Genomic DNA, 58,352 nt, shown 5'->3' with positions numbered 1-58,352 from the left:
TGAACCTAATAATTAATGAGTATACAAGGACTACATTCACAACTCATATAAATAGTGTAAATATTATGTTAAATTTATCGGACTAAATGTAGATGTGTATTCTTTCTCAAGAACACTTCATGACTATCGATAGAAGATTTTTATCCAAATCAAACATTTGAATAGAGAGATACATAATAAACTTAAAGAATAAAAATCTATATCAAAGAATCTAACATAATCATCTTGACTATTATAAAAATAAAATAAAAAAATAGATGGATGAGTCAATTTAATTGAGGCAATTTTATTGATGAAACTGAGACATGTATATATATTATTTATTAATTGGGAATGCATTTACACTGTGGGATACTTCCAAGGCCTTCCACAATACAATATCCACCCTTTGTAAATCCCTTATTGAAACAAATGTTCAGACAGTCCGCATAATCAAGACATGAACCTACGTTTACCAATTTTTCTTGACCCTCTCCAATTCCTCCTGAAAAATTCAACATATAATATATATATATATATATGATTAATTAATTAAGAAAGAGAGAATTAATATTAAAAAAAATAAAATAAAATATTTTAATTACCTGCGCTGGAGACGAAAGTAACACATGATGATGATATGCACAAGAAACAAACTATGATGATGATGAAATCAGATGTATTGTTTCTTGATCCTGCCATTGCCAAATATTAATTTCTCTCTCTAGAGTTTTTTATTATTATATAAATTTTATGTCAAAGTTATCCATTAAGATATATATAAATTAAATATCAAAATCCCCAACCAATACTATTAATGTTTATAGGAAATTTATTAACTACAGATCTTTGTAATCAACCTTTTACAGATTTTCATAATAAAAATTAAATAAAATATACCTTTTAGAGATTAATTTGTTTAATTTTTAAAATATGTACAAATTTGTTAGTAAATTGAAAAAATATTCATGTTCACATTTAAATATATTTCTAAACAACACAATTAAGGATTTTTAGAAATTATTTCAAATTAAGAATTATATATATAGAGAGAGAGCATTCACTTGAATCATTTATAACAAAATATATATATAACTAATTTATTTTCATAGATATATTAAAAATAAATTAAATTTATTTTAGTTAATATTCTTTTATCAACTATCACATTTATATATATTAGTCATAATTTGTTAAAGAAAATAAAGTATGATTTTTAAAAGTAAATTGTATAAAAAAATATATTTTATTATAAGTATTATTGTATATATAGAATAATATATTTGTGAGATATTTTCTTTATAAACTTAAAATATAGTTAAAGTTTATTTATTAAATATAATTATATATATCTTTAAATACATTTATTATCCATTCTAACATGATTCGGAACAAAGTTTCTGAAGAAAAAGTAGATAATGATAATTTGAAGATTATGTTTCTAAAAAATGGTTAAATATATGAATTCAAGTAGTAGTATTGAAATAAATCTGGACTAATATCATAATTAATTTTAGCATAGAATGTTACTTGAGTTAAGGAATGGGTAACTCATTTACAAAATATAACCGTGAGGTACCATTGCCATTTTAAGGACATTTATTGTGACTATCATTTTGATTGAATTTGTGTGAACTATGAGGGACAGATTGTTAGGAATAACATAGTTTAACTTATATTTATTTATTTTTTAACTATTTTTTTTGCATCTAGCTTTATTTTAGGGTGTTTTTGTTTAATTTTGTGAAAATATCACTCATAATCCTTATTCACAAAATTGAGATCTTATTAGACATAATGTTTAATGAAATTTTTTTATTTTTATAAAAAGTGTTATAAACAGGGACGGAACCCATGATTTAGGATTTGGGTGAACTTAAAAAAATAATAAAAAAATTATAAATAAAACGAGTATATAAATATAAGTTTTATCATTTATTTTAATAATTATATAAATAAACAATGAATTATATTGAATATTTTGAACCATAATTTTTTTTTCGGGGTTGACCAAATCCCAACATTAATGATATTGTTTACCAGTAAAATAAATGCAAGTTGTATTAAAAATATAAGAGAAAATTATAAATGCATGTGAATAGCTTGCATAAAGAAATATGAATATCAGTAAAAAAAAATATATTTTATAATATTATTTTATATATTGGTTTAATGATAATTTATGTCAATGTACAGTACATTAAAACTAGTACACATGACTAGAAGCCTGATGGTTGGTTATTGACTTTATTGTGCTTATGTTTGTATGTCATGTCCTATTTATTACAATTCTATATTTTTCAAATTCACTTCCTAACCATTTAAATTGAATATTTATTGATGTGAATCATGAGTACTTTAGAAAAGTAGGACAATATGTTAGAAATCCGATTTATAGTTTAATTTCTTATTAAGCATAGTGTATGATATGTAATAATATAGGTTTGGCCAAATCAATATTGCGACACTCTTAATCAATATTCCGAAGTATGTAACCTTACACTGTTCATAAAATGTGTATAATATATATGATTGCAATTGTTTTTATGATGATTAGCTATTAAACAAGGATGAGAGAATATATATATATATATTAAGAAATCATCGTGTTAGAGTATACAAATATAAAACGTGTTAGAAAAAATCGAATAAAAACACATGTTTAGAAATTTAAATAGACAAGATACACCAAAGGCCTAAAACTTCTTTTCCCCCCATTGTATAATCAAATGGGCAGCCAATTTAATTGAGCAAAATAGTTTTTTAAACAATCAAAGAAACAAGACATCGAGATTTTACGTAGAAAACTCAATTTAGGTAAAACCAATGGACCTTAAGCCACTTAAATCATCCATTATATAAATTGCTATACAAGTATTGTCCAAAGCCTAAAGGTAATCTAATAAAAAAAATCAAATAACTTAATCATAACTTGTAATTACAACATATATCATCATCATTAAAGATGACTAGCCAAAAACAAAGACAAAAGAAAATTGTTATGACTTAAAGCCGCTGATCGGAGAAGAACAGAAGAAGGGCTGATGTTCTCGCTTACACGAACTCATAACTTGGTCGACTGGTCGGAGGCTGGTCGATATCCGTATATAGAGAGACCAGAGTGTAAAGGAAAGAGGGAGCAAAGATAAAAGATAAAAAAAATTCTTTTTATTATTTAATTAAATATGCTAATGGGCTTTATTTTTGGTCAAGCCCAAAACAATTTCAACCCTTTAGAGAAAAAGACAGGATTTCCAATAATAAATGAAGAAGAAACCCCAATAGCCTCAAAGAACAAAATGAAAGAAGATACTTATTTATAGAAAAAAAAACTATTATTAGTTTTAAAAAGTTGTAAAATTGTCATTTTTATTTTGTTAAAGTTATATGGATAATATCTTTTATCAATTTAAATTTATATATTGTGTGACATATAAAATATCTTAAGATTTAAATGTTAGTAAAAAATTAATAATATCTTTTTACAAACAAGAGAGAAATAAACGTGAGATATGAAGAAAACAAAAAAATTTAAAAACGTGTTACATACTCTTACAATAATTCATTTTAACACAAATGTAATTTTAAAAATATCATTTTTTAGGATTCTCTACATATATTTATACTTTTTTGAGAAAAATATTAATATACTTTATATTGTTTTGACTATTTTATAACTATTTATTTGACTATAATATCATTTTATTAATTAAAATACTATTACATTGTAAATGTTAAACTATAGTCATACAAATCAACTACACACAAATTATAAAATAACCTAACTAATTAAAATAGTACATTTGTGTTTCGAAATTAAAATACAACAAGCATATGACGCGTTTACAATCTCTTTAAAATACATATTATTTTTTCTCTTTGTTTTTTATAAGCCTACCCTGTTATAATTTCTATCCAGGCTGTTCATGGAGGTAACTATAAATATATTATATGTGTTTGCTCTTCTAATAATAATTATATAAAAAAAAGAATTTTAGCTTTAGTAAAACGATTCAACCGTTTAATCGAACCAAACCTATCTAAAATCAATTGAACCGATCAAACTTAAGTAACAATTTATCGTTTAATTGTCTAAACGAGTCTGATGGTTTCTTGAATGCCATCACAAATAGAATGGTTGGTTGAGAGTTAAAAAGGCAATGTGCCATTAAATATAGCATCACCATATTTAGCTTTCTTCTTAATTGATTATTAGCATAATTTGGATGGCTTTAAAATTAAATCCACAACAGTAGTCTTGCTAAAATTAATTTTTTCATTTGCAGAAAACTAGAAGGAGAAAAAATGAGAAATTATTTTCTTTGTTTTCTCCTCATTTCTTTACCCCTTCCTACAATATCTTACGTACCAACATATTTAAGAACTTACAATGTGATCATTCAGAATGGATTGAGCAATAACATGAATCTTAACACACATTGTAAATCTGGCGACACAGACTTTGGGCCACACGTTTTGGCACCCAATGGTGGCCGGTTCAGTTGGAAATTTCGCATAAACTTAACCGGCACTACTCTTTACTTTTGCGACTTGTCCTGGAATGGCCACCGTCGAACCTTTGACGCATTCAGAAACGATAGGTTTTTCATTGAAGAGGTTTGTGGAGGCGAAGAATGTGTGTGGAAAGCCCAAGATGATGGGGTTTATGTTCTATATGGTCATCAAAATTTTAAGTTGGCTTTCCGTTGGTAATTATGAATATGTAGATTTATAGAAAATTGTTTTTGATAGATGAATTTAAATGTTATCAGATTAATGGATGCTAAATAGTTAAGTAGGATTATCAACTTAATTGTAAGAGCATAGATCCTTGTAAGTTGTAAGAACAATTCCATAGTGAATTTTCTTAGAAAATTAAGATTGATGTTTTAGTTAATTACTTGTATTTTGATGCCTAAGGATAACATAGATAGACATGCATAATTCTTCTAATATAGTTCATAATGAAATGATATTTTCATTATGAATATAAAAAACAATACAAATCCAAAGAGCATATTTTTACATTTTTACATTTTTTTCTTATAATTTTTGGGTGACAGTGTACAATAACATGGCCCATTATCAATGCATTACTTCTTTCGATATATTGCGATACAATATTTTTGATATACCTTTAATATCGGTAATTTTTTCAATCCCTAATAATACGAAGGCTAAGAACTGATTTTGTTAAAATTTGAATATATTCATGGAAACTATTAATTTTATAAAAAAAAATATAATCAATTAAACTAAATCATTTTTATTCATTTTAACTTTAACATATCTTTACTTTTCTTTCAGGAATGTTATAAAAAAAAGTAAGAAAAAAAAGTGGCATGGATCATATATATAGAGATGGTAACAAGAGGAGTTGAGGAAGAGAATAGATTCACTATCCGCCATTTTACTACAGAAAATTTATTTTAAGATAATATATATTTTTAAAATAAATAGTGTCTCATTTTACTTTATTACTATTAAATAAGTATAAAATACATCTCTCATCAACATTAAAATTTAATATATTTATTTTATTATTTTATTTATCAATTTTTTAAAATTTAATAATTTTTATCACTAAAATAATATAAACATCTTTTATAAACAATAACATTAATTATTATTTTTATTTAATAATAATAACATAATATTTTATATAAAAAATATACAACTACATTAACATTATAAATAAAAATAAAAATTATTGCTCAATTCAATTAATTATTTTTATTAAATATTTGAATATATATAAAAAAAACTTGATCACCAATATAATAATCAGACATGGTGAGTTCAACCAAGAAAGTCAGAGTTGGAACTTTCTGATTCTCAAATAAACAGACACAAAAATATAATGTTAGTAATTTGTTATTAATGTTATATATATATTTAAATAACTAATAATTTAAAAATACAATATAAAAATATAATAATTAGTAATTTTCATTTTCATTTTATAAGGTTTAACTTATTATAATTAAACTCCTCTCATCATTTTATAATATACAAACATTTAAAATAAAAAATATATACATTAAATATATATTCGTTATATATATAACATTACACATTAAAATAATAAATAATATAAAATAAAAAACGTATGTCAAACCTGCATATTTATGTTACGGTCCACATTATTTTACGTGGACTATTGGTTTGAAAACAAATAGTCGAAGTTTCAATAATCGTTATCATTTAATTTGTATTATTCATAAACGTTTTATAAGATTTTTTTTAGAACATCAATAGAGTCGAGATTGTAATTATAGAGTTTTTACGAACTCAATAATTTAGGAGCATGTTTGTATTTGTATGTTTTGTGACTTTGTATTTTTTTAAATTAAAAAAAAATCACATTTGATGTTTTTGTTCTTAAAATTTTATTGTTATTTTTTAAATATATATGGACTATTTTCAAAATAAATATAGTTATTTTGATGTTTGAATATATATATATATATATATAATTATTATATTTTATTATAGAAATAATTAATAATTTTAAAATATGAATATAAAATACTTGATACATAATCTAACAGATTAAACGATAAAAATGGTTTCTAAGTCGATTACAAATGTTTATACATGATGCCTCTAGGTTGAAGTGGCGATGTAGTTCCTTCCGGAGCAATATATCGTATAGTACATAATATTTTCCGAAAGTACCCTTAACCTAAGTTTAAGCAAGGCTGTCCAAAGACTAGGACAACCCCTCTAAAAATAACCGCTCTTTGTTTTGTATGCAAACAGTATTTTTCTCTTACTAAGAAATTGAAACCCCTACCTAATTACCTTTGTCTAAAGATGTGCAATGGAAATGAGCCCATGCCTAAAACCAGTGTCCAAGTGGCGAAGTGCCAATTAAAATAGTGGCATATGCTTCTCTTACTAGCCCCGATTTTGCATTCCAATTGGTCAAGGCTAGATGGAAGACAACATGCTATAATCCCCCGAATCAATCACTAGCATAGTCAAACCCAACAAGAGAACTCATCGATATAGTTGGGCAACCAACGTTGTTAGGACTAATGTAGAGCTGGACATTGTGCATAAACGGTCGTATTTAACTCGGTCAAGTACTCTTGTTAGAATCTCAATTATATTATGTCGTGACATGTCTCAATCTTATACGTATCATATCGTGTTTTGATCCACTCAAAATATTATGATCCACAAATTCTTTCGTGTCGTGTTAACTCGTTTTTAAATTCGTGTTATTCCAACTATAGTTGGTCATCGTTTCGACCCAATTGTGTCGTGTCGATGCCCGTTTTCATACGTGTCATGTCGTATTTTGACACACTCATGTTAATTAATTAATTATATATATATATATATTAAATTATATTATTATTAAAACTTATAAAATATAATTATCAATTAATTAATTTAATTTTAGAGAATTTAAATTAGTTTAATAAGTTAAATGTGATATATATATATATATATATATATATATATTATTTAAAAAATTATTAATATGTTAAATATGTAGATATAAATTTTAACATATAATTTTATATAATAATTTGAATGTCATTTATTTAAAATGTGTTTTAAAACTTAAAAATAATTATTTAAATAAAATTAGGTAATAATTTATAAAATTAAATAATTTATTAATTGAATGAGAATATAAATAAATTTATAGACATGATAGTTTGAGAATGTTAACGTAAAAGTGGATAGTTCGGAAAAAATTTATTATTTGATATATCCTCATGACATTCATCAAAAATGTTTTTTTTATTATTTTTTTTTGTAACTAGACTTATGAAAAATAAATAAATATAAATAATCCATAATTTCTATACCAAAGCCCAAAACATACAACTCACTCTTCTTTTTGTATGAAAGTAAAAATAATAATTGATTGGATAAGCTCGTGGGCTAGGTACATTTTTCCTAAGTCATGGATTACATATTTTTATATGGTGATATAATGTTAATGATTATAATAAAATTAGACAAATTTACATTAAAATAGGATATATCAAACTATTAACATTTAAATATGAAAACCAACCGCTTCGAATAAAAAATACTGGATGAATATTATATTTATAAAAATTGTATATTTTGAGCTTCTAAAATAAATTTTGAATTATGACTCCACCAGTTCAGATTCATTTTATATTTATTGATTGAAGACCACGCCGACCAAATCACTCAATCACCGAATGAACTGATTAAAATAATATTTTTCTGGTTTATATATAAATATTTTTCTCTCTCAAATGCCCTAATAGGGTTTTCTGAATAATGTTATCGACTTCTCGTTCTCTCCGGCTCGGCGGCGGACTCCTCTTCTATTACTACTTGCCCGGAAAGGAAAAAAAAAGTAATCGAGGCTCGGAACTGGATGGACTTCCTGCCGCGCGATATTTCTTTGGCGATAATGAAAAAGGTTGGGATCATTGAAATACTGAACACTATCCCAATAGTATGTCACTCGTGGCATAAAATCAGTAAAGACCCTGAGCTATGGCGCTACATCGACATGGAAAACCTCGACATTAAAAACCTCGTGCGTCTCCGCCCCCACAGACTCTGATCTAGTTGAGATGACCAAGAATGCAATTGACCGGAGCTGTGGACAATTGATTGATCTCAAAATCGCAAGTTTTGGATGTGACAATCTCCTCATGCATCTTTCTAACAGGTATAAGAATCTTCTTCCCCCATATATATTATATTTCCATCTAATGGTTATAAAGAAAAAAATTCTAAAGTATGTTTATGAAAGGGCATATATTATTGTCTTGTGCTCATGCTGCATGAGTACCCTTAGAATGCAATGAAGAATATGATAACTTAACCTTTTTTTATTAAGGTTATTTCTGTTGGTTATTTCTAATTCTAAATTGCAAAGAAAAGAATCATAAATTATATGAATAGACATGAAAGGATATTGTGTTTTTCCCATCCATTCTAGTTTGATGCAGTGACCAGTGACCGATATAGACATTTTTTTTATTTAATTTAACAACACTTTTGATAAGTTGTTTTTACTTATTAGATATAAATTATTAACTTTTATTCCTAAATGATTGATTTTTTATATATAATAAATTAGAAAAATATTGTTTATGGCCTATTTGGTTAGCTTTAGCCTTTTAAGTTTACTAATTATTTTATTTTCTTAGATGGATTGCACTTAGAATTATCTTGGTCTGACTTAACCTATGGACTTGTCAAGTTTACCATAGACCAGCATTGCATTATGAATAATTTCTTTCGAATAACTTGGCTTTTCTCATGTTTATAGACATGTAAAAAGAAGTTCATTATATATGAGGCATGTTTAACTTTTATATTTAATAGAAATTAGCACTTATCACCTATCAAGGTAACCTAGTGATAAGAGTCGGTTTAAGAGACCAAAATATCATGGGTTCAATTTTATCTGAAAACGTTTTGAGTTTAAATGGAATCGTGTATTTGGAGTGTCAATCTCCTTTAATTTTAAAAATGAGCACTTATCAGAATTTTGTTGTTTATGATTTTCAATATTAACAGTTGGTTTGCCTAAATTGTATATTGTATCTTTTGTTTGGACAAAAGGACTTGAAAGCAGCAATTAGGTCTTAATCTTTTCCATATGAATTTCTTTATATTATTTATTGTTTTATTAATGGGTAATGTGTATTGTTATATTCATTATCCATATCAATGATAGGTAAAAAGTGATAATTATATGTCTCTCACCAAGTAACAAGAAAATAGTATCTTATATATTGTTAGGTTTTATAAACAACAAGTCTTTTTGAATATATATTTGTCTCTTACAATTTGTTTATGTTGGGTGAGTCTTACTTGTTGGTTGACTGGGGAACTAATACTAACCGGACTTGAGCTGGTATTTAGGAGAAATTCGTTGAGGAGTCTTCGACTTGTAGCGTGCTAGAACATTTCTGACGAGGGATTAAGTGAAGTTGTTAAAAACTTGTCATCCTTGGAAGAGCTTCAAATTTATTTTTGCAACATCACACATGTAGGTTTGGAACTTGTTGGTTGCCACTGTCTGGGATTGAAATCACTCACATTTAATCAAAACTGTATGTTTCATGAATATGAGTCTGAAAATGAGGAAGCATTTGCTATAACAAGAAGCATGCCTGAGCTGCATCACCTTAGCCTATTTGAGAATCCGATGTCGAACAATGGTCTTCAAGCTATCCTCGACTCTTGCCATCATCTTGAATCACTTGATATTAGGCAGTGCTTTAGCGTTAAACTTGTGGATTGTGAATTGAGTAAAAGATGTTCTTCCATAAAAAGATTATGCGGCCCTTATGACTGTACTGATGATTATGAATTCAAATTCGACTCATGCATTCTCAACACGGAACCTTATCATGATTTCGGCTCCTTTGAACATTCCTTCATGTAGCGGGGTAATGGAGGCTTGGAGTTTAGATTTATTCTAAATGTTTTGATTGTGTTTTTGTTGTAACTTTTTGCAAGGACTCAATCTTTGTTTTGTGTTGAAATTTGTTTGACTACCTAGAAAAACTTATAATATGCATGTTTGAAAATGTGAAACTGCTAAATAAATAATCAGAACAGTTAAAAATTAATATATTAAAAAAAATACTAGGTTGTAAACTTCAATCATGATTATAAACATTTAGAGCTTGATGTTGGTTTTGTTGAAATTTTTAAATAAAATCAAACCATCCAATCATATATATATATTATTATTAAATTATTTAATTTATTAATTAAAATATTATAACTATATAATTATAAAAATTTAAATATTGTTATTATTAAATAACTTATTTTAAAACTTAATTAGTTAATGAATAACTAAATCCAAAAAAAACATCTTTTATCTATCCCATCTTATTTATTGTATTTGATCAAAATATTAAAATATTATATATTTTAAATTATTATTTTTTATTTTATTATTATATATTAATATTTTTTAAGAATTTATATCTCTTCAAAATTATCATCTATTATTATTTTTTAAATAACAAGTTTTTTTCTAAAAACCCTTATCTAAACACGGCCTAGCTAAACCATTATTTATTGATAAACTTATTTGATATCACCGACCAAATCACCCAATCACCCAAATGAACTGATTAAAATAATATTTTTCTTGATTTATATATATATGTGCTTCTTTCTCTCAAAAGCCCTAGTTTTGGTGAATAATGTTATCAACTTCTCGTTCTCTCCGCTCGGCGGCGGAATCTTCTTCTTTGACTCTCCGACCGAGTAAAGAAGTAATGAAGGTTGGAAACTGGGTGGACTTCCTGCCGCGTGATATCTCTTTGGAGATTCTGCAAAAGGTTGGGACCATTGACAAGTTGATGAATATCCAGAAAGTAAGTATTTCCTGGTATAGAATCTGTCAATACCCTAAACTATGGCGCTCCATTCCATTGACATGCAAAACATCAATGATCTCCCCTACACAAGCAACAATATAGTTAAGATGGCCATGAATGCAATTGACCGGAGTCGTGGCCAATTAATTGATCTCAAAATTGAAGATTTTGGAAGTGAATATCTCTTTATGCATCTTATTTATTAACAGGTATTCATGATTAAATCATTATTGTTGGTTTTTTTCTAATTCTAGTGAAATATTATTATAAGAAAAAATCCTAAACTATCTCATAAATATTATAATCATTCTATTATTAAATCTTAGGAAGAACTTTTGAATGACCTTTAAATGTTTTGTCTTTCATTTTTTACCTTAGAATGCTTGTACCCTAATGCAATGCAAGTTCTAAATGATTTTCTTGAATGAATTTTTGAATAACCTTGTTTTTCTCATGTTTATAGACATGAAATTTTATTTATTTATATTTGTTGGTTGATTTTTACTAAAAATGTCTTAAGTTGAAATGGGACAACTCTAAAAAATATTTTTTGTATCTATTGCATCTTTTGTTTGGACAAAAGGACCTGAAAGCAGCAATTAGGTTTTTATTGTTTCCTTGTGAATATGAATTTCTTTATATTAAGTTTACTGTGTATTATTATATTCAATATCAATGTGTTAATGATAGGCCAAAAGAGTTATCAACTTCTAAAATGTTGATAATTAAATGTTTCTCACCAAATAACAAGAAAATAGTATCCTATATATATATATTGTTAGGTTTTTTATGAACAACAAGTCTTTTTGGATCTATATTTGTCTCTTAAAAGTTTGTTTATAATATGTGAGTTTTACTTGTTGGTTGTTCGTCGAACTGACACTTTGAGAGATTGTATATTTAGGGGAAATCAGTTGAGTAGTCTTCGACTTGTAAAGTGCTTGAACCTTTTTAATGAGGGGTTAATTGAAGCTGTTAAAAAATTGCCATACTTGGAAGAGCTTCACATTTATTATGGGAAAATCACATATGTAGGTCTGGAACTTGTTGGTCGCAATTGCCCAGGTTTAAAATCATATAATATACAAGGTATGTTCCCTCCTGTATATTTTGATTATGATGACGACGATGGACACGATTCTAGTAATGAAGCATTTGCTATAGTAAGAAGCATGCCTGAGCTTCGTCACCTTAGCCTATTTGGGAATCAAATGTATAACAATGGTCTGGAAGCTATACTCGACTCTTGTCCTCATCTTGAATCACTTGATCTTAGGCAATGCTATAGAATTGACCTTGAGGAATGTGAGGAATTGAGTAAAAGATGTTTTTCCATAAAAGGATTCTGCCCCCTAATGACTCTACCGATGATTATGAATTTGACTCATCAATATGGTGAAATTATCCATATTGGTAATGAAGGTTATTTCTATATCGGTGGTGAAGATGATTATCATACCGAAAATTATGGTAAATACTGGATCAACGACTTCTTAGGTGCGAATGTTAGTAGAGCTGCAGAGGAGGTAATGGTGGTGGTGGAAATTAGATTTATTCTAAATGTTTTGTGTATGTTGTTTTTGTACCTTTACTTTTTCCAAGGACCATATTTGTTTTGTGTTGTAATTTGTGTGACTGCCTAGAAAAAATTATTTATGCATGTTTGAAAAATGTGAAACTGCTAGAGAAATAATCAGAACTATAAGTTTCTAGGCATCTTTCCAATTCATGTAATTAATTTCTTTAATCTTCCGGTTATTCTTTTAACATTTATTTCTTTACTTTTATAATTATTTTTAAAAACTTGTTACAGTAATTTAGAGAATTCTATAAATTGAAATTGCATATGATAAGTTATATTTTATGCTCTTCAATATATATTATAATTTTTTTAAATAATTTTAATCTCTTTTTTATTAATCTTAGGTAGTTTTTTATAAATTAAAAATTAAGAAAACTTAAATATTTAAAGATAAAAAAAAATTGAATTAACAAATATGAATATTTAATTTATTATATTCTTAAATTTTAATTATATTATTTAATAAATTTCATTATATTGAATTATATAATTTAATATATATAACATAGATGTTGTGAGATGCTAAACCGGACATATAATAATTTTTAAAATGATAAAGTGGTTTTTTAATAGTTTGTTTAACTTATTTTCCATCTTTTTAAATAAGCTTGAAATTATAATAATTTATTATTTTTTATTTAAATCTATATAAATATGGGTTATTAAATAGATATATTAAATAATTATTTAATATTTAAATTAAGTGATAATTTGAGTATTAAATATTGTCTTGATTTTTTTAAGAACCTTTTGCTCTTTTGCCTAATAAGTGAATTTAATTAATGAAATAAAATGAATCATTTGTACTCAATCATTCAATTCCTTCAAAACTGAGAGGAATATTTATTTTTACTTATTCCCTTACTTATCATTTTCTCTCTCTCCCGTATGATTCTCTTTTCCCTCCCTCTTAGGGATGGCAATGGGTACTCGTATACTCGATATTAGTAGATATTCGATGATCGAGTTCAGGTATTTTAAATCGGGTTTAGGGTCGGGGATGAGAAGTAAAAAATGGTACTCGATCGGGTTCGGGATCAGGGATAGGGAGTGTTGGAAACTCAAATCCGATACCCGAATATATTAAATATTAATATATATTAATAAAATTTAAGTGACTTATCAAATTCCAACTACTAACTAATTAACTATCATTAAATAAATATATTAATTATTTTATCATTACTCTTAATATCATTTCTTACATACATGTAATAAATGTTTCCCTCTCGTATATCTCCATTCAACCTTACTTCAAGAGTTCAAGTCTTTAACTTCTATCTTCTTCAACTTCTTTTCTTCTTCAACATAAGTTACATAGCTATACAAATAAGTAATGTTTTCAATCTGTTCTTCAACTTTTACAATCTTATATTTATTTATTTATTTAATCTTCAATATTTATTTTGTAGCTTCTTTTCTACAACACAAGCAGGTAAGTAATACTTTCATTATTTATAGACTTTTTATTTAATATATGGAATATATACAATAAGAGATTTATGCATACTTTCATTATATATAATATGTCTATCAGTTATTTGACTCATATTAAATAAATCGCATCAAACATTATATAAATTTATCCAAGTGTTACATGGATTTTCACCACTAACAAACTAGGGTTCTAAATTATAATAGAATATTAATATTATTAAATATTTTTTATGAAATAATTTATAATTTAATAAAGTAATACAATAAATAAATTTATTTTTTATAAAGGCAAAAATAAAGGATAAAACAGTTTTTTTTTAAGGAATATTACAAGTTCTTTATATTTAGTTCAATATATTAGTTTAAAAATAAAAGAGTTTTTTTTTAAATATTATGTTTAACTATATTTATATTTAGAGAATAATAGTTCAACATATTAGTTATTTATTTTTATAAATATTTTTGGAAAAATATTAATATATAAGACCAGGTAAAAGAATCATATTAATCCTTATTTTTTAAGTAATTAATTGTTTGTCAAAGATTTGAGGTATGTTATTAGTCTATTTTGTATTGGTTAATGTTTTTATTGATTTTGTAGGTTGTAATTAAATGTGTTGAAGAATTGTATTCAAGAAGGATGTTTTTTGTGAGAACTAATTTGATGATTTTTGAAGTTTTTGTGTTTAATTAAGAATTATGTTTTATCACTTTTAAGTTTATTTGTATTTTTATAATATGGATGAATTTATATTATGTAGTATGAATGAATTTATATTTTATAGTATGGATGATTTTATGTTTAAGGATATAATATTTATTAATTGTTTTAAGTTAATTATATTTTGTAGTAACATATTATATTTAATTTATATAATTTTAGTTAATTAAAATATAATTTTTAATACTTAATATCGGGTAATGGGGTACCTGTCGGGGATCGGGTACCCGATGAATCGGAGATGAGGATATAAATAGAGATACCCGTCGGGTTCGGGGTCGGGTTCGGGGTCGGGTTCGGGGTCGGGATCGGGTAGTAATTTGAAAATCGGGTAGGAATTTGTAAAGAATAATCATTCATTTTTAGATGATATTTTTTTTAAAAATAAATTTTTATTTTTTACCCTCAAACTTGTGTGAATTCTCAAAAAAATTAACAAACTCATATTAATTAGTTTTTTAAATAACATATTTAACTTATTAAATTCATTTTTTAAAATTAAAATTAATTAATTAATAATCATATTTTATAATTTTTACAAACAATATAACTTAATATATTATATATAAATCCTTAACATGAGTGTGTCAAGACACGCATGAAAACGGGCATCGACACGACAATAACGCGAAACACAAATTTAAACATGAGTTAGCATGACACGAATAAATTTATGGACACAATTAACACGACACGAAAAAGCCCGTGAATCATAATATTTTGAGTGGGTCAAGACACGATACGACACGCATAAGATTGAGACACGATACAACACAACACGATTAAGAGTCTAACCTGCACAACTTACCCAAGTCGATTACAAATGTTTATACATGATGCCTCTAGGTTGAAGTGGCGATGTAGTTCCTTCCGGAGCAATATATCGTAGTACATAATATTTTTCGAAAGTACCCTTAACCTAAGTTTAAGCAAGGCTGTCCAAAGACTAGGACAACCCCTCTAAAAATAACCGTTCTTTGTTTTGTATGCAAATAGTATTTTTCTCTTACTAAGAAATGAAACCCCTGCCTAATTACCATTGTCTAAAGATGTGCAATGGCAAATGAGCCCATGCCTGAGACCAGTGTCCAAGTGGCGAAGTACCAATTAAAATAGTGGCATATGCTTCTCTTACTAGCCCCGATTTTGCATTCCAATTGGTCAAGGCTAGATGGAAGACAACATGCTATAATCCCCTGAATCAATCACTAGCATAGTCAAACCCAACAAGATGAGAACTCATCGATATAGTTGGGCAACCGACGTTGTTAGGACCAATGTAGAATGGACATTGTGCATAAACGGTCGTATTTAACTCAGTCAAGTATTCTTGTTAGACTCTCAATTATATTATGTCGTGTCATCTCTCAATCTTATACGTGTCGTATCGTGTTTTGACCCACTCAAAATATTATGATCCACAAACTCTTTCGTGTCGTGTTAACTCGTTTTTAAATTCGTGTTATTCCAACTATAGTTGGTCATCGTTTCGACCCAATTGTGTCGCGTCAATGCCCGTTTTCATACGTGTCGTGTCGTGTTTTGACACACTCATGTTAATTAATTAATTATATATATATATATTAAATTATATTATTATTAAAACTTATAAAATATAATTATCAATTAATTAATTTAATTTTAGAGAATTTAAATTAGTTTAATAAGTTAAATGTGATATATATATATATATATTATTTAAAAAATTATTAATATGTTAAATATGTAGATATAAATTTTAACATATAATTTTATATAATAATTTGAATGTCATTTATTTAAAATGTATTTTAAAACTTAAAAATAATTATCTAAATAAAATTAGGTAATAATTTATAAAATTAAATAATTTATTAATTGAATAAGAATATAAATAAATTTATAGACATGATAGTTTGAAAATGTTAATGTAAAAGTGGATAGTTTGAAAAAAATGAAAAAAGTGGTTGAAAATTCAATGAATTTGTAGTTAACATATTTATAAATATATATTATTATATTATAATTTAATGGAAATGTAGGTAGAAGTTATAAATTATTATCAACTATTTATTATTTAATGTATTAATAATAAATAAAATTATAAAATAATTTAAAATTTTAAAAATACATAAATTAATTAATAAAAGTAATATGGAATAATTAGTAGGAGATCCACATTTCTATTCATCTAATTTATTTATTATTATTTTAAATTAATTTATATTATTTAAATTAATATTTTAGTTTAATATTTTAATTTAGTTTGTTTAATTTTAATTATATATATTACATTTATAAATTAAATAATTTATTAATTAAATTAAAATCTAAATAGATTTAGAGAAAAGGTTAATGTAAAGTTGAGTAACTTAGGTAATGTGACTAGTTGTGTTGATGTCATTTTGTGTGTACGTATACTCGTGATTGTGTCGTTTCGATACTCATGTTGTGTCCGTGTCGGCTCGTAACTGTGTTACGATCGTATAAAATCATAATTGTCGTGATCTTGTTGTCTAATACTTGTGTCGCGTCCAACCCACGACCCGAGTGAGATAATATTGTATCGTGTCATTCATTACTAATATCGTGTTGGATCGTGTCGATTCTTGTTATCCAACCCATTGCCAAGCTCTAGACCAATGTTATCATTCCCTACTATCCATTTGTAAGAAAAAATGTGTTAATATGTAATGAATACTATTATTATATGTTTAATTGCTAACTAATGATTTTAAATATAATTTGATGTTAGTAATAATAATGATTAAAGACGCTATATTAGATGCATAATGTTTTTTTAGATAAATTGCACATTGTTGGATTACCTTATGTGATGATAGCATAAATTGTAAGTTAGTTTTTTTCCAAGATTTATTCTCATATTCTAATATTCAATTAGATAATTGTGATGGGTACTCTACTGTCTTTAACAAAAAAAAAATAATAATAATAAAAAAATTTAATTAATTTTAACTTAAGACTTTGTAAATAATATTCAATAATTGATAGATGATATTTTCTATGAAAATAAATTTCCATTTTTTACCCTCAAATTTGTCCAGATTCTCATCAAATTAACAAACTCAACTCATAGTATCATTAAACTCGTATTAATTAGTTTTTTAAATAATATATTTAACACATTTAACTAATTTAATTTATCTAAATTAAGATAAATAAATAAATAAATAATAATATTTTATAGTCTTTACTAACAATATAATTTAATATATATATATATATAAATAAATAATTAACATGAGTGTGTCAAGATACAGATGAAAATGGACATCGACACAATACGATAACGCGAAACACGAATTTAAACACAAGTTAGGACGACACGAATAAATTCATGGATACGATTAACACGACACGAAATAGTTCGTGTATCATAATATTTTGAGTGGGTCAATACACGATACAACACGCATAAGATTGAGACACATCACGATACGACACACTTAATATTGAGACACTGCACAACACTACACAATTGAGAGTCTAACACAACTTGTTTGAATCGATTACGAATGTTTGTGCACGATGTTCAACTCTAAGTTGAAGTGGCGATGTAGTGTGTTCCGGGAGCAAGAAATCGTAGTACATAGTATTTGTTGGAAGTACTCTTAACCTAAGTTTAAGCAAGGTTGCCCATAAGACTTGGACATCCCCTCTAAAGACAACCGCTCTTTGTTTTGTATGAAAATAGTATTTTTCTCCTACTAAGAAAAATAGTATCGATAACTCAATTACCATTGTTCTAAATATGTACCATGGCAAATGAGTTAATGCTTGAGACTAATATCCAAGTGGCGAAGTACCATTTAAAATAGTCCCATATGCTTCTCTTCTCAACCCTGATTTTGCATTCAAATTGGTCAAGGTCAAATGGAAGCCAACATGCTATAACCCCTCTTGAACCAATCACTAGCATAGTCAAACCCAACAAGAGAACCCATCGATCTAGCTGGTAAACCGACGTTGTTAGGACTAGGAAAAAGCTAAACATCATGCATAAATAATCGTATTCGACTCGGGCAAATCGTGTTAGACTCTCGTATCGTTTTGTGTCATATCTCAATCTTATGTGTGTCGTGTTTTAACCCACTCAAAATATTTTGATCTACGGGTTCTTTTGTGTCGTGTTAATTCATGTCCACAAGTTTATTCGTGTCGTGCTAACTCGTGTTTAAATTTGTGTTTCGTGTTATTCCAACTATAGTGGTCATCGTTTCAACATAATTGTGTCGTGTCGACACCCGTTTTCATACGTGTCATATCGTGTTTTGATACACTTCCCTTCGCTCAATACTTTTATTCAAGAGAAATTATATCTCTTCTATCCTTTTCAATAAATCGTACATTATATATATTATATATATTAATTTATATTGTTTGTAAAAATTATAAAATATGATTATTAATTTATTTAGTTATTTTAATTTTAGAAATTTTAAATTAATTTAATAAGTTAAATGTGATAAATATATTATTTAAAAAATTAAATTAATATGTTAAATATGTAAAATGTGTAGATATAAATTTTAACATATAGTTTTATAAATAATAATTTAAATATCAATTATTTAAATTGTGTTTTAAAATTTACAAATAATTATCTAATTAAAATTAGTTTATAATTTATGAATATAAATCATTGAGTTTTATCACCAATGTTTGCGTTACACAATCTGACATTTCATCCATGGACTAACCATTCGATTACACCTTTCAGCATAATCTTAGACCCTATTTCAATCTCCGAGGACAAAATTTTAAGTTTTTTCACCAATGTTTGTTTATTCAAGCCGACAATCTCGCTTCTGCTTCATTCACCATTATTTTATGTTATCCTTCAAGTCAAATTCACACCCACATATAATCATCTATTATATTGAGATGAGAAACAAAATTGAAGAATTATATTTGTAATCCATACCAAACGCATTCTAACCTATTGAGCCGGCTATATTTACTTGTCTTTTAATCTTTGTTTTTAATCTTTGTCTGACAATAATGAGAACCATAACCTTTGTAACAGTTGGACAGGAAATTTGACGAAAAGACCTTAAAAAGATCTTAAATGCGCGCGGGTGACCAGCGCATAATTAATTTAATTGTGCAAATGATCACTTCAAAATATTCTGACGAAATTACCCTATCGCGTAACGCGAAGGACATGATCGTTACACGAAGGGAAAACCTGTGAAATTACCCCGTTGCGTAACGCGAAGGGAACGGTCGTCATGCGAATGGCACGAACATCGCGCGAATGGTACGATCGTCACGCGAATGGGCACGATCGTCACGCGAATGGGCACGATCGTCACGTGAATGACACGATCTTTCTGGACTTTTCACCGACTTTTCCTTCGCGAGACGATCCTGCTTTTCGCTTTACGCGACGAGGTGATTTCGTCAAAATATTTTGAAGTAATCATTTGCGCAAATAAACAACGCATTTAAGGAACTTTTTAGGGACCGCATAAGCCACAAAATCAAACATATCCTAACATGATGGTCATAATAATTAAGCCTTTTAAAATAAACTAGCATTTAACCCGTACATTTGCACGAGTAATAATATAAAAAACCGTGAAAAAAATTACAGATAACATTTTTAATTTTATTTTTAACCGTTTTAAGTTTATGGGTGAGTCAACCCACAATCCGACCCAGGTATTCATTTACTCAACATCATTATATATTAGTTAGTTAAAAAGTTGAACTTCCATTAATATTAAAACGTCTCGCGTTTATCAAATTTGGTGTTAAATTTAAAATATAAAGTCTTTGTAGCCTAGTTGGTTAAAGAGTTGTACTTGTTTCGAAACATATTATTTTAATTCAATTTTCATCTTAAAAACAGTTTCATTTAGTTAAAAAAAAAAAACATGTGTTTCAAACCAAACAGGGCGTGGTACAAGTATATAGTCGAATAGAATCAATGCGTTGAGAGACAAAAGTTTTCTTCCCAAGCAAGCTAAGAACTTGCGCCTTCTTTCTCCTTTCTGTTACAGCAGCAAATCTCGTTCAATGGGTCAGGGAACTCCTGGAGGAGGTCTTAACCGCCAAGCTCCCGGCGGCGATCGGAAGAACGACGGCGACAAGAAGGATAAGAAATTCGAGCCGCCAGCTCCACCTGCAAGAGTCGGTCGCAAGCAGCGAAAACAGAAGGGACCGGATGCCGCTTCTCGTCTTCCCACGGTCACACCTCTTACAAAATGTAAACTCAGGTTGCTTAAGCTCGACAGGATCAAAGATTACCTCTTAATAGAGGAGGAATTCGTTACAAACCAGGAAAGGTTAAAGCCCCAGGAGGAGAAGACTGAGGAAGATAGATCCAAGGTAGACGATCTCCGAGGATCCCCAATGAGTGTTGGAAATCTTGAGGAGCTCATAGATGAGAATCACGCCATCGTTTCATCGTCAGTTGGACCAGAGTATTACGTCGGGATTCTCTCATTCGTTGACAAGGATCAACTCGAACCTGGCTGTTCCATTTTGATGCACAATAAGGTTATCTTCTTATTTTCAATCCTTTAGTGTCGGTTTGCAATTGGAAATTGGAAATTGGAATCAAATGAGGATTGAATTTGAACCTAATTAAGGGTGTTGTTGGATTAACAGGTTCTTTCTGTTGTGGGCATACTCCAAGATGAAGTTGATCCAATGGTCTCTGTGATGAAAGTTGAGAAGGCTCCGTTAGAATCGTATGCAGACATTGGAGGGTTAGATGCACAGATACAGGAAATTAAGGAAGCTGTTGAGCTTCCTTTAACACACCCGGAATTATACGAAGACATTGGAATCAAACCTCCTAAGGGGGTTATTCTCTATGGAGAGCCTGGAACTGGCAAGACACTACTTGCAAAGGTATGTTTACATTATTATTCATATGAAAAAATTAGTTCTAAATTCTGCAATTCATACAGGCAGTGGCAAACTCTACAGCAGCCACGTTTTTACGTGTTGTTGGGAGTGAATTGATTCAAAAATATCTGGGTGATGGTCCAAAGCTGGTTAGGGAGCTTTTCCGAGTTGCTGATGATCTCTCCCCTTCCATTGTCTTCATTGACGAAATTGATGCAGTCGGTACTAAAAGGTGAGTGCAGACCAACACTTTCTGGATTTGGGTTTGGATTTGGAAACATAATTTAGTTAGACACAGATTCATAAAGTATTGTTGGTTTCTTATCTACATCTGGATTCAAACCAAAATCCAGAAAGTTTTTCCAAATGGGCTATTGGGTATTTTGAGTGTAGTAGCTTAGTCAGTAAGTCAGTCAATTCTATGGTTCTTGATGGATTTTTAAAAAAAATTGGTACAGATACGATGCTCATTCGGGTGGTGAGCGTGAAATTCAAAGAACCATGTTAGAGCTTCTGAACCAGCTTGATGGGTTCGATTCAAGAGGAGATGTAAAGGTGATTCTTGCAACAAACAAAATCGAAAGCCTTGATCCTGCACTGCTAAGGCCAGGACGAATAGATAGGAAAATTGAATTTCCACTACCAGATAACAAAACAAGGAGGCGTATCTTCCAGGTACATGAATTATGAATTAGGAAGTTCGTTTAACTAGCTAACAAAGTATTAAGAGTTTTATTTTTGATTGATGATACCAGATACACACATCAAGAATGACATTAGCAGACGATGTAAACTTAGAAGAGTTTGTTATGACTAAGGATGAGTTCTCTGGAGCAGATATTAAGGCAATATGTACTGAAGCCGGATTGCTTGCTTTACGCGAGCGTCGAATGAAGGTACGAGGGATACAGAGTTATCAAAATTGAATTGAGGAATCTTGAAATATGACTTTTCAAATATGATTTGCAGGTGACACATGCTGATTTTAAGAAGGCGAAAGACAAGGTTATGTTCAAGAAGAAAGAGGGCGTACCCGAAGGACTCTACATGTGACCGAAGGTGACTATATTCAGACAAAATAGGTTCCTTTGTTTATGGATTTGTTTTTTTGAGACCTCCAATAAGATGTCTTTTATTCATGCAAGTCTATTTAAAGACTACTCATAGTCTGTAAATGCAATGAGTCAAGGTTAAACACCAATCTTCTTGATAGATGTTATCTTCCTAAATTAAAAAAAATAAAATAAAAATCTGAAATGGGGGCAAAAAGGATAGTTTGCTATTGCAATTTCTAATACAGGGTCAATTGAAATAAACATATCACAAAGAAGGATAATCTACACTACTTTTTTTTTTTTTTGAAAATAAATAACTAGAAGGGATTAGTAATCGTATCTCTCGATGGGTTCTTTCTCTTTTACACTACAAAATTTGGCAGGCAAGTGCCTTTGTTGACCAAACTCCAGTCTGTCAACCTGTAACAGCATTTTCATTATCAATACAAGTATCCTAATTCATTTGCTCTAGAGGGCTTCTTTGATCACTGAGTTTTTTAGGATTTTTATGGTAGTTTTTTTTAAATTTATTGTTTGATCAAAAATGGTTGGTTATTTGGAATTTTTGTAGAATGAATTATCAAAATATTTTTTATATTTAAAATTTAATAAAGATATTTTAATCTTTTAATTGATGAATATCAAGTCATTATAATGGGTGAAGAGTCATGTTAGGAGTAACCTTAAAAGAAATGATTTTATTAATTTAATTATTTGATGGTTAGAATGACTTTTTTGAATATATTTCAAAAAAATATTTAAGCAAAATTATAAAAACATAAAATAGGGGAAAAAGTTACATAACCCAAGAAAAATAACAACAAAACATCAAACAAACAAAAATGACACTAAAATAAAAGTTATGAAGTCACGGTCCACATCAAAAATAAAAATTAAAAATAAAATAAAATAAAATAAATGATATTTTGGTTGATAAATTAGTTGATGTTTATTTAAAAATATTTAAATAATTTTTAGATAATAAGGCCTAATATCATTATATGTTAATCCAGTTTTAAGTATTTTTATTAAAAAAAATATACTTTTTCAACCAATACCAATCATATTTTTTTTAAATAATTTCAATTATAGCCATAGCACAACAATCATAAGAAAATAATGTTTACCAGATTGAAGATTCCCATTATTGCTCGATGTGCTTGTATTAGGTTGCATCACAGTCGGATTCTACATTGACAATTAAAAGATATATTGAAATGAATAATGGAAACAAGATTTTGGTGTCCTCACATCTTTATCCCCATGCATATGTAATAATATTAGATCCAATAGTTTGATAACATTTTTTAATCTAAATAATTATTTGTTTATTTGAATTAAGTTTACTTAATAAATGTAATTTAAAATAATATAATTATTTTTTCTTTAAAAAAAACACTTATTATTTAAATTAAGCTAACCATGAACTATATAAGAGCATTCAAAAGGTAATTTAACTACTGTAACACTTATTATTCAGTTTGATGAAATGCAACTTAATTTCTAATCATGCCAATCATGCAAATAGCCAGAATATGCCAAGAAGAAAAACTTTTTAAGTGAAACTAGAAACAAACCTGAGCCATTGATACTCGAGATTGGTTCATCATGTTAAGGTACTGTTGATAAGGATCGACATTCTGCATCTGTGGATGGCTGAGATTTTGTGTGGCAGCAGAGTTCATCGCAGAATCTGGAAGATTTGTAGCTTGGATTCTGTTTGAATCTGGTATGGAAGCAGAGTTCATCACAGAATCTGGAAGATTTGTTGCTTGGATTCTGTTTGAATCTGGTATGGCAGCAGAGTTCATCACAGAATCTGGAAGATTTGTTGCTTGGCTTCTGTTTGAATCTGGTATGGCAGCACCGAGTGGTGGTGGTGGTGGTAAAGGGAAGGTCGGTGTGGGAAAGCTTGGAGCCATATGAGACATAGAAGATTGGCCTTGCACACTCGAGCCAGGATAAACATGAGGGAATTGCATCATTGGATGAGTCATTCCCATTCCCATTCCCATCCCAACTGTTGGCATGTAATGTTGGATGCCTGGGAACATCATTGGAACCATGGTGCAACCCATTGACATCATCTGCAAATAACTATTATCAAATACCACTCTTTTTTATAAACACAAATTTAGGCTCTGTTCTCCTTATCCTATAGTAAACCACTTCAATAATCGAATCATTTCAATAACCCCAAATAATCATCTTTTTCTCATCTAACAAGTTATTTTCCAAGAGAACTAATTATTTAAAAGAAAAAAACTACATCAAACAAGCTCTACCTGCACTTGCAACTGTAGTGCTTTCAAGTACTCAATTGCTTCATCCAACATAGAAGCTTTGTCTGACTGCAAATGGTACATTTGAAAACAAAATAATAAGAAAACAAGAACAAATCATCCCTTCAAAGACTCTATAAATCAATGGGGAGAATGATTTGGACCTTATTACAACGGGGTATTAACTCTTGCAAGGCCTTCATCTTTTCATTTATTCTATCTCGACGTTTCTGCATTAGATTACAAATTCATATATTTTCTTATCAGAAATCTGAACTGTCAAAATGGTAGAAATAAAATACCCTCTCTGATAGATTATGAACTTCTGCAGCTCGAGATTTCTTTGAAGATGTTGATCCACAAACTCTTTTCTTTACTTCAGAGTAGTTAAAGTCATTGCTCTGCCCAGTTAAATTATATGATCAGAATCACATGAACTAGCTAGTAATAATCTAGATAAAGACCCTAAATGCATTCATAATGTGATAATTGCTGCCAAAGGACAAACTTTCAAGAAGAAGCAAAAGCTGAGTGCTAAAGTTCAACACCAATCCAAAAGTAGCATCAATATATGGCAGGCTACTAGCCTGTACCAACTCCCCTGTTTTTGACGTTTTGCCAAGAACATCCTATTTCTAGAAAAATAAACCCACTAGTAGATTGTGTAAGAAATATTGATATGAAATTTATGGACTAAAAGATAATATATTTGATAAAGTTGATTCCTTTAGAAAAATGAATAAAAACAAACCAGACATAGATAATAAAATAAATTATCTATATCATCAATCAATACAAAAATGTATAAAATATTATATTTATCTCACAACATTTGTAATCAAATAAACCTAAGTTCAATGGCATCTAAATTGTTTGGAAGATTCTATAAAAACACATGGGGAGTAAAAAACAGAGTATAACTTGTAAGCAGAGAGGCAGAGCAATAATAAATAAACAAATTAGGAGAATAATAGAAGAAGATTTACACTAAACAACGCAATCCTTGACTTGCGCACGATAGAGAATAATAAGTAATAACCTAGGGAAAAGAAAGGGAGGGTAAAATACAATATACTCACCTCGTTATCACAATCGGCATCATCGTCGCCGCCGGCGGCGGCGGCGGCGGATCTTCCCTTCCGTTTACGATCCTCAATCATCGGCGGTGCTGGCTTCGGCGTCGTGGGCTCGACGGACGCGCTAGGGCTAACTGCCGAGCCTCCAGGAGATGAAGACGCCGCAAAATCGTTCCCTGCTGCGGCGGCGGCGGTAGGGCGCCTTATGGTTCTGGACGAACTGTTACTGCTACTGACGTGTGAGATTCTATATTCAATCGATTTCCCCAACGCAGGCGATTCAATGGAGTCCATAACCGCCAGTTGCTGCTTGGACGTTGTTTTGTTATAAATCGACGACGGTCCTCCTTGATCAGCTATTCCGTTGTGCCTCGAAAAATGTGTGAAATTATGAACCGGTGGTGTCGGTGGCTTCGGAGACTTGAATTCCGAATTAAGATTATCAGGAAGGGACGGTGGAGTGGAATTCGGAGGATGATAAAGGAGATCAGCATATAGGTCACGATCGAAAGGAGTGTCATCGAGAGGATATTGTAACCAGTTGGTCATTTCATCCTCTTGCATGAACAGATTCGCCGGTGTCACTTCTTCCGATCGGATCTGTCTCGGAGGAGCAGGTTGCTCCGTCAGGATGATAGCATCTCCTCCGACGATGATGTCAGGTTTTCTCTGAGATCTTAGGTTTTGGCTCTGAAAGACAATTTGTTCATTTTGACATAGCACTTCAATCAAATCTTCGTCTGTACTGTGTAGATGTAGATGAGAAAAAGAAGAAGTAATTAAACATCATTTCATTTCATTTAATTCCACGTAACAGTATGTATGATGATGCTAGGTTAGTTAATATTAGAAATCCGAGAGTCTGGATGAAGCTTACGCTATAGATTTATTTGACCTTGTCAGAGTTGTAGATGCAGGATTTGCTGATTCATCATTGAATTCGAAATCCGGAACGTAATAGTTGCGATTCATAGTGTTCGTCAAGCAATTAGCAACTAAATCTATAGATAAGACGACGTTCGATAGCAGAGAATCGGATGTGTAAAGTCGTTCAGATCATCTAAACAGTAGCTTATGATTTTCGGAGATCCTTCTTCGTCGTGGAGTTATCGAAACAGAATTGCTATAATTTGCCCTTTCAGTTAATGTTCATGTAGCCGAACCAGAGATAAGGTTCTCTCTCTTCTTCTTCTTCTCTCTCTATATAATATTTATATATATGTCTGGACTGTATAGAGAGAGAGAGAGAGTCTGAAGGGGTAAAGAAGAAGACGAAAAGAAGGTTGACGGTATTCGAATGTACTTACTACTACTTAACACATTTTCCCACCAATTTTTTCACAATTGTCACTATCAATTAATTATTCATCTTTTTTTCTATTTCTTTTTTATTAATAAAGAAGCTTCCTACTCTAGTGTTTATATATATATATATATATTATATATATATATATATATAATTAATAGGCTGGTTTGAGGTGGCTTATATGAATAATTCTTCAATAATTTATTCTATTTTATAAGTTTTTTTTTTAAATAAATTTAAGAGAAATGATTCAAGGTGAGAAAGTGAAAATTTGAGCATAATCTTATTAGACGAAAAATTAACCATTTTTTCTTTCCTCACTGTTTATATATTATTTGAGATTCTTTTAATCTATAGAATCGATAAGAGAATTAATCGTTCTTGTCGAGTAACCTATTGAGAAATGTATATGAATCACAATTATAATTCGGTAATCCGGTATTCAATCTGAATTCCCAATTAAGAACAGTTTGACCAGAAATGATATTTGTGTTCTCTTCCAAATTTTGTAAATACAATTATATAATATATAATTATGTAAAAAAATTTTGTAATATCACTAATTTATTTATTTACTTTTTATATTTTGAAAATGTTTTAATTTTTTTTTTAATAATATAAATTTTTAATATATCATAATATATAATATTAAAAAATATTTCATATAATTTTATGAAATAAATTTTTTAATTCATAGAGAATATGGTATAATGGTAGCATTCTCCATTTTGTTTGGCCTCATTTTCATTGTAGGAACGTGATGGTATTATATTTTTTTTATGTGATTGTGTTTAAATGTTTTATTTATCATTTTTAATATACATAGAACTATTTTCAAAAAAATATATATATATATTTTATTTAATTTTAATAATAATTTAATTAACAAGTCAATTTCAAACGAGGCTTAATAAATAAAGGGTCGCATAAAAACAAATATGATGTCAAATTCAATCTATACCGATAAGACCTAATATATATATATATATATATATATAACCAAGGATGAGACAGAGTGATTGTAGGTCCGCGTGATATACATTAAGGACATGTTTTGATCTTGATTTTGTAGGATTCTTAAGATAATTTTTAATTATTTGAATTATTGTATGAAAAATTATTAAAATACTTTTTTAATTTGAATAATAAATAAAATTAATTTAAAAGTTATAATGGTAGCAGTACGGATATATTTTTTAAACTAAAAAAAACAAGATCAAATGTTCTCTTGGAATTAAAAATCCAAATAATTTCTCTTTAAATAATATTTTTCTGATTTTCTTATTAAAAATCCTAAATAATTCAACATACAACAATCTCTATATAATAACAAAAATTAATATTATATTAATTTATATTATAGGTCGTCACAATCCTTTTTTAGTATCATTTATATTTTATATATTATAATAAAATATTGTAAGTCGGCATGCAGTTATAAGTTATTTATATTACAATAATTTTAATTAAAATATATTATTTATAATATCTATAATATAAGCTATATTTTACATGAATTGCAGGGATAAATCAGAAGAATGAAAAATGGACATAGGTATTATTTAATCTTGGTTTCATATTCATTAATACTCTAATTTGACATGTTTTAAATTGATGGACATGGTCTATAGATAGATAGATTAAGATGATGATGATTAATAATAAATAAGTATTTAATTAAAATACAAAAAAGTCCAAACTAAACAATTCCTCCTAGGACTATGGAGAGAAATGATTAATGTATTAATTAAGAAGAAGTTAAGGAACTAAACCCAATATTTAATAAAACATAAAAGTGTGATTAGGACACAATTAAGAACTTGAATTTAATATTATTACTTCCAACTGGAGAAGCAAATATTTGCTTTATAAATTATTATATGATATCTTGTCAGAAAGTGGGCTTGCTTTATTTTGTTTTTTTAAATCAATATTTTATGGGATATGTTAATAAAATATAATTAAACAGTTATTTTTTTTCTTAAGGGTTCTTTTTAATACATTAATTTGATTTTACTTAACAGTTAACATTAATCAACTTGTGATGATTGCATTTGATTAAAAATGATGAGATGCAAAACCAAACGGGACCGGACCCTTATGAGATTTGATTGTCCTCACTTTAAGACAACGGTACTAATCTTATAAACATGTAGGTTGTCTGTCTTTCTGTCTTCTTCTTTTTTTGAAAGTTTTATTTGATAATTCAACATTTTTTTGAAATAAAATACAATGTATATATAAATAAATAAATGATGCAAGATGGAATTGGGATAGAGGGTAGGTTATGAGAAATCAAAGGGAGTTAGTTGTCTACTTTATTTTGGGCATGGAATTATAAATCCAGATGAATGGATCCTTCGTTTAGGGTATGTCCTAGGAGTAAAGGGTGGGTACCCACCATGTTGCAGCGTTACTTTGTAATTAATAATAATTTTTGGGACCATGTTGAATGTTGGAAACGAAACCACCCTCACCTTCAATTCAACGACTTCATTTTTTTTTAGAAATCACCCTCTACCACTTTGAACAACTTTAATGAGTTATCAGAGATCCAACTATTTTTTTTTATTTTGTCCAATACATTACAACTTTTTAAATAAATACCAAATTCTAACTGCCTCAACAATTGCGATTTGTCACAAGTTATATGTGTTTTTAATTAATTTAATTATTATATTATCTTTTAATAAAAATAACTTAATTAATTTTAATAGAAGAAAAAGCACCTTTGGTAAGATGGTTTTGACGTCAAAACATTTGCTTAATGAGAGAAGGGTTTCTTCTGCAAATACCTAATTTATTTTTTTTAGTGTTGGATCATTAAAAGTTATATATTTTGATCTAAAAATAATATGATAGTGACTGATCATTGAATCAAATTGAGCTAACTATACAGTGTGTGAAAGAAAAAATTGTTGTAATTAAATGTCCCATACACATAATAAATTGAAGGACATACATAAATGATGGTATCTGATCAGTTTTATATATGAATTTAATACTGATAAGTACTTCATGTTTGACCAAGTATGCAAGTTCTTTTTTAGGGTTGTCAAATCAAATTTGAATTTTATTTTTTATTTAATCTTAAATCAATTAGAATATAAATACGATTTTCAATTAAAGAATATCAAACAAAATTCATTTTTTTATATATATATTATATAATTTATTATACAATATATTAAAAAAATCAAATTCAATTTTCAAATTGGCTAAAATAAAATATCGAAAAACTCAAACCGAAAACACCTAATGATTATTTTCCTCAACATACTTCGTTCTTCTTTATGAAAATCATGCATTCCATTTGTTAAAAAAAATTGTAACAAATTCTAAAATCCAATCTCTACTTACTACAAAGATTTACCAAAAGTAGTAGAAAAGGCCTTCTCCACAACCAAAATGGCATAATGGCTAATATTTCCCCAAATAGTGATGTTTTCATTATGGCCACAATGTTTGTTTGTACAATTTCACAACAAGCAAAATCACTCTCCCCAAATAGGGATAAAATCGAATGTAAAGAAAATAACACAACACAAATAAAATAATAATAATAATAATAAACACCCGACTCTCTGAGTACGTATTTCACACTTTACAAACTAAAACAACACATTTCAAGTCAAATGCCCACCCCACTCAAACCAACTAATCATATGAATATTTTTGTTATTGCATTTTTCTTTTCATACTTTATGGTTCTACACAAACTACGCTTAATCTTGGCTCGTATCAATTTGAGTGCCAGACCTGGCCTGTGAGATCCGGTTAGCATATATAGTCACCAACCTCAATTGAGTGCTGTTGAGCCCCTCCAAGTAAGGGAGAAACGCTTTTCCAAGCATAATATATATGTCCACCAAACAGAAAACAACCGTCTGCCAAAGAAAACACTCAAAAGTAAATAACCAACTCTTAGAATTATAACATTAAATAACTTCATATTCCATCATAGAGAGAAGTTAACAATTCATGCACATTATGAACACATAGAGAGACAGGCTTCACCATCATCATCCATTTCACATTTAGGTGTTAGAATGCTACATGTTTGAATAAACCAAGTATATAAATTTAAAGTAAGTGGATTTGATCAAATGTTAGATTAATTTAAGGTATATGCGCTTATAACTACTAATGTTGATTTACTCAAAGTGTTTTATAGACTACATTCTTACATACATTATATGGCCTTCCTAAATCTGGCCATTAAATTGCAATGAAGCTAATAATAGCATGTCTGTTGAGGGGAGACTGGAGAGTCCCTTGATGGCAAAGGTAATCAACTATAACGATGCTTATCTAAGATTGAGTCAGTTGTTATTTGATCTTTTGGCTTTGTAACTTAACCAAATAAAAACACACACGCAAGAAACAATAAGTGTTGGTATCATGCCACAAGGACTTTCAATTTATTTACCTTACGAACATCAGCGCTCTGATTCCCAAATGCGTCAAAGAGTGCAGGCAGAAATGATGGCAACTGATTCATCAGTTCCTCCTGGGATAGCCTGCCAACCAACTGCATAAAAACATGCAATGTTTAGAATAACGACAAAAAAAATAAGTGTAATAAGCAAGCAAGTTCTGCATTGGTAAAAGTGTCTTTAATAAGTTGGTGTGGACATGATGCCACTCTAATTTTATATCATTGGAAGCTCAAGTGAAATATGAAAATGAATGCCAAACCTACATCAAATTCCATCGAACTGGACAGATGTTGCATAACAATTTAGCTTCTTTTTTTAGAACGCTGGTTCTGCTTCTCCTTCGGAGTGCGACTAAACCCCGCGGGTTTAGCTTATATTATGAGGTAATCAACTTGTCAATGAAATATTACCAGGATCCATCTCACATACAAAACTAGTACTCTATAACAACTTACAAGAATTACAATGCATCTAATCCTCCATTTGTTTTAAGTTGGAATTGGCACTAGAGTTGAGGAGTTGCATTTTAACTATTGTTTAGTCAAATTAGGTTTATTTATTTTATTCTCTAGTTTATTTCTATATAATATTAAAAATAATTGTTGAGATATTCTAGTAATTCTGTTTTACTTTAATTGAGTAAATTAGACTAACTTATTGTGATATTTTAGGGATTCTAATTTATATTGATCAAGAAAAACCAGTACCTACAATTCTATAAATAGGTATCTAATGATATTTAAATAGGATGCAAAAATTCTATAAATAGGTATCTATCTATAAATGGTATCTAAAAAACACTACCTACAATTCTGATTTACCTTAATTGAGTAATATATTGTGATATTTCAAGTAATTTTGAAAACCAATCCCCCTGAATAAGGAACAGACACTTTTAACTTATTTAATTTGTATCCTTTTGATAACAGGAGCATACCAACAATGGGATCACTCAGATAAAGAATCAACATGTTAAATTGAGAACAAATTGTGCAATTGAGGTTCAACATTCTAGTTCACTATAGTAGAAAAGGTTGTTTGGTAGTGGGGCTGCTAACCATTATAGCTTGTAAGCTAGAATTTGGTTTAACGAAAGAAAATGCAAAACCTATTCATGTTCTTATGTAACAAATGTCTGTAGAAGCATAAGGTCCAAATCAAAATCTATGTACTCCCATGTAAGATAATTCTACCAGAAAGATAATTCTTAATCAAAAAAAAATGTTCACAGAATCACAATATTAAGAAAATAAATACCTTTGTTAAACAATTTATGCAAGTCACAAGGGTTTTCTCATCTTCAGTAACCAACAGGGGTATAATGACCTGCATTCCATCAATGATAAAGTGACATAAACTTTCATGAACATGAAGAACTAAAACAATGCATTAAATGTTTAGCAAACTGAGATTTCAGTCCTACTCACGCTTAGACATCTAAATGGATCATACTGAGACAAGACAATGGTCAAACAGTGCTCCGCTTCATTTCCAACCTGTAATAGATATTGCATATCAAAAGTTATTTCCCAAAACAAACCAAATATTACCTATGAAGCAGTTAAGAGAATAGATGATACCTTAGGAGCAATATCTTTTGTAACATGGAGTAATTTCTCAATAACAATCTCAATCGAGTCCTCCATGGCAATTTTCTGAACATTGTGTGAAAGAATATGAGTGAAAAATTAATGAAGGAACATGCTCTGAGAATAGCACATCAACCAGAAAATTTTCAAACCGGACAGAAAGAAAATTAATTTATTGCTCGCAAAACATGTCACATACAGGGGATATTTTTTTATTTTAGGAAGCTAGCACGACCCCACTTCAACTTAAGGCGTTCTAAGTGAGGGTATATGGTACCAGTAAATATATAACTAATAGGGTAAAGAAGTATTATTGGCTCACTAATGTAAATAAACTAATGACGTGGCTAATTAAGGACCAACTAATATATAAAAGAGAGAAGAGATCAAGGGGAGACTATGGTGATAGAAGGTAAAGTCTAATTTCTCAATCTGGTTTCACACTGAGTTTCCCCTTCTCACATAAGTCTTTCAATCTTCGTGTTATGCAGTTTTGTTACGAGGTCATATTTATTTGTATCGATCTTAGCTGAGTTGGTCACCTCTTATTAATTCTTTTCTTGATAACCTCACAAAACTCCTCCAAAACAGAAGTAGAAAACACATAGAAAGAACCCAACTCACCTGATTTTTTAGCATTTCAATTATCAATGACAGAGTGAGTTCCCTAATCAAAGGCTCTGAATCATCCAGCTCCTCCAGAACTACTGTCAAAATCTGATTGAAGTACTGCAACCAACACCAATTATTTAATTAGCATGAACATATAGTAACAGTTGAATAGAAGATATGTAAAATGTCATGCTGGAAAGCAAGGTAGCACTACAAATGAGATAATGATACCAGTTATCTTACATAGTTACTGCATTAATGTGTTTCAATGATGCATAACAAATAAACCAGCAAAAGCAGAAAAATAGAATCAGTAAGCTATTCTTTTTTTTAAAATGTAAGATGCTAGCATAACCCCCCACAGCCATGACACCCACTTCAACTTAAGGCATTCGAAGTGGGAATCGAACCCGTGACCTTTGATCTCTTAGGAACCAGTAAGCTATCTTGTATCTTGTAAAGTATTAAATATCCCATCAAGGTTACCTAAGTAGATCGCAACTCCTAAAGAGTATTTCACCGGCCAAGGATAACCCTTGTTGTGAAATGATGAAAACACCAACATGTAACTGTTGAAAAATAATAATTACGATATAAAAAGTATACTCAAGCTTACATGGGTGATGGGACTACCAATTGTAGGGCAATAAAACAAAGAAGACATATGATGAGATATTAATACAATTGGTAACCAAAATGAATGTCAAAATGAGAAAAACCTATGAATGGAGTTGTGAAGGAACCCCAAATATTCATCAGTACATGTATAAGCAAGTTCAATGAATTTTAAAAAAAAAAGTAAAGAAAAGAAAAGAAAAACAAGCGTAATGACCAATAAAATACCTTGGTCCAGATGGACTGATCATTGGCCACAGAGGCTTCAACTAACTGCTGAAGTGCACCACGCTTGCTACTATTAGGGCTTCCATCATTGCCGTTAGATATCTGCCAAAGCGACAAGAAACAAGGATGCACGACTACTTATCATGGTGTCATATGAAAAGAATTTGACATACCAATATTAAAATCTAACAAATACTACAAAGGACAAGTTGATCAGAAGAGGCGCACCAGATGGAGAATTTGAGGAATGCTTAGACCCATGTCAGGATTGGTGTTGGTCTTCAAGGCAGCAAGTTTTGGATGATCTGGTTCAGACGGAGGTTCATAATCAATCCTAGAGCGTGAAGTGAGTCCTTGGTGGTGAGAATTCCTTAGCCCATTAATATCCAAACGGGGAGTAGAAGTATCAATATTTGTGTTGTCTACACTACTAACCATATACTTCAGGTCTTTGCTCTTAGAACCCAGGACCTCAATGTTTACACCACTCCCAAGACCATGGTAAGGCTGTTCCTGAGCTTCATCAGATGCAATTCGGTGTCCAGATCCTGTAACTTGGATGATATCTTGTGTAGAATTCCATTTTCTGCCACTGTCACTATCCATGGAACCAGAGGTATACTTACCAAAGTTCTTTCTAGAGGCTCCAACAAATCCTTCTTCCGAAGAAGTTCCAACAGCATCAGACGGATCATAAGATGACTTGGTCCGCTGCCTCTCTTTCTTGTTCTGCAAGAAGTTCATCAAATCCACCTCTATACGAGGAGTATACTGCTTAAGAGCTCGCCTCAAAGAATTTTGTTCTTCAACAGATAAACTAAGAATGAAATTCAAGACTGCAGCTGAATCAAAGTGGGAATAAACTGATATAATACATGTAACAGCTGCCTCCTTTAACTTTGTATTCTTATCATGAGCCAAAGGTGCCAATTTAGCTAGCCACAGTTTCAGAATACCAGTATTGCCAGAACCTTCAGAGTTCAAAGCATGTTTGTTGAAGGAACCAATGGCAAACTCAATAACAGCCAATTTTGCTTTTGGTGATCGTTGTTCATCCAGTGATCTAAGCAGAGCTGGTAACAAGGAATCGACACCATAAGTTTTACCAACAATTTCCAAAGTTGTTGAGCAAGGTTGTCGTACCAATTCCTTTGGATCTATCAAACGGGAGAAAACATGGGGTAGAATTCGCTCCACGTAGCTTTCAAAAGGTCTTCTACAAGCTGGAATAATATCTGCAAGTGTAGAGAGAGCCGCCTGGGCAACTTTATGGTGTGGGTCATCTAAGTGCTGGAAGAACAACTTCATTACTTTCTCAAAGTTCTGCATAACTTCTTGAACACCTCTTGGACCTTGCTGCAATAAAGCATGAAGATAATTAAATGCAGCAACCCTTGCATTCCAGTCTGAACTTGGACTGAGTCCTTCACTCAAAGCATCGCTAAGAGAAGCTGGACCATCTGTATAGCTTGACACTTCCCCTAATGACAACTGGCTATCATCAAAACTTCTCCTCCGGCTTGCTGGCGTTCGTCCAGCAACATTCTTCCTTAGAAGCGGCCTCTGAAAGTTGGGAACGTAATTATGATGAGACTCCCTAAAGTTTGCATCCTTATAAGGTGCATTATCCAAGTATGGTTGATCCACATGCAGATTCATCAATCGTCTGGTCTCCCTAACATCAGCATAGTCTTCACTAGAATCTCTCTCATGTAGCTTCTCAGAAGCTCTCTTGGCTGAGTAAGATGACAGGGATGATAATGATTCAGATCCAACAATACCACGGTATGACAGTTTACTTGCATCCTTAGATGCTTGAATCTGAGTGATGATATCAGACAAACCCAGACCTCCATTCCGATTGCGGGGCTTAGATATACCAGTGGCAGTAGAATCAAGCGACAAGGCGCTTGTGAGACTATTTGAAGCAGGAACAGCAAGGGGAAATGGTGGATCACGAGATGATGGGGGGTCAACTCCTGCACTAGGGAAATGTTTAGCTGCTCAGAGTTGGTGAATGATTATGAACCAGAAAATATTCAGAACATATCTACCCACACATAGTTGGCATTGATTAACAGAGTGATGTAAAAGAGCATGTAAATGAAAAATAGTTTGTTACCTAGGTCTAAACTAGATGATCGGAGGGATGGATTATGTTTGTCAGATGCATCCAACCCTCTAAGAAGACTTTCAATAGCTGAAACCTTCTGCTTACTTGCCTGCAGAACACTTTCCAAACTGCGCTCTGAACCTTTACTGGTTGATTTTGCCTGTGATAGAAGTAGACCAGAGGAGACAGAAGTACTTGATGGCAAACCTGAACTTCTGTCCATAGCAACAATAGCTGAAGTCCCATAACCAGGAGGATTTGTAGGCGCTGATGTTTGATGTGAAAAGGAAACTTGTGCCCCTCTTTCACGAATAGAAGGAGAAGCATGTCTCCTATGGATGCCTCCATCTTCATCATTTATTACCTACAAAATGGGATAAATTACCATGGATATAGAACAGTCACACCAAGAGAAATTTGTTCTACGAAAGTGAACAACAGTAGTCAAAAGAAAGCACTAAAGCATATACAAATGTGTACCCTCTGAATAACTGGATCAAATGATGAAAAAAGTTTGCGGGAGCGCTCCGGCCAGGTCTTTGCAAACAACCTATAGCAAGTTCTTGCAGTTGCCCGTACCTGGTGACTCTTATATATTAATGCGGAGGATTCAAGATATTATGTGAAAAACATGAACATATGGAAGTATAGTTTAGTACATAAATGACATTTGGGTGGCACAACACTGATTAAAACACAATATAGAACAATTAGTGTGTCAAGTGTTTATGCATGAATATTCCAATTGGATGAGCATGACACTTATCTAACTATCTCAACTATTTCTAAGACCTCTGTAACAGATAGAAGAAACTGATGCAGCAGAAAGGAGTAACCTTACAGTGTTCTTCTTCATTTCTTTCTATTCACCTAAAATGTTTCATTATACTGACCACTATTGTGACTAACAACTATAAAATATACCAAAAGCATCAAAGTAGTTATCTGAATCAATTTCTCTTCCTAGAAGACCAAAGTGTTTTAAAACATGTTATTCTTTTGAAAATGTAGACAATCACAAAAAATCAAATACAAAAACATTCAGCTAACAAAAACACAGCGATTCAATACTAATAAGGGAAAAAAGAGCCAACTAAAACACGGTTTAAAATCTAAAAAGAAGAAAACATTTAAGTGAAGGCTTAATATCTATAGCATTTAAAAAATCAACTGACTCTCTTCATGAAGAGGATAATCAAGAACAAGGCTTCATCAGGGTTGTTCAATAGAATCAGATTTCAGGCTAGACTTTTTGCTACTTTCTGGTATATATACTACAAACAAGGATCCCTTCTTTGGATTTTTTTTAAGCAACCATTGTGTTAAGTAAATAGCAATAAAACTCAGAAGTTTCAAAACACATTTCTTATAATTCCCAAGTGGACGACACAGCACCTACTTTTATAAAGAGAATACTAGTATGACCTTTCATATATCTGAATTAGCACCATAATTGATAAGCTGGCATGTGTTATCAAGGTCCAATGCACTGGAATTGGGTTTTCAAAAAGGCATTATCCAATATGAGCATTGGGACAGTAACAATACCTCACTCATTGCATCTCCAACACAACACTTTATGAGATCTTCATAGAGATCAGCTGCTCGTTGTATTTCAGGTGCATCAGGCCAATGTTCTAGAACCAATAATGCATATTCACAACACCTGCAATGTCAAAGTATTTCATTAATTGGCGGTAGCCTAAATCAATAAAATGGAGAAGGAAGCAAAGTCTTGCCTGGCACGAAGTACAGCATTTCGGTCATTCTTTGCAGAATCAGCTATTCGAGGAAGAATTCGAGATACTTTACAATTACGTATCATCTGAAAATTTCAAGAAAGCATAAATATTTGAAGAATTGAAACGCATCAACAACAAAAAATCCCAGGAAACAATACCGTCTTGATACAATTATCAGATGATTCTGCTATTACAAGTACAGTTATGACAACAAGCTTGAAAAGGACCTGATAGACAGAGAACAGTTAGAAGAATATTTGAAAACATATTAGACAAAAATAATGAGAGTGGAAGCACTTAACTGGAATGAAAATTTCAGCACATCCTTCAAAATCTCCCAACAGTTCTTTAGATAAAAAACACAGTAAGCGGCAACCCTGGAATGTTGAACCAAAACACCAATACAAAGTGATCATTAGGACCGACAATGTGAAGTATCTAGGTCATTTGTATTCATTAGGACATACAATGTGATACATTTTCTAGGCTAAGCTTAATGAAACAGCTTAATGTTCCAGAACATCCATAACTAAAGGATTGAATCATGAGACCAAGGGACCAGAAGTGCAATGAGAAATATACCTCTGGACTAATAAATACTGTAGATAATCATTATTGTTCTTTAAAATGTATGGACAATTGGACATTGCCCAAACAGACAAACAAACAAATATATGCCTAAACGATGTGCACATGAAGATGTATGTCTCCTCCACTAAAAAAGAAGATGGATTTACATACTGATGTTGCAGAAATAGAAAACTAGAGATTTGTTCATATAAGTTATGCATATAAAAAAGAAGAAAGGGCATTGTATATATATGCACTTTTATTCAAATATAATCATGAACTTGTTCCCCACTACCATTAACTAAAATCAACAAAATATAAAAAGAAATTCCTGGAGAAACAAAAATCAATTCCTCCCCCACCTGCTTGACTATGGTAGATCTCCGATCAGACAATTGTGTGCTTAACGGGCCAACAAGCTGTTTCAAAACCATACGAAAACTTGGATAATCAGCAGCACCTGCTTATCATGAAGTAAATAGTAACTGAAGTTAATATCAAAAGAGAGAGTTGTAAGCCCATAAACAGGCCATTCTTTGGTCATGCACAATGAACAAGGCTCCATCTAGAAGGCAAGAGGGATCCATTCTAAATTTCTCTTCCCTGTTACACTAGTCTGTCTAAGCAAGAGGGGTCCTCGTGATATTTTGACAGGTATGCTAAATGAGTTACGTTTCTAGGTTTGCAGAAGTAACAAAATAAGCTCATATGTGATTGCCTTAATCAATTGTGTGACGACAGTTGAGACTCAACCATATCTCATAAAGGGTTTACCAAGTACTCAAACAATTAAGATATAACACATGATGAATTGCATTTATTCCATCGTAACTGTTCTCTCATTTCCTTAAGAGAACAATATAAGTCCCTAACATTGATTAAATGAAATAAAAATCCATGTTTAGTTGTGAGATGATACTCATAATGTTCTTAAAGGATTTTATAACATGCTGTCATACTTCATTCCAAGATCCTTAAACAGTTTGACACCCTATGATCAAATTTTTATCCCACTGCAACTTTTGCAGGTACAAGGAGCGAAAATCTATTTTTTTCCAGTACTCAGAAAGGAATTGTTTTTTTTTTGGAATTTAAACAAACTACTATGAAAAGGAAACTGATCTCTCCCTTTTAATGAAAGGTTGACCTTTATTAAGAAAAGACACTATGAAAAGAGAAATTACCAACACCAAATTAAAGATTAATCTAAATCAATGTGCCGCACCTCCTATCACAAGAGCTTCAACTCTCTGCATGGCAGCAATTCGTATAGACCAATCTTTATCTGGCACGAGAGTCGAAGCAATGATCTCAAACTCTCTGATCAATTCCTTATCAGAGTAAACTTTAATTGGATCAATTGGTTTTTCTGTAATGTCACCATCTCCTGCAGAGTTTGAAATAAATCAAGCTTCCATTGAAGTCTCATGAATAATGACTTAAGGTACATCAATCTGAAAACTGCTTATTCAAATTACTCAGGAACAAGTAAAAAAGTTAACTAACAAACAGTAATCATGTACATGATACTAAGATAATCACAAAGACCACAACAGAGAACTCTTTGGTACTGCAAGGTTATCCGGTTGTAAAAGCGGAACAACTGGTTCCAGGTATTAACTATTATATATTAGATTATTTTGTAGATTCCCCTAAGAAAGTCCTCTTAATCTGGATCTTAATTTCATAGTATCATCACAAAGATTGTATCCATGTTTTCTTTGCATTTGTAAGATATTTGATTCTTGAAGATGGGTTTTTACTTAATCTTTTGGTGTATGCAGCACCTTGGCAACCAACAAACTTTTGCATGACAAACAGAAATAAGTAAATATATTTTCAACATAAACTTTCAGAAATCTGCCAAAGTGAATAAGATACCCCAAAATAACATGTAACACACAATAAATAGTGTGAGAGGAAAAACATGTTCAGGAAATCAGACAAAAACGAACAGCCTCAAGAGAAAGGAAAATGTGGATCAAGATTATAAACCTCCAAACAGTGAGCCCTCCCCTCTTGTTGAGTTTTTTGCCTTTGGGCTGCTCCTTTTGGGATTAAGACTGGCAGGCTTAGCATCCACAATATTATAGTTTCTTGTGACTCCATCTGAAGAGTGATTTTTAGGTTCAATTCTCTCTAGCCTAGCATAAATTTCCGTCAACTGCAGTTTGATATCAAATTAGAAAATCAGAAGAATGTCTATATTAACTAACAAAAGCTAAGATCATAGAACATAATCATCAAGTCAAGCAAAGCCTTAAGTTTCTTTTTTAAAAGGTAAAACAAAGCTTTAAGTTCATAGAACATAATTATATCTGGGTTTGTTTAGTTAACTTCTTACCACTAAGCCTGTCTTAATTGGTAATTGTTTACTTAGATTTCTGTGTATTGTTTCTTGCGCCCTAGTATGCGAGAGACTTTGGGCTTGATTTTGGTGTTCTTGACTTGTAAGACACCAATAACATTGTGATTTTTTCATTTTGGCTTTTCCATATATATTTAACTAAGGTACATTGAATCTTTCACAAAATAAAACTGTACATAAACAAGTGACTCGGAGTATAATATATATATATATTATATAGAAACTAGAGGACACGACCAAAAACCTCCAGCTTAAAGAACTAGAAATAACAGATAAAGGGGAACAAGATAGATTTTGTAGATACCACTCACCATTGATGAAGGGAGATGGTGACGTTGAAGTTCATCACGAAACTGAAGCCCCCCATGTGAGTACATGTCCTGGAAGAAAACAATAAGTCAGGTCACAAGAAGATTAAATGAGTTTCCTCAAGAAGACATTTTAATAGCTGAGAAAAGAAACAAGTCTTCACAGAAAAATCTCAGTTTACAACTTCATCTACAAGCATTTGTGGGAGTCCAAAGGTTTGTCTGGCTCAGTACTAGATCAAATACTAAACCACTTTGTATACTACCATGGACAGTATAAACATATCAAGATATGTCGGCTAACTTCTGAAGGAAGACATTGCATCAACTCATAGTTTTGTCAATTTTAGCAGTGAGCTAAAATCACCAATCACATTCTTTTGAAGCTTTAACACAGACTGAAATCCACATTTTACCTTCAGTTTCTTCTTCAAGTAATCTATATGAAAATACAAGAGGGAGGGACATATATGTAATCAAATTAAATCCCTCACTTATGGTAACAGAGTCAATCACATGCCAGGCCATGAGCCAAAGAGGTAGAAGGGTTAACTCTGTGAACATGAAGTTGTCAAACTATGTAAGCTCAAACAGTTACATAAACATTTAAAATCTATAAGAACCAGAAGAAACTGACCACAAAGGTAGCTAAAATAATTAAAAAACCTCTCCCAAGATTTTCAGTTTCATTCCTCAGAAGAAATTTGGTGCTGCACAACAGCTAACTGATCCAAGTGGATAACAAGAACAACAAATATCTAGCAATTAGCAACACACTTCAATGGCCCCCCTACTTAGTTCAACAATCATATTACTACAAGTGTAATGTTTGAGCAACCAAAAGCACTATGGCAACTTAGTATGAGAACAAAACACAAGGAACCTCAAATATGATCAAGCCAGACAAAAGAACATAGACAGTTCAAGTGTCCAGTAACCTCAAAAGATATGTATCACAGATTTCACAAACCTCAATGCATGATATAGCGGCTTCTCTTACAGCATGATTTGGATCATTCAACATCTGCAAAATCTGATCATCCAAGAAAGAATAAAATGTCACAAGTCTTTCCTAACATGTATGCATTAAAATGTGTTCAATGACCATACATGAGGAAGTATAGCACGCTGAAGTGGAAGTTCAGTCGATGCAAAAAGACCAATTGCAGATGTGGCTGTACGGGCAAATTCTTCTCGAACTCTCCAGCTTTTATGAGTCCAAGCATACGATCCCGCACGCTCGACAATTATTGTTGGTGAAGAGACCTACAAGTAAGAATTTGTCTAGTAAATACTTTCTAGTTTACATGTTATAACTCTCCTGAAAATTAATTAGGAAAGACAGAGGTTTAGATCGACAAGGATACCAGTATTTACTTCATTCTTCTCCTTTGATTTTGCCAACATATTCAGTTGTTGGTTTAATTTTACTACTTTAAGCTTATTTGCCTAATCATACAGTGTTCCCATCTATCATAACAAAATGATTTTAATTTGGTCCTTTAATGATTTCCTTTGTTTGTCTAATAATCTTTCTTTCAACAATTGGAATCGAACCCGTGACATTTTGGTCTCTTAAGGATGCAGTCCTAATGTTCAATATGTCTATTATACACTCTCTTTTTAAATGTTAAAATTTGTATTAATTGAGTCGTTGCAAGCCAATTTTAATAATACAAACATTGTATACCAAGTCTTGAACTCATGTCCAAATCGTTATCCATAAATTCATGTATAATTGGCTTTACTATAGAATCTTATTTGTGTAAGTATATTTTATAGATTGACTAAGCTGGTTTGGGTAAAAAAAAAGGGTAAATCATTTGATCTATTAAACAGAAAGTGTTGGATTTGAAACGGAACCATGTTTTAATGAATTGAAAATACGGATATGCAGATGTTGTGATGAACATGGATATATCCATAATAGATATAAAAAAACAAATTGTATCGCCTCCAAGGTAATAAATAAACCAAAATAAGTTGAATCAGAGCATTAATCAAGTAAATTAAAGTTCCAAGCAAGTAAAATAAGATATACCTCCATTAGAGTGAGCAATAATCGTCTAGCAGCATCACGAACAGGTTGTTTGGCATCACCTAACCTCTCAACAACAGCAGGAACTAAAGCATTGAAATGAAGCTTAAAATGCTCTCCCGAAAGAACAGCAGCAGAAGCAAGAGACTGTAAAGCACCCTGAGAAACCCTAAAGTTGTTGTCCTTGACGAGATCCAAACAGCAATCTACTAGAGAAGTGACTTCGGATGAGGAAAGAGTCTTCCTAGTAGCTTCTAGAACTTCGTGTAGACGTTCTACGCCAGCCATCCTCTCCTTGGTGTCCTTAGCCCTAGTCATCTCAAGCGCCTCCTCCATTGTCGCATTCGTTGAGGAGGAATTATCGAAGTTGAATGATCGATCGATCTAGTGAAGAAGGATCTCGGATCTTACCCGGATTAGTGAACGGTAGGTATTAAGTTAGGTGGATGTGATATAGCGCACTTCAGAGAGAGAGACTTCAAGTGTGAAATATCAAGAGAGAGAAAGAGTAGTCGGAGATGATTGCCGATGGACGGAGTCGGTGGATCAATCTCCTTCCTAAATCAGATTAAACATAGTGAATACAAAATTTAACTAACAAAATCTATATAATATTGTAAAACTATTCTTTATTTTGTTTTTCAATAACTTTTATATATTATAAATTATTGAAATATTTACTTAATTGCCCAGAAAGTAAATATGAATAATACAATAAATAAGTTAAAGTTAAAAAATATTTTTCCAATTTTTAATCTGGGAAATTTGGATTAATACGACTAATATATTAAATCTAAATATTTGAGTTATCATCTCAATTATTTTTTGGTGGCTCATTTGGTTGGAGAAAAATAGTCGTAATCGTCTAATGCGGATTATTCATAAGATTATTATTATTTTGACGCTTTATAAAATTAAGATCAGTAGAGTTTGTCGGGGAGTTATTCGTTTTCTCGAAAATTTACGAGCTTAATAACTTATTAAATATTTTTTTTTCATATACTGATTTGTCGTTATGTTTAAACGATTTTTTCAATTTTAATATACATGGACCTTTTTCACAACTAAATTAATTTTATTTAAAAATAATAAATACTTTGAATAACAATTTCATGTTAAACAAAAATTATAATTGAGAACCATACAAATACATTAGTTTAAATTTTATTAAAATTTTAATTCTAATTTCAATTTTTATTTATTAAACTTAAAATTAAAATTTGACATCCTTCAAATGATTACCCTAATAAAGAGTTTGACTTAAAATTTGATCTCTTAATTTTTTTTTTATGTTATTTAAAATAATTGGTTTAATATTTAATTGTTTTAATAGTTCTAATATTTTTTAAATTATAATTTTATTTTGTCAATTTTATATTAAAAATAAATATAATGTAATTAGGAACATACAAACATATGTGAAAAAAATATGAGTATAACTGGACATGTTTCATTCATAAGAATTTAAATTAATAAAGAAAAAAGAGATGTTATATAGGTCATAGGGTGGGCGGAATAAATTAATCTACCAATTTTTGTTTTCTAGATATGAATGTAGTTGGTAATGGCAAAGTATATTAATGATCTATCATATCTGATTGAAATTATTTTAATATTTATTAAAGAAATAAAAAGTATTTATCAAGTAGTAATTATTATTAAAAAAATGAATTTAATTGATTTTGAATGAGTTAAATAATAAAAAGTTAAGAATTAAATAAAATCTCAGAATTGGATGTGAAAGTATTGAATTTTATTTATGAAGTTTTTGATAGTGTCTTTTTTATTTATTATTATAATATTATTTTAAAAATAAAAGTTAATACATTAAAATTAGATGATCAATTCATATCTGATTTAGAAAAGATTATGAGGAATCAATCCATTGATACAACAAAATCTAATGGATCGGATCGGATCATAAATTATAAAAGTTGGTTTGAAAAAAAGGTTTGAGTGGACTTAAGAAAAACAAAATGAATATGATAGATGAAACGAGTGTATTATATGAATGATATCAATTTTTATCTTTTTTTTTTTTATAATTAAAGAAACAAATAATGAATTAAATTAGAAAATTAAGAGTTTATGTGAGTCATACATATTATATATATAAGGATAATGATAGGGAAAACGATTCTCACGACAATGTATCTCGACGACCCCACTTGGCAGACATGTGAAAAAAATAAGACACGGTAAAAAAATTACTTAGAAAGGATCATTAAAGGGCGATCAAAATGGTACTTGAATCCATTTACGATCCCGAGTTTTCAGACCCATTGTACGAGTGGCCCTAACACGAATTAAAGAATAGTGGAGAACCTTTCACAGTAAAAAGTTAGAGAGAGAAATTATCTTGAACGTTATGTCCCAAATGAGGATGATAATGGGTACTCGTATGTCTTATACCTGTGGGTACCCGATAGTCGGGTTCGAATATTTTATATCGAGTATGAGAAGGGAGAGAAGGTACCCAGTCAGAAACGGTGATATGGAGTGTGAGAAAGTTAAACCCGAAATCCGATACCTGTCTATATTAATATAAAAAATAAAATGTTTTTTTTATTAATACTTAATGTGACTTTTCAAATTCCTCTTCATTACCAATGTCATCTTAAATACATCGTTTAATTTACTTTTATCCAAATCCCACTCCAACTTTAAAGTTTTTATATTTCAAAAAACATTTCTCTACATTTATCTTCAACTTTATCTTTAAAAAAAATATTATTTCTCACTCATCATCTTAATATTCAATCTTTAATTTTTTTTTTTTTCAAACTCCATTTTCTTATTTTATAACAACAAAATCTACAAAATAAATATGTAGCTGAGTAATGTTTTAATCTGTTTTGTTTAACATTTTAATATTACAAATTTTAAAATTATAATATTTCTTTTTCTTCCACCTCTACAATCTTATAAGTTCTTAAATTAGATAACGGGGTATCCGTCGGGAATCGAGTACCCGACGAATCGGGAATGGGGATAGAAATAGAGATACCTGTCTAGTTCGGGTCGGATAGTATAATGCAAATCGGGTTTCAGGATTTCACTACCCGTCAGATAGGGTACTTGTTGTTATCCTTAGTCCCGAACATGCCTTTTTGTCTCTAACTTTTTGTTTCTAACATTTACATATTAATTTGTTTTTTTCTATCGTCGCTTATTTTTTCCACGTGGCTGCCAGGTACGTAGGGATCGTTGGGAAGTCGTTGCCCCCAATGTCGCTCTCCATATTATTACTCTATATATAAATTGCGATTAAAACTTAAACAATGCAATAAAAATAATCATAAAAATTAGTGGGTTAGTTTTGCAACATTCTTACCCATTGAAGCGATGTATAATTTGTTTTTATGATTTTTCAAAATGGAATTATTTAGCAAGCTGAAATATCAAATAATAATATAAAGAGAAATGATTGGGAGAAGAAATTTGAGAGAATGTGAAAGGAAATGAAAATATGATTAGTTGAAAAAAAATCAAATAATTTCTTTATTTTCTCTCTTTCCTCCCATTTTTCCTTTTTCCAACCAATGAGGTCTAATAGAAATTGCATTATCTTTGTTTCTATGGATTGTTGTTGTAACTATTTTAATAGTTTATTTGAAACTATTTTAATATTTGTTTTATATCAAGTTTTAGTTGATATTTACAAGGGATAAAAACTAAGAAGAAAATAATAAAATAACCATTTTCTAAAAAAAAAAAGGGGGTTGAGGGGATAAAACTTTATAAAAGTAAAGATTCACAAAACAAGCTAAGTGTGATCTTTAACTAATGCTTAGAACTATAACAAAGGGACATAACCATAGGATAAGAAAAATAACATATGCACATTGTTCATTAGCAATGTTAGAAAAACCTTAACAATGATTTGTTGATAAAATCTACTAGCCCAAATCGAAAGAATGACCATTGAAGAAACCGTAAAGAAGTATTGAAGGAAAAAACTAAGAATTCGCAACATCCTTATGAGCATTAACTTCATATTTGATGACCAAATACATCATGTTCCACATTCCAACATAATTTATTGTCAAATAATGTGCCTCTTATAGAAATGAGATCAGATTTCAGATTTAAAAGATAATAAATTTCAAATTCAAATCTCATTATTATACCATATTCTAATATAATATCAAAAGAATAATTAGAAAGAAAATAAAAATATCAAGATAAATTATACAAATTTTGACCATATAGACTATTAAAGGAAAAAAGTTGAACCAATTTAATTAGATTTTTTAAGTGTTAATTTGAACCAAAAAAACGTTAATAAATATATAAATAAATGTCAAATTAAGTCATATTTCTAAATATATATCACACAAAATTTTATAAGAAAACTTATATTTTATAATTCAAATACATGCATAGCTCTAAGAATATTCATAAATAGAAAAACAAAAACAAAAATGTTAAAAGAAAACAAAGTAAGTTGTACATTCCATTACTTAAAAAGAAATATTCATTCAATAATTTGATAAAAGTATATATATATATATATTAAAGATGTGTGAAAGAGAAAGGCAATAAAGACAGCATGGAAGAATAACTAGGGATTTGGGAAGTCCTTATATTTGTGGATTAGTTTTTGTCCTATTGTTTTTTAGTTTTTATATGGATTTGAATATAACAAAATAGTTTAGGTGTGCAAATTTAAATATTTTTAAAAATGAAGAAAAAAATGACTAAAATGCATGAACTTTGAACTATGAGTCTCCATCTGATTTGATTTCTACTCAAAGACGTTCTAACTATAAAGTTTGGATCATCTCATTACAAAATTTATATCAATTAGTGCATAGAATAAGTTGAAATTATATATCTCAACTAAAAATTAAAATATAAAATAATAACATGAAACTCACATTTTTATTATTAATAAAATAGTAAAATAATGATTACTCTCTATTTTTATAATTTTATTATTATAATATATTAATTAACAAACATCAATATATTTTTTTAAAATTTTAAAATATTTATTAATTTATAATTTAGACCTTATGTATAATTTTTTAATATTATTTATTCTAAACATGTTTTTTAATAGTAAGTTATAGTCTGCACTAATAAGTCTATATCTAAACTAAATGTCTTAATTTTTATTTCAATTAAAGATTTTATACTAATTTCTTAAAAAAATTGTAACTTTTAATTTATTTTTTAAATAAAATATATTTATTTATCAAAATAATTTGATTGCTTATTATTAGAATAAAATTACAATTATAAATTTATCAGATTGTAATGGACAATTTCAAATAGACTATTATCATGAAATAATGGACAATCCACCAACTAGCCCACATAACTAAAGGTATTATAAGGTGGTTAAAGATTCCTTATAAATTGATTGTGAACTGCTATAATTTCATCAAGTCTCCCATTTATCTATTTCATTGGTTGAATATTTAGTAACTAGAATACTCATTTTGAATAATTTTAGATAACAATAGATTTGTAACATAATAGATTATTATTTTGAGATCTTAATTATATTCGATTATCATAAAAAAAAAATACTTGAATGAAGTTTTTCATTAGAGTATGTTATAGATTTGGTGTGATAACTTTCTTCTTCATTAAGTAAACTTGGTGTGCAGGGGATGATATGAATATTATAGTAAAATTTAAGTAGTTCTTATGCAACACTTTTTGGTTACCATCTATGTTTTGGATATAAGAACAAATTGCTCCTTAAACATACAACTATCTACTGAGTCCTTCAACTTTTATAAATCATCTAAATTATCTATACATTAGTCAAATATAAACCTCAACCATTTTCTCGCCATGACACATAAATCTCATGAATAAACTCGGGTCACAAAAGTCATTAGGTAATGATATAAGACACATAAATTCCATGAATAAAGTCGGGTCACAAAAAAATACACATGAAGAACAAGTGTTGAGACTAACAAATATACAACATACACATATTCAATAGTAACATATTTGATTAATATTGTAATTGTCGGTAAATTGTTTCTTATTTCCTTTATAATCTAGTGCACTTCTTTCATTTAGATTAAGATAAATTGTTACATTTTTTGACAATTTTTTTCTCATTTACTTCTATATGTGTCACGTCCCAAACTCAAACTTATATGTTGGACGTGCAATCGCCGTATGTTATACATTAATTTTGATAATAACACTATGACCCGTGCAAAAGTGCAAACAAAGCTCCCACTAGTAAAAATTGAACAATAAACGGTGATAAAAATATATTTTTCGCAGTTTAAACCCGTCATTATTGGTCCATCATTAGCAACAGTTTAAATATAGTGTAGTTATTGCTAGCTGTTAATATTCTTCTATCAAATGCATTATAGACATTCTTAAGTAGCTAATAGCTAATAGAGATCATTAGATTGTTGACTTATTTCCATCATTCTTAAAGTAATATCACTTTTCATCGTGATTTTTGTATCGTAAAAATTGAGGATGTAAATGTTTCATATAACAAATATAACTTATTAGGTGTTAAATGAATACAAATTGAGGTGTTAATTGATATTCTTTGTTAATCTTAAGTCTAATACTGAACACCTCACTAAACTTAAAGCCCAAATTTAACATTTTGTGAGAAAATAAAAAGAAATGGGCAGACAAATGCACCCCACCAAACTTCTCTTGCACATGATTCAAATAAAGAAATGGAGAAAAAGGTGTCCCTTTTGCTTTTGTCATTATACAAGATTCCTCATTTTAATAAAATTATTTAGCTAACAATAATTTTAGATTAACCAAGAATCTTGGTAGCAAGTTAAAAAATCTTGAGTTAAGAGTTATTTTTTTTTTTAATTCGATTATCATTAAAAACTCTCCAAACTAAAGTGGTACATAAATGAAAGTAGTTTGTTGGAGAACATGATATCGCTAATTAAGTGAAGAAAAAAGAAAGAAATTAAAACTTATTAAATGAGCTTTGAATGCCATTGCAGATAAGCTTTCTCCTCCTTTAATCAATCACATGACAAAAGATAAACTGATCTGGCCACACTCAAGTGACAGTGGTGTAAAAACCTAAGATCAAACTGTTTTTTATGGAGAAAATATGGCAAAAAAAAAAAAGAACTTTTACTAAAGTTGGATTGAAATTTCCAACTGTTGTTCATCTTGTGGAGATGTTCGTAGAAAGTGACTTAGATCGATGTTAGTTGGTATTGTCAAGACACCTCTCGAGTCTCGATCGAGTGGACACTTGATTTGCAAAGGTTGGTACTTGGTACAAAGTGTCAAAACATGGCTACTTGTTGTTGGATTATTTGGAAGAAATTAATATTGTTTGGTTGCATTTGATAACATGCAGCTACCAATAAGGTGTATTCCTAAAAAGTAATTAAATTTAAAGCAGTACCAGGGGGCACAATTAATGTCTTGAATCTTGATCATCACCAAAACAATAATGTACAAGATGTTAGTTACTTTACTTCCCTTAGTTCTGAAATATCGAACCAACTCGACAATTCCATACACATTAGGTGGAAATCGTCGATTCACCATTGTACAAACCATCTCCAGACACGTACTTACTCTGCCTGGCTAACTCATTGCGTTTGGAGAAACCATTAACCTACACGACGGAGACAAACGAGAATTTTGAAGAGTTATTTCCTATAGCTTAATTTGGTTTATATTCGACAAGTGTGATTGGGTAGAGATGTTTAATTTACATCTTATAGAGATATATACTTAGACATTAATGGATTGTTTTCTCCTTCTTGTTTGGGCCTAGCTATTTTGTGTTCATTGTTTTGAACCTATAAAATTATTTAGAAAATAAGTGTATAGTTAGTTGGTTAAATTGTAAGGAGTGCTAAAGAATAAGGGTTAGTTTAACTTTTAGCGTGTATCAAATTATATTAAATCAAATCATTATGAAAAAATCATTTATTTTTAAAATTACATGAAAAAATAGAAAAATCTTAAAAAAAAAGTAGCTAAAGAAATAAGTCAGCAAGTTTCAATTTTTGAATTCATAAACCTTCCTCCAATAGATAAATTTGACATTTAATACACATATTTTCAACTTTTATTTTAATTCTTTATCAATAATATATATTTATATAATTTTTTAAATGTCAATGGATGTTCTTTTTTTCAAACGGTCCTCTGACAAATGTTTTCAAAAAGCTAATAATATATAGATTTATCCTTAAACTATCAACTAACTTTAAAACCAACCCTTAAACTTTGAAACTCTTATAACCATTATCCATCCTTAAAAGTATCAATGTTTTATATTTGTCCTTTTGAAACAGACAAATAAACAGTGTTTTTTTCTGTTGCATGCTCCGTTTGAAAAGGACAAATTTCAAAACATCTTATACTTTAATGATGGATATAAGAGTTTTATTGTTTAAGGGTCGATTTACAAATCCATTGATAGTTGAAAGGTGGATGTAGCAGGTTTTCAAATTCCATATTTGAAAATGTTTACTTTTATCAAACTGAACAGAGCTAGCTGCCATTAATACTTCAGACATTGGAGTCACGAGGCTGACCTGCCTTCTGAGTTCTGGGTCTTGCCAATCAAATCCATTTCTGCTTTGTAATAGTAGTTTGTTTTATATTGGTCTTGTTCCAAATCCAGTTGTTTCAGTATGATTGGAACAAGGCTATTCTCATTTGAGTGAATTGAAATTACAAGAAAAGGGTATACATATATATATATATATATGTAAGCCCTGCTCAAGCTTTCAATCCAAAACAAATGAAATAAGCTGAAAAAAGGGGTTTTCACCATTTCAGCAGAAGATGAAAGCTTATAAAGAAAAGACATGTATATTTATACACAAAACAACCCAGTTTGTCAGTCTGTCTTTGATTTATAAAATGTCCATGTGATAGATCAGATGAGGGGATCATGGGCACATGGTTGAATAAGGAGTAAAAGAAGTCTCAATCTGAAGGCTGGCCAGTTCATCATTGGGGACACAAAAATAATGTAAAGATTAGACCGGCCAACCATATTAAATTTCATTGTCCATTTCCAAACAGTTCCACCACAAAAACAGCAGAACAAGAACCCACCCAAAAACCATATCTACCTACCCCAATGACTTTTGTAAGATGTGACTTCTAAATACAAACAAATAATGCTCATCTACTGGATGGATTCATATAACACTCACAATCTGCAATCAAAAAAGGCTAATAACATGAAAATGAGAGATACTTGTAAAGAAATTATGCAACAACTTGAATCACTGAAACAAAATAAGTTAGTTGTTGTTGACAAGCTTAATAATAGTTAAAAATCATCTGATAAATGTTAATATGTGAAAAAAAATAATGACAAGAACTCGGTGTGCTGCATATTATGTACCTGTCAATTCTAAGACAGCCTCTCGTACAACCTCTTCCATCAATTTTTCTTCCATTTCCTTCACAAAAAGTTCAATTTCTAATGGGCCGAAGAAGTCAATGAAACCATTTCCAGCAACCTCCTTTCTTACCATTACCTCCACCAATTTGTCACCATTCTCGTCACCAGAAACACTGCCTACGACCTCATTTGAACGCCATTTTTTAATACAGGCCCACACTAGGTCCACCAGCCTTTCCAATGAATCTATTTGAGTATTGCAAGGGATTATCTCAACTAAAGCTGCATTAACACTATCAAACACAAGCTTCTTAGTTGATCTTATAGTCCTCCTTTTTGTCTCGTGCATTATTAGCTCATTCTCGTTTAGGTCAACAAATCTGTCTCTTAATGAGAGATCCAGAGGGCTTTCAGACGAGTGACATCTGGCAAAAACTGAACTCAATTGCACCTCGTTATCTAGGCCAGCTAAAGATAGCAATGTTTGGATAAAGGAAAGCCATTCACCCTCTTCTTCTTCCTTGGAACTGTGATGGATCGTGTTTTCCAGTTCATGAGAGGCCGTTGTTTCTTCACAAGAGCTTTCCCACGATAGAACCCGAGAAATCGATCCTATGGGTGGTGATTTATCTATTAGTCTGCATTTGTCAAGATGAACTGCTAGCCTTGCTCCTGGTTTATATTTATGCAAGGAAAGAAGAAGAAAATTAGCTCAAGGCATGCAGCTGTTATTACAGCAAATGATAAAACAAGATTCTAGGTCTTTGTTTTTACCCTTCCCCTCAAAAGAATCTAGATTTGCAGCTTCATGATCTACAAATGGTGCTTCCAAAATTGAGATAGGACTTGGTTGCTCCTGGCTGTCACTTGTATTTCTCGGATGAGCAGGATTCTGCATGAAGACAAAACTTTTAAGTTTTAATGAACTGCCATTCCTATTACCATCAAGACTGCATTTACCTTTCAAGATTACAAACACTAAGAATAACACTATATGAAGTTACAAGAGGTGATTATTTGTTATCATCAAAAGGCACATGACATGCTCAAATGAAAGATATCAAAAGGCAGTAACAATCCACTTATGGATGGATTTATGTTAGAATCATACGTACCTCAGATGAGGAAGCATCACAATTTCGTCCCAAGCTGATTGACTCTGAACCGTGTAGATGATTTGACAAGTTTTCTTGATTCTTAATGACCTGATGATCATGTGCCAAATAATTCCCACCATTTTTAAAGGAGGGCTGAACAGATCTTGGATTTTCTTTATCAGTTCTTTTATTTATTGAGAAAAATAAGCTTGAAACTTTTTCTTTGAGAGATAACTTTCGAGTCAATTTCTTCATCTCTATGTCGTCCTTGAAACCATCCTTTTCCACAACTCCCGATTTAGAAACTTCAGTATTCAGCCTTCCACCAAAAACGGAAGATGAGACAGGCGCTGATTTGGATTTCAATAGATTCCTACGAGAATCAACAATGTTGTCATCCTCATTCGATTCGAGGGCATTGCACAACGTTGTCGATGCTCTTGGTTCTAGTCCTTTACTAAAACCCTCTTCATGGGATTCAGCAGGATTCTTAATATCAGAAATGGCAAGCATCTCTCCCAATGTACAAGTGGAGTTTCTCTGGACAAGCTTCTGAACTTCACTGGTTCCAGTAGAAGCCACTGTGGCCCATCTTTCAGACAATCGTTTCTTGGCTTCTTTACAAACCGATGATCCGGGGTGATAAGATGCACGGCTGAAAGAGGGAGAAGAATGTAGACTATCAAACTTATTTATATAGTCCCATGAATGTCTAGAAGTTGGTGAAACGATTTCAGAATCACTGAGTTTTCCATTCTGGTATTCATTGTCCGACTTACCGAAAGAACTCTCGTCACCAATGTACCCATTAGAAACCGCAGAAGATAGTGAGGTTTCATCCCTACTGAGCGCAGCAAAACTTTCATCCTCGGATTTTGGTGGGTTCTGTTCTCCAATATGACCAGTGCTTGGTTTGAGCACAATTATTCGAGTAGGTTGATTATCATCGTTTTTACCCCAGCCCAGCACTTCACTAGTGAATGCTGTCATATTTGTTGTTTTATCACTCATTTTTGTTAAACCTGCGATTTTGTTACTGTCGACCATCTTAGAAGGTCTAAGAACAGTAATGCGCTTTGTTTCAGTGGTGGATGGAGGAAGGGATTGAAGATGTAGATCGCGAAGGTGCTGTGCGAGCAACGAATTCGGTTCTTGCAAGAATTTGAGAAACAAATCTCTGTTTGAACTTAGAATGTCCAATGCATCTTGAAACTGCTTGGACTGTCTAAGCTTTTCATCTGTTGCCAACTGTTTCGCTTCCATGAACTTCTGACGAACAAGAGCCATATTTTTCTCATTTACAGTACTCTCGCCATGCTGACTCGTATGCGTCGTTTTCTCTCTTCCAGAATTACCTTTTTGAGGTTGCTTCCAAATTTCGTAAATATCTTTGTAATCTTTCTGTTCTTGCTGCCATGTGGTGGTGGTTAAGGAACTTCCGGAAAGGCTTCGCGAATGGCCTCTCCAACGGCATCTTTGTGAATTGGTATCCAAAAATTCTTGAGGAAAGGTATCGAGTCCCATCAGTTTTGCAACTACGTTGGGGGAACTCTGAGGTGATTCTTGAATCTCTTTAGACATCTCCTGGGCTATGAGCAGCTTCATTGGAGTTCCATTCAGCGAAGAACTATGTTTTGGATCAGATGACATCTGCATGCATGGCCACGAAAGATCAAAAGATAACACTACGGAATCGAAGAACTTCAACTAAATAGGAAATATATTCAAATTTACCACTTTGTGCTCAAGTTGATCTGAGAAACAACTTATCCTTCCACCATCAGATTGGTTCCTTGAAAGTGGAGAGCCTGCATTACATCAATTAGATCAGAGAATCAATTATACTATTAAGGATCATCCTAAAGGAAATGGAAAGAAAAAAAAGAACTAGGATACCATACATACAGTAAGTACATTGCATGTCACGAACATCAAAGTTAATTTTCAAAAAACACACATCCAGATTGGTTGATACAACTCAAGGTTCTCCTCGAAGTTACTCAGATCCAAATGGATACATATTCCTCAAGTAAAGGTAAAGGCTTTAGAACATTCATTACCCCAAGTTAGTGAGTCTAATGCTGTGTTAAATTAGTGTTCATTCATGCTTTTACGAGGAAGATCGATGACATTGTTCCAAACCCATTTCCCCAAGACATAAAAGGAAATCATCAAAATCTGGAAAGGGAATATTACCATCTGTGAGAAGCCTGTTTCCTGTACTCAAGTCAAACAAGTCCACCATTCTTCCTAAGCAGCCAGGACCAGATTTCTTGTTGATGATTCCATTCTCAAATTGTTGGTTCATCTTAAAACAATATCTACAAAATAAGAGAGCAAGAAAGAATCGAACTTCATTAAAATTACAGATAGAGAAAGTTTCAAAGCTAATGAATGATTGAAAAAGGGATCGTATCGAAATGGCACGGTACTTGCATATAGAAGAAATGGAAATAAAACCAAAAAGAAAATGAAAAAGTAGAAAGTTAATGTGACAAAGTGAGAGAGAGAGAGAAAGGGGGAAAAAGATTCAACTACCTAACAAAAGCGAGATCGGAGGAAAGACAAAAAGGAGATTTGTGGCAAAAACGGCACTGGGTCGAAAGCTCCGACCAAAAAAGCCACTGATTAAAATGGCGAGTCTTCCTCCTCCTGACTCAAGTAAATTGGTTTGGGAGATCGACTCGATTCGATTCGATCGTTCCTAGCCGGCGAGAGATTAGTGGGTAATGCTGCTCAACCTCAAAAGAAGAGGGTGTGTACTACTTCGCCGGAAACCCCAAAAAGAGAAAAAATTTAAGCAGCTAGAAAGTATCTGGCAAGCATAGCCATGGCCGCCTTGTCTCAACACCACCGTCTGTCCAACAGTTCAGAAAGAAAGAGAGAGAGAGAGAGAGAGAGAGAGAGAAAGAGAAACAGTACACACAACACGAGAGCATTATTTGCAGCAAATAAAAACACGGACCATTATTATTATGTGGAGAGAGAAATTTGTAACAGAAACATTTATGTTTTCTGGTCCTTCAGATTGTATTTTATTTCCAGTTCAAACCCATTTCCTTTTTTTTAATATTAAGTTTAAATTAATAGAATTGTCAATGCACAAGTACAACAATCATAGGTTAAGTGAGACTCCATTGTCTCACTGTCAACCTTCTAACTAGTTTTTGTGGCCAGCAATTTTGGCTTTAACATGTTCAAAATCGATTTGAAAGACTATATCAATAGAAAATATCATCAAATTTGTTTGTAATAAAAAAAAAAACGATAAATATAAAATAGAGAGATACGATTGGACAACGAAGTTGAGAACGAAATTAAGGCTACAAATCTAACATAGTCGATCACTTGTGCATGAAAGAAAAATAAATAAATAAATATGTTAGGACAAAAATATTCAATGTTGTCGTTTCTTTTAGACATATTTTTTTTATTATCTTTTTCTCATGCACCCGTGACAAACCTATCAAATTGCTGATATTATTTTCGGTTATATTTCGTTGTCTAAATCATTTTTTATAGTAAATTCAAATAAATAAAGATTTATAATTAGAAATATATTAATTAAAGTTATAATGTACCTTTTATATATAATAAAAATTTCTTGTGTTTGATTAATAAGAATGGT

At 30.6% G+C, this 58,352-nt stretch overlaps 5 protein-coding genes across 5 annotated transcripts; 2 read left to right on the top strand and 3 right to left on the bottom strand.

Annotated features, from left to right (window-relative positions):
* The first annotated feature begins 11,159 nt into the window (after nt 1-11,159).
* On the top strand, nt 11,160-14,963 carry LOC124929756 (putative F-box/LRR-repeat protein 23). The gene is made up of 4 exons (XM_047470150.1): nt 11,160-11,347; nt 12,241-12,862; nt 14,331-14,353; nt 14,957-14,963. Exons 1-4 carry the CDS (start codon nt 11,160-11,162, stop codon nt 14,961-14,963), a joined length of 840 nt encoding a protein of 279 aa, XP_047326106.1.
* A 6,075-nt stretch (nt 14,964-21,038) lies between these two features.
* Nucleotides 21,039-23,135, top strand: LOC124929147 (26S proteasome regulatory subunit 4 homolog A-like). Its single transcript, XM_047469433.1, has 6 exons — nt 21,039-21,580; nt 21,692-21,937; nt 21,997-22,166; nt 22,393-22,609; nt 22,690-22,830; nt 22,904-23,135. The coding sequence occupies exons 1-6, from the start codon at nt 21,098-21,100 to the stop codon at nt 22,985-22,987; spliced, it is 1,341 nt and encodes a 446-aa protein (XP_047325389.1). The 5' UTR covers nt 21,039-21,097; the 3' UTR covers nt 22,988-23,135.
* Nucleotides 23,136-23,296: 161 nt separating this feature from the next.
* Nucleotides 23,297-27,345, bottom strand: LOC124929755 (transcription factor PIF1-like). The gene is made up of 8 exons (XM_047470149.1): nt 27,225-27,345; nt 26,246-27,092; nt 25,574-25,672; nt 25,436-25,501; nt 25,275-25,340; nt 24,567-25,076; nt 24,117-24,177; nt 23,297-23,409 (listed from the first exon to the last, which is right to left on the bottom strand). Exons 1-8 carry the CDS (start codon nt 27,317-27,319, stop codon nt 23,405-23,407), a joined length of 1,749 nt encoding a protein of 582 aa, XP_047326105.1. The 5' UTR covers nt 27,320-27,345; the 3' UTR covers nt 23,297-23,404.
* A 3,734-nt stretch (nt 27,346-31,079) lies between these two features.
* LOC124930662 (CLIP-associated protein) lies at nt 31,080-44,818 on the bottom strand. Its single transcript, XM_047470996.1, has 21 exons — nt 44,279-44,818; nt 43,348-43,503; nt 43,208-43,270; nt 42,241-42,309; nt 41,557-41,725; nt 40,787-40,948; nt 39,924-40,021; nt 39,294-39,368; nt 39,150-39,218; nt 38,989-39,074; nt 38,798-38,915; nt 37,730-37,828; nt 37,259-37,613; nt 35,365-37,115; nt 35,137-35,238; nt 34,306-34,410; nt 33,673-33,747; nt 33,520-33,588; nt 33,350-33,418; nt 32,083-32,184; nt 31,080-31,540 (listed from the first exon to the last, which is right to left on the bottom strand). Exons 1-21 carry the CDS (start codon nt 44,609-44,611, stop codon nt 31,379-31,381), a joined length of 4,287 nt encoding a protein of 1,428 aa, XP_047326952.1. The 5' UTR covers nt 44,612-44,818; the 3' UTR covers nt 31,080-31,378.
* An 8,670-nt stretch (nt 44,819-53,488) lies between these two features.
* Nucleotides 53,489-57,653, bottom strand: LOC124929235. The gene is made up of 6 exons (XM_047469537.1): nt 57,263-57,653; nt 56,921-57,045; nt 56,459-56,532; nt 54,743-56,374; nt 54,402-54,519; nt 53,489-54,299 (listed from the first exon to the last, which is right to left on the bottom strand). Exons 2-6 carry the CDS (start codon nt 57,030-57,032, stop codon nt 53,620-53,622), a joined length of 2,616 nt encoding a protein of 871 aa, XP_047325493.1. The 5' UTR covers nt 57,033-57,045; nt 57,263-57,653; the 3' UTR covers nt 53,489-53,619.
* Nucleotides 57,654-58,352: the final 699 nt, after the last annotated feature.

Source organism: Impatiens glandulifera, chromosome 3 (assembly GCF_907164915.1).
Source record: "Impatiens glandulifera chromosome 3, dImpGla2.1, whole genome shotgun sequence".
Classification (NCBI taxonomy): Eukaryota; Viridiplantae; Streptophyta; class Magnoliopsida; order Ericales; family Balsaminaceae; genus Impatiens; species Impatiens glandulifera.
This window is presented reverse-complemented; position numbering and strand designations above follow the sequence as displayed.

Excerpts from the sequence above, each read along its gene's own strand:
- LOC124929756 (XM_047470150.1), top strand. The coding sequence starts at position 11,160 with ATGTTATCAACTTCTCGTTCTCTCCGCTCGGCGGCGGAATCTTCTTCT. Across the intron at positions 11,348-12,240 it reads CAGAAAGTAAGTATTTCCTG|GGGAAATCAGTTGAGTAGTC; the intron begins GTATAGAATCTG and ends TTGTATATTTAG. Across the intron at positions 12,863-14,330 it reads TTAGTAGAGCTGCAGAGGAG|CTTCTTTTCTACAACACAAG; the intron begins GTAATGGTGGTG and ends TTTATTTTGTAG.
- LOC124929147 (XM_047469433.1), top strand. The coding sequence starts at position 21,098 with ATGGGTCAGGGAACTCCTGGAGGAGGTCTTAACCGCCAAGCTCCCGGC. Across the intron at positions 22,167-22,392 it reads GATGCAGTCGGTACTAAAAG|ATACGATGCTCATTCGGGTG; the intron begins GTGAGTGCAGAC and ends AAATTGGTACAG. Across the intron at positions 22,610-22,689 it reads CAAGGAGGCGTATCTTCCAG|ATACACACATCAAGAATGAC; the intron begins GTACATGAATTA and ends TGATGATACCAG.
- LOC124929755 (XM_047470149.1), bottom strand. The coding sequence starts at position 27,319 with ATGAATCGCAACTATTACGTTCCGGATTTCGAATTCAATGATGAATCA. Across the intron at positions 25,673-26,245 it reads TGTTTAGTGTAAATCTTCTT|AGCAATGACTTTAACTACTC; the intron begins CTATTATTCTCC and ends TTAACTGGGCAG. Across the intron at positions 25,502-25,573 it reads TTCATAATCTATCAGAGAGG|AAACGTCGAGATAGAATAAA; the intron begins GTATTTTATTTC and ends AATCTAATGCAG.
- LOC124930662 (XM_047470996.1), bottom strand. The coding sequence starts at position 44,611 with ATGGAGGAGGCGCTTGAGATGACTAGGGCTAAGGACACCAAGGAGAGG. Across the intron at positions 42,310-43,207 it reads CCGCTATATCATGCATTGAG|GACATGTACTCACATGGGGG; the intron begins GTTTGTGAAATC and ends GTTTTCTTCCAG. Across the intron at positions 40,949-41,556 it reads GGAGGGCTCACTGTTTGGAG|GAGATGGTGACATTACAGAA; the intron begins GTTTATAATCTT and ends CAAACTCTGCAG.
- LOC124929235 (XM_047469537.1), bottom strand. The coding sequence starts at position 57,032 with ATGAACCAACAATTTGAGAATGGAATCATCAACAAGAAATCTGGTCCT. Across the intron at positions 56,533-56,920 it reads AAACAGGCTTCTCACAGATG|GCTCTCCACTTTCAAGGAAC; the intron begins GTAATATTCCCT and ends GATGTAATGCAG. Across the intron at positions 56,375-56,458 it reads ATCAACTTGAGCACAAAGTG|ATGTCATCTGATCCAAAACA; the intron begins GTAAATTTGAAT and ends CCATGCATGCAG.